Source organism: Miscanthus floridulus, chromosome 8 (assembly GCF_019320115.1).
Source record: "Miscanthus floridulus cultivar M001 chromosome 8, ASM1932011v1, whole genome shotgun sequence".
Taxonomy (NCBI): Eukaryota; Viridiplantae; Streptophyta; class Magnoliopsida; order Poales; family Poaceae; genus Miscanthus; species Miscanthus floridulus.
The window spans coordinates 60,405,147-60,477,235 of NC_089587.1; the positions used below are offsets into that span (position 1 = coordinate 60,405,147).

The following is a 72,089-nucleotide window of genomic DNA, read 5'->3' on the forward strand; positions in this document are numbered from 1 at the left end:
TTTCTAATCATCGTGCTGTCTTTCTCGCAGTCGGCGTCACATAGTGGCCAGGCTTGCTCGGACTTCCAGGCATGGTGTATGGCCCACAAGGGTAAGGCGACGTCTGACGTCTCCTTCAACCTGGAGGACCCGCCCGAGGCATACACGAACCCGAGCGTCCACTCCTCGCATCAGTGAGTACACTGAGGTGGCGAGGTCGCTCCATGGGGCAGACCACGATCCGAGCACCCAGGACTTCGATGGAGAGGCCGTCATGAGGGCGGGGCAAGGCAAGAAGCATGGACGGTTCTGGCTTGGCGACGGCGTCATCGACACGGCCTCTACTCCCTCTCTCTCCCAGATCCGAGCACGGAGCACGAGCGAGAGCCCGGCCATTCGCACACGGCCGACCGCTGCACAGCACCAGGGTCGACGCACTCGAGGTTATTCCTGTTTTACTCGTCATACATTGATCTTTACACACCTTAATTAGCTTTGCATTACTGAAACATTGGAGTGAAATATTGCAGGCCCGGCTGGAACAAGAAATGAAGGAACGTCAGGAGCTGGGGGCCCAGTTGGAGGCCGAGCGGGCCGAGCGGCAGGCCCAGGCGCAGAGGCTGATGGACATTACGGATTTCCTACAAGGGCTTGGGCAACGTATGGGCTTGTCTCTGCCACCTGGGCTGTTGGTTCCACCTCCGCCTCCGCGTCCTGCAGCTGCAGCTACTCCTGTGAGTATCAAAGTTTTTTACTTTCACTTGTGCTTTGCTTGTATGGCCTCTATCGTCCTAGATTAGCTATCAAAATAATTTTGTCTCACATGCAATCTTTTCTCCTTTGTGCAGTCTCCATCTGACGGTGGTTCGAATAATCCACCTCATGCACCTACGAATGATGCACCTGGGCCTTCACCACAGTCGCAGTGGCCGAGATGAGTGCATGTTGTATTTTTTACATTTGTTGTTCACTTGGTGATGGACTTGTGATGCACTTGTGGACTTTGATGGACTTGTAAACTTATTTGGATGGACTTGAGCACTTATTATTACATATTGTGATGGATGTGTTATGGGTGGATGGATGTGTGGATGGATGAGATATATATGTGATGGATGAGATATATATGCGATGGATGAGATATATATGTGATGGATGAGATATATATGTGATGGATGAGATATATATGTGATATATGTTTGTATGAATGTATTTGTCATGATGGAACGCAAAAAAAAATATTTGCCGTTTTGGGTCACTTTGCCGAGTGTTGCACTCGGCAAAGGACCCCTTTGCCGAGCACAATGGTCACAACACTCGGCAAAGCTGGCAAAATGGGCGACCTAGAAAACAGATTTTCCAGCTTTGCCGAGTGCTGTGACTATAACACTCGGCAAAGAAATTTAAAAAAAAAATTTAAACTTTGCCGAGTGCCTGCTGTGTTGGCACTCGGCAAAGAGTTAAAAAAAAATCTTTGCCGAGTGCCTGGAGTGGTGGCACTCGGCAACGAAAATTTCCAAAAAAAATAAAAGCTCTTTGCCGAGTGCCTTCCGGGTTGACGCTCGGCAAATAATTTTTTTAAAAAAAAATAAAAAATCTTTGCCGAGTGCCTGGAGGTTTGGCACTCGGCAAAGAAAATTTTCAAAAAAAAAATAAAAGCTCTTTGCCGAGTGCCTTTCGGGTTGGCGCTCGGCAAAGAATTTTTTTTTAAAAAAAAGTTTTGCCGAGTGCATGGAGGGTTGGCACTCGGCAAAGAAAATTCTCAAAAAAAAATAAAAGCTCTTTGCCGAGTGCCTCACGTGTTGGCACTCGGCAAAGAAAGTTTTAAAAAAAATTTAAAAAAATCTTTGCCGAGTGCCGGCAGGGTTGACACTCAGCAAAGTGACCGTCAACGGAACCGGTGCCATGACGGTCGCTTTTCTTTGCCGAGTGTTTCCGGGGCACTCGGCAAAGCCTTTGCCGAGTGCCCGATAAAATACACTCGGCAAAGAGTGCTTTGCCGATCAATTTTTTGCCGTGTGTGCTTTGCCGAGTGCAATATAGCCTTTGCCGAGTGCCTCAGGCACTCGGCAAAGAACCTGAATCCAGTAGTGAAGTTTGGTCCCTACTCTCGGTTAACCGAATCGATCGAAAAACTGAAATATATGAATTGTACTTCACTTGAATTTTGTAGGACTATATTTGGTTTATGCATGATATCTCATATTTGAATTCTTATGTATTTGTGTTACTATATTGTATTATTCCCTTATCAATTACTATTACCTATACTATAAAGGAACGAAGGAATTAGAAATCCATTGTTACCATAAAAATTTCCTACCCACCTTAGATTCACAGGTGGACCCACAAGAGATGGGTGTTAGGAACATATGAAACATCCAGCATCTCACATTACGGATGACATCTCTTCGACGTTTTTTTTCACCCACGAACACTAATACAGAGACGCGCTTTACTCCCGGTGGGGAACCCCCTCTAGTTCCGGTTCCCCACCCGGGAGCAAGCATCCGGGACTAAAGGGGGGGGGTCCTTTAGTCCCGGGTCAGGAACCGGGACTAAAGGTCCTCCCAGCTTTGAAAAAAATAATGCCTCCGCCGCTGCGCCCCGTGAGATTTGAACCCAAGACCTCATGCATTGCCTCGCGCGTAGCTTACCACCCCACCTACACAACACATCTAACAATGGATGGGATGCTTCCCTTTTGAACTAACCCATCGGGGGACTTTTAGTCCCGGTTGGTAACACCAACCGGGATTAAAGGGTCTATATTTAGTCCCGGTTGGTGTTACCAACCGGGACTAAAGGTTGGAGGACTTTTAGTCTCGGTTGGTGGCTCCAACCGGGAGTAAAGGTCCCCTGCCACTGTGCCGAGTGCAGTAGCCGTTAGGCAGGGACCTTTAGTCCCGGTTGAAGACACCAACCGGGACTAAAGGTCTCTCTAGTCCCGGGCGCAAAAAATGCCGGGACTAGAGCCCATTTTGGCCTCGGATGAAAGGTCTGTTCTCTACTAGTGGAAATCTTTACCCACCCGCGCGTACCCACACCCTCCGCATTCCTCCACCTCGCAAAGCCACGCCGCCAACCGCTCCCTCCCCGCATGTCGAGCCCCCCCCCATCCCGCTCGATCACCCTCGCCTCCCCGATCCCCGTCCGCTCTCCTTCCCAGGCGCCGTGCCCCTGGAACCTCCGCACCCGTGGCTTGCTACACCGACGTCGAGGCCCTCGAGGTTGATGACGAAGCCGCGTATGTTTGCTTCTCGTCGACCGCCGCAGCCACGTGGATGGGGTCGGAGGAGAAGAGGACAGATGGAGGGGGATGGGATCGCCGAACGATGACGATGGACACCGCTCCTGGTGCACAGCGTCGCATGGGGAACCCGTCGAGCGAACACGACCTCGCTCCCGGGAACCTGGCGGGTGGATGCACCGGTGCCGGTGCTGAGGACGACGGACACAGCTCCTGGTGCACCGCGTTTCTTCATCGAATCGAAGGTCCGTTTGATTTGATCACCGAAGGAAGTGATCGAGTGCAGGGAGGCCTGGGGGTGCTCGACCAGTTCCGCAATATTGGGGTTATCATCGGCTGCCCGCTTCGATTCTGATCTAATTTTATTTTTAATCGGTCAACGATGTTCTCGTGTAGCAGGGTTCGACACCTCAACTTTTCAGATCTTGGCAACACAAGAAGTGAGGAGATCGGTGATACCGTCTCGGGGAAGGGAGGATTGCTGGAGTCTGTGTAGTAACTCCACCAAGGTTCCTTGACGAAGGGAAGATCAATTGTTGTGTAGTAACTGCACCAAGGTTCCTTGACGAAGGGAAGATCAATTGTGTGCGACGGCGAAAGGGGCAGGTCAACGTGCTTCTTTCGCTTTGATCTAACACTGTCTCCGATGGAATTTTGGGATTTTTGGCTGAATACTCCCAAGTTTAAGATAGATGGGTTGCTGGTGGTTGAGAACCATAGTATAGTAGTGTTATAGTATTCTAGACGTTAGTTTCCTCTTTTCTTGGATATTATAGTTGTTTTTCCCCCTACTTGCTGACCAGTGATATCCCCAAAAATATCGAGACCCAAATACAATAGATTTTTGTTTTGTGTTTACTTCTATAACTTATATATTCACTTTAGCGATTTTGATATATTGTTCCATCAAGTACAGATGCTTGTTAAATCATAGAATAATTCTAATTTGACTGAATTTTTCAGGGTTCAGGAATCAGGACCATACTGACGAGAAAGTAGCATCAACTCATATTTTGCCAGCAACTCTTGTCACTCTTGGCTCTGATCAAAACTTGAAAGTAAAATATGCCAGTATATATGCATTTGGAGCTCTCTACATCACAGCACTAGGAACTGAGAATTGTTGATTTATATTATGTGGTTCCTCTATTTTAATAATTATCCTGAAGCCTGTTTGACATTACAGGCCTGTAACGTGATGTCATTAGATTAATTATTATTTCTGAATGGTTACCATTTGGTCTTGCCTGAACTGTATGTGGAGTATTGGCGAAGGTTACAAGAACAATCTAATCAGAGAACTTTGAAGGTTGATCTTGCTTACCTTCTTTGTAGTTGGCCAAAGGATACAAATGCAACAGAGATCAAGAACCTGACCAGACAGAAGAGAATAATTCAAAAGGTTGGAGGGCTCCCAACTCACTACACCACAATACCGCATCACTGTCAGATGTCTGACGCTAAAAATTATATTTATCAATGAATGATCTGTCGCTAAAGATTACTCATAGATCATCTGTCGTTGTTTCCTCGTTTACCGATTCACTACCTGTCGGTATAGATAGGTATATTTATCATCATGCGGTCTATCGCTAAAACCGCTTATATCGTCATGCGGTCTGTCGCTAAAAAATGATCCCACATTAGCCCAACTCGCGATTTTAGCCCATCCCATGAGAATTTTTTTTTAATTTTAACCCTTTTTTTAATACAATTTTAAATCTAACACTGTCGGTTTTTTTTAAAACTAACACTTTTGGCCGCGCCTATTGCCCTGGCGCGGCCAAATGCCTGTGCCGCGCCATGCATGGTGGCGCGGCACAGGGCTGACGTGGCGTGGGGCGGCCGGGGGGGCCGCTGACGTGGCGGGTCCTGCCGCGCCACCGACCCTGGCGTGGCAGTGCCGCGCCCTGTTGCGTGGCGCGGCTGTACCAAACATACCGCACGAGCAGCCACACCACCTAGCCGCTGCGCCCGCCACCAGCCCGGGCTACCTAGATGGTAGAATCGAAACGCGTCGCGCCCGTATTTTGTTGAGTTTTTTTCACGGCCGAATAGAGAATTTGATAAGCCAATGATTAGTTTTTCGTCTTTCATAATACGGTTATGCACAATTTTAACTAATCAATTACGAAAAATTGCCACCGGTGTCCAGATACGCCGGGACTACCGGTTCCCGAACGCAGGGTACTTAATCTTGCCGGCAGTGCTGCCGCGACTCAACGAAACGAATAAGAAGCAAGTTGACAAGCTACCACATAACATATTCATTGTTTTGACATAAGTTTGACATAACATAACCAAATAACCCCGCAAGTTTCGGATACCAATATTCATTTGACCTAAACAAACTAAGACCCAGGAGTGTAAGGATCCCTCGGACGTCTCTGTCTCTTTGGATTTGTTGGCAACACATTGGGAGTGTAGCCAACGTCAGTATGGTCAAGTCGACGGTGCGTACGGCTCATACCCTGCAGGTATATGATACGCATGATTACTTATAATTCTTTATGATCGTTAGTTCATGGAGCCTACGTACTGAAACAAACTATCTTTGTTTGTACCTGTGAGGCTCCTTGGGTGCCAAACGGGGCACCATCTAGCTGAGACATGCCGATCTCGTCCTGCGGCCATTCGTCCCACTGGCCGTGCTGTCCGCAGAAGCCTGGGGGTTCGTCGTCGTCGTCATCGTCGTCTTCCTCGTCCTCGGTTGCAGGGTCCTTCCCAGCGCTATGATGTGGTGGTGTACGCACCGCGGAAGTGGCACCCTGCGTCATCGCCTGAGAAGAGCTGGCTGGTGTCCTCAAAGAGGCTGAAGACGTGCCACCCGACCGCGCGGGGAGTGACGGTTCCTCATAAGGAGTGTCCATGCAGCTCAACTTCTGAGCTAGCTTCCTGCAGCTCTTCTTCACCTTCTGCATAAATAGATGTTAAAGTTAGTTCATTGGCCAAACGCATATACAATAAATAAATATTTTCGAAACGGACAAGTTTATGTTTACCTCCACAAAAGCCGCGAGAATGCCTGGCCCCTACCCTCTAGACTCGTGAAGCCGGAACGCTGCTTCGTTGGATAGCCTTGACAATTGTGTCGCTTGGGTACAGAAACGCGGTTGGACAGTTTTAGTACACATACTTAATACCAAAAGGATAACAAATTATACCATTCAAGTATCTTACCACGTATCTTTGAAGCGGGGCTCTCTATAGCTATGTGTTCTCCCTAGTGGTGACATCGTACACATCTTCGATGACATCATCCTCTGAGTCCTCGTCAATCGCCACGTCAGTGTACAGAGGCTTGATATGTGTCCTCGTAGATCTGTGAAGCCACCGTAGGTACTCATCGAAGGTGCGTTGGTCGTGTGGAGGACCCGCAAGGACCGCATGTGGTACCCTGGTCTGCCACAAATGGATGTACGAGCTGTGTGTCACGTGCCAATCCTTGGTCTTGTACCTCTTCCTGCGGTCAAACCTGCAACAAAATGATATTAGTTGTACCAAACACACATCTAAATTGTATCATTGTTATTAATCGATAACGCACCCATGCAATACTTGATTGGTGGAGTAAAGCGGTGGTGGGCAGCCTGTCATTCTTCCAAACTGTGTACAGACCCAGATGGGCAAGTGAATCTCGACCATATGGAAGAAAATAAGAGGGATGTCGCAACGATACTCGTGTGACTCGTCCCTAGTGACAGGACTCAGATAGTCCTGGAGCTCCGGAGAATCCCAAGGACACCAAAACACCTGAAATTTTGTAATTGTGTTAGGTTGTGATATAGTGTACATTGAAGAAGACACTGCTACGATAGTATAGAGAGCGTAACCTAGTGCTGTGTCAGGACGTCGAGACCGTTCATATACTCCCTGTACTTGCGCCACGCATTCCCTCTAACTAACTATGCTTCTGTCCAGATATACAGAGCTATAGGGAGTGTATCATGCCCATTCCATTGCTGCATTGAACACGATAATGAATTAGCAACAAATAATCTCATCATATCTAACTGCCTGGAAGAATATAATGAACCGAAGTACTTACCGATAAACCATTATTAAGGGGCCTCCCAACCGGCAATCGTTCCCAACACCAAACCTAGAGTAGGTAGGAGCAACCCCCAAGGTTCGCATGTCCTGAGGTGCGACGGCAGGCAACGCATAGCTGTCGATACGTCCATGCCAGGACTGCGCTACCCCAGCTGTACCCCGCTATGTTCTCCCACGGTTGACGAAGTATGTCAAGGAAGATCCAGCTGATGATGTTGCCCGAGGCATCTGGGAAGAGGAAAGCACCAGGAAAGTGCCAGAGCCACACTCGAGCGAACCTATCGATCTGTGCCTCCTAAGCTTGTGGGTCCAAGTACTCAAAGCGCTATGTGATCCAGGACGACAAAACACCGAAACTTTTCCTGTAATTGATCAAAGAAAATGAGACCCGATGCCAGCTATAAAGCAATGCAAGTATTAAATAGGCTTGAATTACTCACTTATTTTTCTTGGAAGCATCATCGTCCGGTGGAAGAAAACCAGTAAACTGAGCCACCAGCTCCCTCCAGTGATCGTTGTCAACTATCCCTGTCACTGGAAGTCCCCCTAACCAAAGGCCTAAAATAGCCTTCATGTCCTACAACGTCAAGGTCATCTCGCCACAAGGTAGGTGGAACGTGTGGGTCTCAGGCCTCCACCTGTTATAAGAATAGAACGACTGTTTGTTGCCTTCAATTTGTTACAAGAAAGTTTACATACAAAGAATGCACTCGCACCTGTCTATAGCTGCAGTAAGTAGTGCTGGATCAAGGGGCGAAAGACCGTGGTTGACAACACGGACAAGCTCGAGGAAGCCGGCACGCCGTATGTACGGCGTATAACGCTCGTCCCACTGATGCACCTTGGTGTGAGTGCGGGGCCTCAAAGGAGGCAAGGACACCTCTGTGTTGTTGTCACTCAAGATGTGTGCTCGGTGCTGGTCGTCGTACTCCACCTCTAGAATGGGGTACAACAGGTGTTGCATGGGAGGGGCCATCCTGTTACAAATTGATAAACAAAGCGTTAGAGTATTCAAATTAACAATATTAAAGTTAACATTAGTAAGTTCACAAACAAATTCACTAACCTAACTGGCCTAAATCTCTAAACCCAAAATCCTAAGTATACTAGATAATAAATACATAATCCATCCATATAAAACTTTGGTTCTAAAATTACAAGTAATCTCTCCGTCTCAAAATAAATACACTTCTTGCTTCTCGAGTAGTCAAATATGTTTAAGTTTGATCAAAACTAAAAAAATGGTATCATTATTTCTATCTCCGTCTCAAATTAAATACACATCTTGCTTCTCGAGTATCAATATTTCTATCTCCTAATAAGTTTATTACGAAAGTATCATAAATATTAGTACGCTACTATATAAATTTGGTCAAAGACACTAATAGTAGATACAAAAAATACTAACTATACTACATAATAACAAAAAAAATATGAAATCGAGAGGGAAGTACCTTAGGAGCGGGCGGCCTTGACGCGCCGGTGTTCGTGGCGTGGCCGGCTAGGGCGCTGCGCGGCGGGAGTGGCCGGGCGCAGCATGGGCGAGCGGCCGAGGCCGGGCCATGCGGGCGCGGGCGGGGCGAGGCGAGGCCGGGCGGGCGCATGCGGCAGCGGCGGTGGCGTTCGGGCGTCGAGCGGGCGGGCAGGGCAGGGGTGTGTGCGGGCGGGCCGGCTCGCGCGCGGTATATATCTGGTCCTGCCGCGCCACAGATCAGGGCGCGGCACTGCCGCGCCATGATGGGTGGTGCGGTAGGACCGGCCACGTCAGCGGCCCCCCAGCCGCCCCACGCCATGTCAGCCCTGTGCCTGCATTTGGCCACGCTAGGGGAATAGACGCGGCCAAAAGTGTTAGTTTAAAAAAAATCGACAGTGTTAGATTTAAAATTATATTCAAAAAAAGGGTTAAAATTAAAAAAAATCTCCCATGAACATAGAAGAACCCATGCTCTATTTCTCCCTTAAACCCTAAACACTACAAGCCCAGTTCGAGCCCGTTAGAAAGCAAACCCTAAACTCAGCATCTCCATCCTCCCAGCAGCCACCAGCACCACTCCCTCTCTGTCTCTTTCGCATCTAGCTCTCCACCACTGAGTTCGATGCCCCTCCGCCGCTCCTCCTCCATCATGCACCTCCTCCTTGTCGGGGGTGCTACGGACGACACGGACGACGCTCCCATGAGCTGCTCGCGTCTTCATCGACGAAGGGCGCATGTCGGGGAGGGCTGGCGCATGTGGGGGAGGGCGGCGGTGGCGGCCAGGATACGCTCGTGAGGCCATGTGCCTATGGCCGGACCTGAGAAGCTTCTGCAGCCCAAGAAGAGCTACATCGACGGTAGATCTAGAGGTTAAAGCTGAATGGAGCCACCACGACACCATCGCAGCATCCACGCCTCTCCGTCTCAGGTTTCTTTCCTTGCCGTCTGGCTAGCTCATATTTTAGTTTCCGTCTTCACATTTGGTTTTTATTAGGTAGAGTGTGTAGATCTAAACGTATTATATACTCTGCTTGCACATACCAGCATATGTGCTGGGGTGAAATCTTCTGTTGTTTTCTAGCACTAATTATAGAACAGAATAGAATAGATGCGCATGGTGTGGATACATGCTCTGCTGTTCTTGATTTCTCCCATCGCTGCTCTGCTTTGCAACCCAAAACTTAAACTTTCTGCTCCGTGGATAGCTAGACCAGTGTAGAGCTCTTATATGATTAATGTTATAATAATTTTGTCAGATAGATAAATCATTGTTGCTCTGCTTTGCAACCCAAAACTTAAACTTTCTGCTCCGTGGATAGCTAGACTGGTGCAAAGCTCTTCATTAAGGATATGAGAAGGGATTATAATCCAATCCAATATAAAAAAGCTTCTACATTGAACTGGAGAATGATAGAAAATAATTTAAACTATTGTAGTTTTTTGTTAGAAGTCTATGTGCAGTCAATTTATACTCTGTAGTTTTTTGGTGCAGGTTCTTGCACTTGTGCAGTCCTGCTTGACTTTAGTTGTGATAAGCTTTTCACTGCAAACGAACTGCTACTAGATAAGTAGTTCTAATAACCTATTCAACTGCTACTAGATAAGTTAGAGAATGACGTGTCATTGTTGCTGGATTAGGGTGCTGGATCTATTCTCGTGGTCCATCCTCACCGTCTCAAGCAATTGCAGTTGACTATTTTTGTATGTAGAAGAGTTGGAAAGTTGTGCTCTGATATGTCTTTTGCTTGCATTATCTCAAAGCACTACCAGCAGTTCTAAGTGGTCTATGTGCTTGTAAAGGGCTAATGTACTTCCTATATTTGTGGGATGATAATGTGCACAATGAATTGGCCATTGCAATCATGCATTAAATATGACTCTGCATACTAAGATTAGTGCCATTGTCCTACATCCATTTTTTTATGTAGCTTGTAGTTAACCTTTTTTTATAGCTACTTCTAAAATTTTCAGTTGAAATTTAACAGCTGCATATGTACAGGAAAAATTGATGAAAAAATTTAGATAGGGGCCTCCCCTGCTGTTCCCTCAAAAAAAATTAACAGCTGCACATTAATGATCATTCCATATATGTACATGAAAGCAGTACCAAGTTCGATGCATGAAAGCTGTAAAGTATTAGCTGAAAGCAACATTGAATATTTATTTGGATAGATAAGATTTGGTAGGCTAGCATGCTGTTTGACTTGTTGCAGGACACAATAAACAAGTGACTCCATTGTAGCTTAGAAAATAATTATCTTTTCATCTCTTTTGGTACTAGCAGGTTCCCAATGCATGATTGGTAGCCCAATGCACGCGACTTAGAGCTTGTATGCTGCTGCCAGCAGGAATAGGTGTAGCAGAACTGCAGCTGCGTCCGTACATCATTCAGTCAGTCGATTTAAGGTATGTGATATTTTTGATGAGTTTGAAGTTGAGTTGCCTACTATTCTGTATAGACGTTCAGTTACTCTATTTAAAGTTTGAAAAGTTTGGGTGGTGCATGTTCCATATATGCTCGGCACAACTAACCTGTACATTTGAGAATATTTGTAGCTGCCTTTTAATTGTGTCGTTGTTACTTAGCTTTATTGTAGTTTAATTGTAGCTATCATTTTGCTTCATATTGGACTATCCTTTACTGTTTTAAGCTGCTACCGAGAGAATTTTGTTTTAAGTAGCTGTTTTAACTGAAGAAGGCTCTATTTTCCATTTGTCGACTTCATCGACAACTTTTGTAGATTGTTCTTGTATTCTCTCTGTTTCCATCTATTTTGCAGTGAATACAAGTAGTAGGCTAGTAGCAGCCAATAGCTATTCGATTGTACTGTAATGCAATCTTCGGGATTGCAATTTGAAGTTCGTTTCAGAGTAGCAGCGAATGATTTCCTCCTCTGTCTTGCAAACTCCTTTTTCTGGCTACAATATTTTTTAATTCAAGTACCCATTACATGACCTTTAATTGGCTGGTAGCTTTCTGTGCAAATCAGCAGCCTGAGGTCCTTTCTTTGCTTGTTTAGCTAACTTTTAAGTGCAAATCAGCAGCCTCACAGGAAATGTGTAACATGTTAAGTTATACAAATTAAGAATAGCCCTAGCAATACTTAACAAGTCCTTGCACAAGAGATCATCTATTTATGCAAAGTTAAGAACAAATACTTATTATTTCAGCATGACCTTATATGAATTTACCTATTTATGCTCAGGTTGTTGTTGTCCAAAATGTAGGGAGCTAGCAGAGGCAACCACGGAGCTCACAGTACACGCCACTATAGGATAAGGACCTGTCCTCATGTTTAGGCCAAAGAAAACTAGGGAGTGGCTAGGCTCTGTGATGTTGCATTGCTCTAATGCTGTAATCAGATTTTTGTCAATTGCTAGCATATAAAAGATTGATTTATGCAGTTCAATATTCAATTCAATAATCTTATGCAGTTCTGTGATATATAAACTATTCTGTGATATATAGACTATGTGATACACACTGTTGCAATAGATCCTAGTTTGTTTTCCTTTACATGGGCTGCAATTGCATATTTTTCAGTGAGAAAAAAACTTCCTGGAAACTTGAGATAGGAGCTATGATAAGAAACTTGAGATAGGAGCTAGTGACATATGTACTGTTTGTAGGCAAAAAATGACCTGACCTTGAGATAGGAGCTGTGATAAATTTTTATTTATTTTTTATTCATCTAAACTATCTCGTTGAACCCCGGTGCAAACAAATAAAAACAAGAGATATGATGAGATTTAATTTGCATGTGTTTGTACCACAACATTAGCTTTAGTAGCACAAGTGTTAATTGACTAGTTAGGTTTCTTTGGAGCATCTATTTACTACATGATTTGACTTGCTCGGCACATAAGTAAACTTCAAAGATACAGAAAACCAAGTCCCAATATGAGGCCTTCAATTTTTCTCTAAGTACCAATCTACATACACATTATTTAAGATCCAATTAATTTAACAAAAAATGAAGCATAGTAACTTTACCAGATTATGGATCTATGTTAACATGTTACTGATTGCATGTTAGGTTTTGGTTTCAGGGTCTACTACGGTGCTAGTTAGCAAGTTTGTGGATGATTTGCCACTCAAAACTAATTTAGGTGCTAGTCTATCTCTTTTGGATACAGGTAGCTGATACTGTAGACTTATCATTGATGAATCATTGATTCATGTTTGTAATGGCTGACCATATATGTATGTCTTAGTGAGTGTTTGGACTTAGTCATCAATGAATCTATTTGTATGAGAAACGTGCACAATTATGTTACTTTTGTATTAATTTGCAACCAAATGGTCTTTTTTAAATGCATTTAAATGATTTCGTCAAACCATCAGTCGCTAAAAACATTTGTAACTTCAAATTATCTGTCGCTATAGAGTGCTGGCAGGCTATCTGTCGCTAAAGAGTAGTAGCAGACTATCTGTCGCTAAAAAAATTCAGGGCAACGGACTATCTATCGCTAAAAGTACTGTCTGTAGCTAAAGATTTTTAGTGACTTTTTAGCGACATGACTTACACCGTCTGCAGAAGTCTGTTGCCATAACTTTTTAGCGTCAGATTATCTGTCGCTGTAGCCGCTTTTAGCGTCAAACCGTCCATCGCTAATCTTGGTGTTGTGGTGTAGTGACTCTTGTCATACTTGGAGGCAAGTTAGTGTTGTAATTGTTTTTCAAACAAATTCATCTCGACAAAAACATATAAGGTATAGAGAAGATGAACCATAGGAGCTGGTATTATTTTTTTTGTGTGTATATAGAGAGTTACAAAGTTGGTTGTGAAAGGATCAAGATGCCCAAGAGGGGGGGGCATGAATTGGGCTAATTCTAAATTTTCTTTTAATAATTAAATCATATGGTTAGCCCAATTAGCCCCTTGTGCCTAGAAAAGTGTTTCTATCAATCTAACGCATAAAGGACTTGCAACCTATGTTCCAAACTTACTCTAGCATGGCAATTCTATGAATGTAAAAACAAGTATTGAATTGCTCAAAGTAAATGCTCAAAGTAAATGGAGAGAGAGGAACGCGACGATGTTTTGCCAAGGTATTGAAGAGTCGCCACTCCCCACTAGTCCTCGTTGGAGCACCCGCACAAGGGTGTAGCTCCCCCTTGATCCACACAAGGATCAAGTGCTCTCTACGAGTTGATTCTTTGACCCTCCGTCGCGGTGAATCACCCACAACCGCTCACAACTTGAGTTGGGTCACCCACAAGCTCCACCGGGTGATCAGCAAGCTCCTAATCACCACCAAGCCATCTAGGTGATGGCGATCACCAAGAGTAACAAGCACAAACTCTCACTTGACCACGCGAAGCCTAATGAGAACGGTGGATGCACACTTTGCTACTCTTGATTCACTAATGAGGCTACTCTCTTGGATTCTCAAATCTCAATCACTTCACTAGGACCTTGCTCTTCTTGGCACTCACAAATGTGTTTCTCAGCTGTTGGAATGAGCAAAAGTAACTCCACACACGAGTGGAGCTTCTATTTATAACAAGGGCTGAAAAATGAATCGTTATGTGCCTCTGCGGGGTGACCGGACGCTCCGGTCATGTTGACCGGACGCTCCGGTCAGTTCAACCCGCACACCAGTGTTTAAGAGTTGACCGGACACGTCTGGTTGCATTTAACCCTCACTGGAACCTTACTGTACTCGACCGGACACTGAGCCCCCAGGGTTCGGTCAGTACTGACCGGACACGTCTGGTCACAGATTTTCTCTTCTGGAACCTTACTGGAGTGGACCGGACACTGGACCTCAGCGTCTGGTCACTAGACCACTCAGCGTCCGATCACGCCAGATGCAATCTCCTTGATCAAATGAACTGACCGGACCCTATAGCCAGCGTCCGGTCCGACCGAAGCCAGCGTTCGGTCAGCATTTGACCCTCCATTCGCTTCCAACTCTCGATCATATGTGAATGGAGTTTGCTCCATTGGATCTTAGGCATTTGTAGGAGCTACCTAGCGCTAGTTTTAACAAGTGTGCACCACACCTAACTCACTAGACTCATCTAGGTCAAGCTACCCATCCATACCCCCCTTAATAGTATGTCCAAAGGAAAAACAAAGTCCTAAACTACTCTAAGTGTCTCTCCAACTCCAATTGATACTTAGAACTAGTCATCCTTAACCTTGTCGTCCATCCTTTGAAAACCGAAATGATTTCCATCGTAGGGGCATGACCACCTTGATTGCCCAATTGATCTCCATTACCATGACCTAACTTAATTGCCTCTACAAAACACACGTTAGTCATAGTAATCTTGTATTGTCATTAATCACCGAAACCCAACTAGGGGCCTAGATGCTTTCAATCTCCCCCTTTTTGGTGATTGATGACAATACCACCTCGAGTATGTGAAAGAGTGAGGTTTTTGACATGCTTGGTTCATATAAGCTTTTGTCAATAAGAACAAAGTAGTTAGGCAAGCTTATATGACCCAAGCCAACACGATGTACTCAAAAGATATGAAATAAGCATGAGTGCAAGTGGTGAAGCTCATTTGCATCGGAGTAAAGCGTGGAAGCAAAAGCCACAAGTGATATGACATAAAAAGGAATTCAAAGTAGAGAGCACACATGTCATATATCACAATCACGTAGATATCACTATCACATAGATATAATAGTATGCATGAAAGTAAACACACGAATGCATAATAGTAATAGTGTATCACACAAATAATACTCCAAATTTATATAATAGACTAATAGCTAACTAGGCTCCCCCTAAAAGATGCTCTCCCTAAGTCTACATACTCGAACCCTCTCCCCCTTTGGCGTCAAACACCAAAACCTAAGGGTCAGTCGGCGAGGCTGCAGCGGACGAGTCGGGCGCTGAGGTACGAGGGGCAAGCTAGAACTGGGCGCCATCATCATCTGACCCTAAGCTCTGAACTAACTGACCCTCTATGGCTGGAAGCGTCGTTGAAGCGGTCTAGGTCTGAGCTGGGGTAGGTGCAGCCTGTGATGCTGCTGGTATGTCTATCGTAGGATCTAAAGATGCGACAGAAGAAGGAAGCCTCTGAGTAGTCACGGCGACGAGAGCTGCTGTAGAAGGACCTGGGGCATGCATATGTGGCGGTGTAGGCATCCCTGTCAACTCGCTAAAAGATGCTCCAAGACTCCTGGAGACTGACGTGTCAGGCACAAATAGCGAGGGTGACTTATCCGGTGTGAAGCCCGTCTGAAGTGGTGTGAACTATGGGGCTACCACTGGCGAGGATAACCACTGGGACACCTGTACTGTGGGAGAAGCAAACGGAGCTGGAGGCTGTCCCTGACTCTGAAGCCCACTAGGCTGTACTGTTGGAGTCGTCATAGTGGTAGTAGGCTGACCAATCTAGGGCGAAGGCTGTGGCTATGGGGCCCCAATGGCTGTCACTACATGCTGCATAAATCCCAAAAGCTGCTGCTGCATGAGTAACTGCTGCTGCTACTGGAGGACCTACTGCTGTCGCTGGAATTCATCCTGACGAGCCTAAAACTGTACAAAGTTGGCAGCAGTCTCCTGAGCCTGTCTAGCCTGATCCTACTGCATCCGCTCAAGAATAGCAATCAAAGCGGGGTTCGTCTACGGTGCAGGTGGAGCGGAGCTAGAACTGCCATCCTCTGCATCATGTCTGCATGGAGGCATCTGAGGAATAGGTAGGTAGTCGTCATCCGAACTGTCACTAGACTCGCTCACCTCCTGCTGTGCCTCAAGCTGTTCCTCCTCAGTAGCTGCTATGCCTCTAATAATCTCGTCCTACTGAGCTGCAGACTCTGGTATATCTGGACAATGGCGAGGCTGAGTGGGTGCCTATGGTGTGCTATGCCTGATCCTTTATGCCATGTTATAAGCTGGAAACTCTGTGGTGGCACCTCTATACTCTGCAACCATCTCTGGTGTCCTAACTTGCACATCCTTGAGTATAAGGAATGTGATCCAATGTGCATATGGAAGCTGCCTATGACCCTTGAAGCCCTCAGCTATAGTGTCCTCCATCTCTGATAGAAGGAGGTCCCAAATATCAAACACTGTCTGCTGCATCAGGGCGTTGACGAGCCAAAGCTAGAGGCGAGTCAAACCCTCTCTGTATCTCATCCTAGGAAGTAGTGTCCTCCTTATGATAGCCTCTAGCACTCTAGCTGTAGGAGTAAGGTCACTAGGGTTCCTCCTCGACCCCTCACTAAAGGGCTCCTTGAAGCAATGTCGCACAAGATCTGTAGGGGGCACCAAACCACCATGAGGACGCCTAGGAGGCTCTTGCTGTCCATAACATACCTCATGTAACTTGATAGGCTACTCCTGTAGCCTCAGTATCTCCCTAGCCCTCTGACTCATCATCCTGTAGTCTCTACCTCTAAATGCAAAGTGTATAAAGTTATGATGCAGGTCAGTGTAGAGCGAAACATAGAACTGCCGAACCCAAGATGGTACATGCAATCCTGTCTGGCCAATCAGATCTGTCAGCCCTGGTAGATATGCAAGGTAGGGGCGAATGTGCTCTCCAGCTGCTGTGACTATAGCCTCTATGCTGCAAACTCTCTGAGATCTAAAGACTATTCCACTGTTCAGATAGGCATTATAGAAATCCTCCTGCAGTGGCGTGTAGAAACCCTCTGCTACTCTCTCATCCCTCCTGGGTGGAAACCACACATCAAACTCTACAACCCTCAGCTGCTGAACCTGCTTGGCCATGGCGGCCCTCAAGTCAAGGTGGGTCACCGGAGGCGGACCTTGTGGTCTAGGCGGTGGACGTGATCCCCTCCGCTGTGTCGGCAGCCTCAGTGAGACTGGGACACGAGTGCGACTAGAGTGGCGTAATTGTGGCTGTGGTGCCAGCTCTGTCTCCTCACCCTACTAGACCTGCTCACCCTCCTGAGACTGCTGTGATGGCTGTCCCTCCTATGTGTCCTAAGCTGGCAGAGGCGAACACGGCGATGCGGCAAAGGGCTCGGGCATTGATGTCGGCGCGAGCAAAAACGAATTAGGTCAGACCGCCAGTGATTTAGATTAAATAGGGTGGCCCCATGAGTCAGAAAAGGAAATGAAGAAGAGTTCTAAAACAACACGAAATCTACTGACCGGACGCTCCGATGGTAGCGACCGGACGCTACCACCCAGCGTCCGGTCGATTCCAGAGAGGTCCAATTCCTCTGGAATCGCGATCGGACGCATCCGGTGGACACCAAATGTATATCTCAAGAATAGATCAACCAAATTAGAATCATATTTTTCTGATACATATAGGATTTACTAAACATTTTACAAGATATCAGCAATATCAAGGATTAAATAAAGCTCTACATTAAAGTATCTCAAAAATGACATGCAATTTTTTATCATGTAGATCTAGTGACAAGAAACACTACAAAATTTGTTTCATCAATTTTGGAGCAATATAATTCGAGATATACATTTTACAAGCTTCTTAATCAATTTTTGAAATCATTTTAGAAATCCTTTTCTTTAAAACTGAAATTCCACCGTACCCTAATCTGCTAGGTGCACCCGGTGCAGTGCACCCAGAGGCGCTGCCATGCGGGACCAATGGTCAAGCCGGGCCCACGCGTCAGCCGGAGCCGAGGCAGGGGCCGTCGTTGACCGGCCGCTTTCGCCACCGGTGAGCTCTCCGGCGGCGTGGTCGCCACCGTCGGACTCCACACGGCGATGCACACACGCCGGTACTACTTGCGCGGCCAGAGGACCACCAGAGCAAGGTGGCCGGCGACCATGGCGTGTGGCGACACTGTATAGCGGTGGTGCGGGCTCGTTCCGATGCAATGGTGGCCGGAGCGGCGACATCGGCTCGCGACCGAGCTTCGCCATTGCGAGGCGGGCAAGGTGCGCGCGAAAGGAGGAAGAGAGGGAGGTAGAGCAGGGCTAGCCACGGTGGCGGGCACTGTGGCCAAGCCCGACGAGCAGCGACGTAGAGAAAACGCCCGATTGGCCTTACCTCCGGTCAATTCGCAGGGCGAGCGGGTTGGCAGCGGGGTGCGCGAGGTGGTGCGGTGCTGGTGGCGCGAGAAGGCGGTGAGTGGTGCGGTGGCTGAGGCGGAACGCGGTGGCGAACGGCGCGGCAGCGCTGAGCTGCGCTGCTGCTTGCGCTGGCGGAAGAGAGGGCGAAGTGGAGGTGGAGTGCGGCGCCAGGGTGCGGTGGCTGAGACTTGAAGGCAGCGCGGGGATAGTCGGGACATGGGCAGGCCGGTCGGGCGTGGGAGCGGCGAACGGGCGAGGCGCGGCGCGGAGGCAGGCCGGGCCGGCTTGTGTGGCTGGGCCGAAAAGGAGGCGTCGGCCCATTCAAGGTAAAAATGATCTTTTTTCAATTTCTTTTCTCTCCCAATTTCATTCAAACGAATTTTTGAACTTTTTCAAAGCAGTTTCAAACTTTGGCCCAAAAATAAAAGTTGTTCAAAAATTTATTCTCTACAACTTTGCTTTTATGACCAAAGTCAAATTCCAAATAGATTTTGAATTATAAAATAAAAATCAATATTAATTCAAAACCCTAATTTTGAAGAATTATTTTTAAAAGCAAAATTTGGCAAAAATTTAAATATAAACTTTGCTCCAAATTGTATCCTAAATATTTATAAGCTATCTTAGTGATCAAACCAAGAAATCATATCACCCAAACATGAGCATGGCATTTCAAATAGTTTAAACATGATGAATTTCAATTTAATTTCAGCACCACATGAAATGACACTTCCTTTCTTTAGAATGGAATGCATAGATGCTGCTTATGCATAATGAAATGATTATTATGCTCATGAGATGGAATGTTAATGCATGCTTAACACCAAGGTGTTACACTTATCAAGTTTGATCCAAGGTTAAGCTTCTTCAGACGCTTTTTGACGGTTATCTTAACCATGTTAGACAAGCCCTATATGCATTTTAAAGTGTTAAACATGTTGTATATTACAATGAATGCAAGGGACAACATAAGCTCATCTTTTAGTGAAGTTACTAAAATTAAGTACATTGAGCTCATTCCGCAATCTACAAAATGTAGCCTCATCTAGCGGTTTAGTGAAGATATCCGCTAATTGATCTTCGGTTCTTACACCTTCTAGTGATATATCATTTTTAGCAATATGATCTCTTAGAAAGTGATGGCGGATGTCTATGTGCTTGGTGCGAGAATGTTGAACCGGATTATTTGCAAGTTTTACCGCACTTTCATTGTCGCACAAAAGAGGTACCTTTTCTAGAACTACACCATAGTCTAGCAAAGTTTGTTTCATGTATAATATTTGTGCACAACAAGCACCCGCGGCAATGTATTCCGCTTCGGCGGTGGACAAAGCCACACTATTTTGTTTCATGGAGGACCAAGACACAAGTGATCTACCAAGCAAATGGCACCCTCCGGATGTGCTTTTTCTATCAACTTTGCAACCGGCATAATCCGAATCGGAATAGCCAACTAATTCAAATATAGCTCCTATAGGATACCATAGGCCAATGCTTGGTGTGTGCTTAAGATATCTAAGGATTCTTTTTATGGCAATTAAATGTGTTTCCTTAGGAATAGCTTGAAATCTAGCACACATACACACACTAAACATGATGTTAGGCCTAGATACGGTTAAATATAACAAGCTACCAATCATAGAACGGTAGAGAGTTTGATCAACTGTGTTACCTCCCTCGTCTAGATCGAGATGTCCATTGGTAGGCATTGGTGTCTTGATTGGCTTACATTTGTCCATCTTGAATCTCTTGAGAAGATCTTTTGTGTATTTCTCTTGAGAGATGAAGATGCCTTCTTTCATTTGCTTGACTTGAAAACCAAGAAAGAATGCAAGCTCACCAATCATTGACATCTTAAACTCCTTTGACATCAATTCACCAAATTCTTTGCAAGAGTCTTCATTTGATGATCCAAAGATGATATCATCAATATATACTTGACAAATGAAGATATGCCCATCAAGCTTCTTGGTGAATAGTGTGGTGTCGACCTTCCCAATGGTGAAGCCCTTCTCAATGAGGAAGTCCTGAAGGCGCTCATACCAAGCTCTTGGGGCTTGCTTAAGCCCATATAATGTCTTGGACAACCTGTAAACATGATTAGGATATCTAGGGTCTTCAAACCCAGGAGGTTGATCAACATAGTCTAGTTCATTAATAAAGCCATTTAAAAATGCACTTTTCACATCCATTTGATATAATTTCATTTCATGATGCGATGCATATGCAAGAAGGATACGAATGGCTTCTAGCCTTGCAACCGGTGCAAAGGTCTCTCCAAAATCCAAACCTTCAACTTGAGAGAACCCCTTTGCAACTAGTCTTGCCTTGTTCCTCACAACAACACCTTGATCATCTTGCTTGTTTTGGAACACCCACTTTGTTCCAATGACTCTTGCATCTTTTGGCTGCTCTTCAAGAGTCCAAACTTCATTGCGAGTGAAGTTGTTCAACTCTTCATGCATGGCATTGATCCAATCTAGATCTTTAAGAGCTTCTTCTATCTTGGTAGGCTCATAGCAAGAGACAAAATAGTGATGAGCAATAAATGAAGCAAGTTTTTGAGATCGAGTCATTACACCCTTTGATGGGCTCCCTATGATGAGATCTTGTGGATGATCTTGTAAGAGAGGTGTATTTCTTCTATTGACCACTTGAGGAGGAGGTTGTGGAGCATCAACATCTTGTGCTTGTACCACCATTTGCTCATGGGAGACATGAGTATCTTCATTTTCTACTCTCCCATCTTTTTCACCATCTTGTGGCACACTTGATGAAGAAGGTTGATCAATGACTTGTACATCATCTTCATCATCCTTTGGCTTGATGTCTCCCACTGGAATATTCTTCATAGCCTCCCTCAATGGTTCATCACCTACATCATCAAGATTCTCATGTGCTCCTTGGGAGCCGTTAGATTCATCAAATTCCACATCATATGTTTCTTCAACCAAGTCGGTGGCATGATTAAATACTCTATATGCTTTAGACTTTGATGAGTAACCAACAAGAAAACCAATATCACAACATCTTTGGAACTTCCCTGGGTGTTGCCTCTTTTTGTAGATGTAGCATTTGCAACCAAACACCCTAAAGAAGGAGACGTCCGGCTTCTTCCCATTGAGCAACTCATAAGATGTCTTGCCAAGGAACTTTTGAAGGAATAGGCGGTTGGATGCATAGCATGCGGTGTTGATTGCTTCCGCCCATAGAGCTTTGGGGGTGTTGTACTCATCAAGCATTGTTCTTGCAAGAGTGATCAATGTTCGGTTCTTCCTCTCAACTACACCATTTTGTTGGGGAGTGTATGTTGCGTAGACCTCATGTTTGATTCCAACTTCATCATAATAGGCTTCTATGTTTGTGTTGTCAAATTCTTTCCCATTGTCACTTCTAATCTTTTTGAGCTTCACTTCAAATTCATTTTGAGCTCTCTTGGCAAACTTCTTGAAGCAAGATGCAACTTCGGATTTGTCATGAAGAAAGAATACCCATGTATACCTTGAATAGTCATCAACAATCACAAGACAATAAAGATTTCCTCCCAAACTCTTGTAGGTTGTTGGTCCAAATAAATCCATGTGAAGGAGTTCTAGCACTCTTGTGGTTGACATGAAAGCTTTGGTTGGATGAGTATTTGCAACTTGCTTGCCGGCTTGACATGCACCACAAAGCTTGTCCTTTTCAAACTTCACATCCTTCAACCCTCTCACCAAATCATTCTTCATAAGCTTCTTGAGTGAGCTCATCCCAACATGAGCAAGTCTTCTATGCCATAGCCACCCAAGTGTTGTTTTGGTGAATAGGCAAGTCTTCAAATTTGCATCTTCGAAGGTGAAGTCCACTAGATATAAGTTGTTGTATCTAAATCCATTGAATATCACTTGATTATCATCTACCTTGGATACAACAACCTCCTTCTCGGTGAACAAGCATTGGAAGCCAAGATCACACAATTGTCCAACGGATAGCAAGTTGAAGCTCAATGAAGCAACATAAAGCACATTGGAGATGGAATGATCATTTGATATTGCCACTTTGCCCAATCCTTTAACCTTGCCCTTTGAGTTATCTCCAAATGTTATTCTCTCTTGTCCATCTACCTCTTCATCTAGTGAGGTGAACATACGAGGATCACCGGTCATATGTTAAGTGCAACCACTGTCAATAACCCAATGACTTCCACCGGTCTTGTAGTTCACCTACACACAAGAGATTCAAGCTTTAGGAACCCAAATTTGTTGAGGGCCCTTCACCTTCTCAACAAGTGACTTAGCCACCCAAATCTTCTTAGGCCTATTCTTGTTAGGGGGTCCTAAGAACATGACTTTCATCTTTCCACTAGAATCCTTTCTAAGCATGTAGTGAGCATTAAAGGCAAAGGGTCTAGCATGCTTGGGCAAGGGTTGTGGCGGTGGAGTTTGGCACTCATGAGCAAAGTGACCTTCTTGTCCACACTCAAAACATCTCTTTGGCTTTGGCTTTGGCTTTGATTGTTGTTGTTGAACTTGAGCCTTCTTCTTCTCTACACTTGCCACATATCCAATGCCACTTCTATCCATCTTCATGACGGTGTTCATGAGTAGCTCACTTTGGAGATGCTTGCCTCTTGCAAACTTACTCAATCCCATCTTGAGATGCTCTTTCTCCATCTTGAGCTTCTTGTTCTCTTCTTTGAGCTTCTCATTCTCAAGGATCAACTCTTCATCATGATCAAGAGTTTCTAGCACAATGGTGTTGTGGCTTTTCATCTCTTCAAGATCTTTCATGAGCTTTTCATTTGCATTCTTGAGCTTGACATATTCATCATAGTCATTGCACTCAACCACTTTCTTGCCTTTGCCACTAGATCCTTACTCAATACTCTCATCAATTAAATCATCACATGATGTAGCTATATCAATCTTAACAACATGGTTAGTAGCATCATGTGGCTCATTTGGTAAAAATTCTTGAGCAATAACAAGAGTATCATAATTGATCTTTAGAGTTGTATATTCATCTTTTAGCTTGTTGTGGCTAGTGATGAGCTCATTGTGCACCCACTCAAGTTTATCATGTTTATCTTTAAGCTCTTTCTTAGAAGATTTGAGCTCCTTGAGTTTGGATGATATAGCATCATTTGTTTCTTTAAGCTCAACATTAGCCTTTTCTAATGTATCGCATTTTGCTAAGAGTGAATCATTTTTAGCATCAAGCTTTTCATTTTTAGCTCTACTCTTTCTAATGATCTTAGTGTATTGCCTTAGTATTTTGACAAGATCATCATATGAAGGTGAATCATCATCATCGCTATCACTATCATCATCACTAGCTTGCTCATCATCACTACTATCATCATTATTAGTTACCTTGCGTTCACCCTTGGCCATAAGGCATAGGTGTGTACAGGATGATGGCGATGGTGGCGGTGAAGATGAATGATCAATAGCAATGGCTGCCACCTTCTTATTTTCACTATCATCATCGGATGATCCACTAGATGAATCAATGTTCGTGAGCCAATCACCGACGATGTAGGCCTTTTCACTCTTCTTCTTCTTGTGGAAGTCCCTCTTTTTGCCATCTCTCTTCTTGTATGGCTTGTTCTTCTTCTCATCTTCATCTTTGTTACTTGAGTCATCTTTCTTGCCCTTGTTCTTGAACTTGTCTTTCTTGGGCTTGGTGCATTGATGTGCTAGATGACCAAGTTCACCACAATTGAAGCAATCCATTTCAGAGATTGGCTTTCTTCTAGAGCTTGTGAAGAACTTCTTTAATCTTGCCGTCGAACTTGATGTCACTCTTGTTTAGCTTCTTTAGCATTTTGGCGGCTTTCTTCACCATGAGAGCAAGATCTTCATCTTCATCTTCTTCATCACTTGAGCTCTCATACTCAAGTCTTGCTTTGCCCTTATCTTGGCTAGCTTTGAATGCTAAGTACTTCTCTTTCTTCTTGGTAGAGGATGAGCCATCTTGTGGCGTGATGTGCATGTACATCTCATGAGCATTGATCTTTCCCAAGATTTGTGTCGGTGTAGCGGTGAAAAGATCACCTTGGTGTAGCACGGTCATAATATGCCCGTATTTGTCAATGGGGAGGACACTCAAGATCTTTCTCACAACGTTGGATGGTGACATTTGAGTAAGTCCAAGCCCATTGACTTCCTCTACAAGAACATTCAAACGTGAATACATCTCATTAGCACATTCTTTGAGAAGCATCTCAAATGAATTTAGCTTTTTAATTACAAGATGATAGCGTTCCTCATGCTCACTCTTGGTTCCCTCATGGAGCACACAAACGTCCGACCATAGTGCATGGGTGTCTTTGTGGTTCCTTACGTGGTTGAACACATCTTTGCAAAGGCCTCTAAAGATGGTGTTTCGAGCCTTTGCATTCCACTTTTCATAATTAACCTCATCGCCTTGTAAGTGTGTAGCATCCCGAGGTTTTGGGAAGCCTTGTAAGGCGGCTCTAAGTATACCAACATCTAGAGCTTCTAAGTACGCCCCCATGCGGATTTTCCAATATGGAAAGTCATCTCCCTCAAAGATAGGAGGAGGTCCATCCCCGTGAGACATCTTGCTCTAAGCGATTAAGCTTTAAAACCTGAGCACGAGGCTCTGATACCAATTGAAAGGATCAAGATGCCCAAGAGGAGGGTGAATTGAGTTAATTCTAAATTTTCTTTTAATAATTAAATCCTACGGTTAGCCCAATTAACCCCTTGTGCCTAGAGAAGTGTTTCTATCAATCTAACGCACAAATGACTTGCAACCTATATTCCAAACTTACTCTAGCATGACAATTCTATGAATGTAAAAACAAGTATTGAATTGCTCAAAGTAAATGCTCAAAGTAAATGGAGAGAGAGGAACGCGGCGATGTTTTGCCAAGGTATCGGAGAGTCACCACTCTCCACTAGTCCTCATTGGAGCACCCGTGTAAGGGTGTAGCTCCCCCTTGATCCACACAAGGATCAAGTGCTCTCTATGGGTTGATTTTTCGACACTCCGTCGTGGTGAATCACCCACAATCGCTCACAACTTGAGTTGGGTCACCCACAAGCTCCACCGGGTGATCATCAAGCTCCCAATCACCACCAAGCCGTCTAGGTGATGGCGATCACCAAGAGTAAGAAGCACGAACTCTCACTTGACCACGCGAAGCCTAATGAGAATGGTGGATGCACACTTTGCTACTCTTGATTCACTAATGAGGCTACTCTCTTGGATTCTCAAATCTCAATCACCTCACTTGGACCTTGCTCTTCTTGGCACTCACAAATGTGTTTCTTAGCTATTGGAATGAGCAAAAGTAACTCCACACACGAGTGGAGCTTCTATTTATAACAAGGGCTGAAAAACGAACTGTTATGTGCCTCTGCGGGGTGACCGAACGCTCCGGTCATGTTGACCGGACGCTCCGGTCAGTTCAACCCGCACACCAGTGTTTAAGAGTTGACCGGACGCTAGCAGCGTCCGATCATCACTGACCGGACGCGTCCGGTCGCATTTAACCCTCACTGTAACCTTACTGTACTCGACCGGACGCTGAGCCCCCAGGGTCCGGTCACAGATTTTCTCTTCTGGAACCTTACTGGAGTGGACCAGACGCTGGACCACAGCGTCCGATCACTTGACCACTCAGTGTCCGGTCGCGCCAGACGCAATCTCCTTGATCAAATGAACTGACCGGACCCTGCAGCCAGCGTCCGTTCCGACCGGAGCTAGCGTCCGGTCAGCATTTGACCCTCCATTCACTTCCAACTCTCGATCATATGTGAATGAAGTTTGCTCCATTGGATCTTAGGCATATGTAGGAGCTACCTAGCGCTAGTTTTAACAAGTGTGCACCACACCTAATTCACTAGACTCATCTAGGTCAAGCTACCCGTCCATACCCCCCTTAATAGTATGGCTAAAGGAAAAACAAAGTCCTAAACTACTCTAAGTGTCTCTCCAACTCCAATCGACACTTAGAACTAGTCATCCTTAACCTTGTTATCCATCCTTTGAAAACCAAAACGATTTCCATCATAGGGGCATGACCACCTTGATTGCCCAATTGATCTGCATTACCATGACCTAACTTAATTGCCTCTGTAAAACACACGTTAGTCATAGTAATCTTGTATTGTCATTAATCACCGAAACCCAACTAGGAGCCTATATGCTTTCAGGTTGTCTGCTAGACTGCTATTGAGATAGAGATGTCTAATGTGGACAGGTCTGTAAATTAAGTGACTCTACACATCAAATGCACACAGCTTACATTGAAATGACATGTTATCTCCATGAGGTACGAATGGATACCGATGAAGATAGCAATTTGTTAATCCAATGAGGTGCCAAAGCAATAATTAATCGGATGACTATGACTATCTCATCATTTGAGTACACATCTCTTACTGATGCAAATGTTTCAACATATAAATTAATTAATGTGTGCCCCCAATAAATTCGATCTTCCTACCACTCTAGATGTTTTTTTATTATTTATTATTTAATGTTTTCTTATCCATATTATATTTTAATGATGTCCATTGAAAATTATTGTTCCTTTGTGTTAATATCGCATTACCAATTCATATATATATATATATAGACTTATATATACTGTATGTGATAAGATATATATCTATATAATCTTGGAATTTGGATTTGTCAAAGTCTGGCCATGAATTTGATGGTAAAGTGATAATTAGTGAAACTAACATAATAGGATGTAACCTGTGCTAGCTATGACGAACACGTGTGTGCCGCACGTGCATTGCCACTAGTTATCTAAAATAGAGGTAGTATTGCCCGAATTTGCATTAGAACTTGCATATTTTTATGTTGTAATTAACCTCTAATGAAAAGTTCGCTTAGTACCGAACCTAAAATGAAATAACCGAAAACCAAAATGCCCGGTTTCTAGAATTTCTCAGAACCAATCGATTCCTAATTTGTAGAAACCGAATTTCTTTAAGAATCGAGAAACCAAACCAAAACTAAGTCCCGAAAACCGAATGCTCACCCCTAGTGAGGGTGCGAGTCTGCATCCTTGTTTATATTATATGATATATGTGTTGCATTGTGGGCCTTATGGCCAGACATGCCAATATTTTGTTATCCCGTACTCCTTGACCGATTTGCATTTTTTTTCACGAAAGGGATCATCTGCTTGTTAGAAATAAGATTACACTACGGACAAATTAGTATCTATCGTTAGATAGAGAGACACCTATTTGTGGTCGTTATTATTGTGGACGTCCACTATCACGGAACAGAGCTTGCCTGACCGGTGGATTCTGGCAGGACAAACCAAACTCATTAGGAAAACAATTCCTCGTTCGTCTAGAAAAGGCCCACATGATCTCATTGCCAGCAAAAGTAGTTTTCTCTTGACGGTTAGGTCTGGTTTAGTTCCAAAAAATTTTTACCCTAAACTATCACATCGAATCTTACGGCACATGCATAGAGTATTAAATATAGACAAAAAAAAAACTAATTGCACAGTTTGGTTGAAAATCGCGAGACGAATGTTTTAAGCCTAATTAATCCATGATTATTCATAAGTGCTACAGTAACTAACATGCGCTAATGACAGATTAATTAGGCTTAATAAATTCGTCTCGCAGTTTCCAGGCGAGCTATGTAATTAGTTTTTTATTAGTATCCAAAAATCCTTTCCGATATCTCCGAAACATCCGATGTGACATCCAAAAATTTTCATTTCGCGAACTAATCGCAGCCTTAGTCCATAGAGAACAATTCTTGACGGAAATTGCTGACTGGCTGAGACGATGGCCATTTGTTTGGATAAGATTGGGGAAATGGGGGATTTATAGGGTTCGCCTGTCATTATGTGCGCACTAGATCTAGACATGACCTCCTCTAGGCACTGGCGAAGCTAGCCACGTGAGAGCCAAACTAGGTCCAGCTGGCCCCCCTTATTTGATTAAGGAGCATCAACACAAATCCTATATGCATGAATGGGTTGCATTGTTGAAAATTTGAGTAGCGCTCTTCATTCTTTATGGCGCTTTGATCTAGCACATCTGTTGATAAAATTTTCAATGAATCGGGCAACAATTTTGGAGCTTACGAACAATATCAAACGGATATATACTATACTAGCAGTACTCGGCTGCACCTCACGTAGTAGCAGGCTGCAGGCCTCTTGCAATGTGGTTGCTCGCCCCCTTGCTCTGCTAAATGGCTGCTGCCAATGCAAATCTTGCCTCTAGGCAGGGAGCAACTGCACACACGAGCGAGTTTTTGTTCGTTGTTTTTATCACTCTCCCATAATCTTGGTTCCTCTCGATTTGGCGGCCAAAGGGATAAAGCAAAACTGCTGAGATTGGTTTTAGTAGTCTTGACGATTTTCTTCTGACAGGAATTGTATGTATACTAGATATATGTCCATGTGTTGCACCGGGGTCACGATTTTTGTTAACTTAATCTCAGTAATCGGATATGGACATGTGAGCTCCAATGATTTCGTATCGCACGCGGACACGTAGATCTGTTATTCGTATCGGAACCGGATAGGACGTGGACGCATGAGCTCAGAGTGGAGGATAATTTATATCGGACGTGGATGCGTGAGCAGGGATCAAGATTTGGTATCACTGAGTAGATGATGACGTTAGAGTCTTCTTAGGTATATAGATATAGAGAAGAGATATATGCTGTCAGGTTGTCCTACCTGTGCCGTGGGCAAGGCGGTACCATGGCAGGACCAGATCCTCTACTGTCGGCTATCGCGACTTGTTTCTGCAGTCAGCTCATCCACACCGTTCGCTGAATCCAACGACTACCAGCTCCCACGCGCTCCATCCCTCAACGGGCTAGGCCTTAGCCCAATAAGTGCATCGCTCAGGTCACACAGGTCGTCCATACGCGTCATGGCCGCGTTCTTGATGATGTTGCAGCTATCATTCGCTCACCAGAGCCTTGCAAGCGCGCGTTTAGTTTCTGGAAGTTGGAATTTGAGGCTACTGTAGCACATTCGTTTTTATTTGGCAATTAATGTTCAAATATGGGCTAATTAGGCTCAAAACATTCGTCTCGCAATTTCCCATCAAACTGTGCAATTAGTTTTTTTTTTTGTCTATATTTAATGCTTCATGCACGGGCCACAAACATTCGATGTGATAGCTACTGTAGCACTTTTTGAGATTTTGGGTTGGAACTAAACAAGGCAAGTTGCAAAGATGGGAAACTCTGACTCCTGCGCCGCCCTTCGCAGCACTTGGTGAAGAGGCAGAGCAGGCGGCGGCGAAGTCAGTAAGCATGGGCGCCGCGCCGACGCGTACTGCTGGTGGCGGTTCTTACACGGGCACAGCTTGCCTGCAGAGTTTGTACAGGGTGGTGGCCGCCTCGCGGGGGCGATCCCCGCCAGCACCAAGATGGCCGGGGTGTGCGGGTGCGCTCCAATGATGCACTGTAGCCGCGCCCGTGGCGACTGTGCCAGCGCCGTCACTAGACACTACATCAGTGCTCGTCCACAGCACCAATCAGCCATAAATCTGACGTGTTTGTCAATTGTCATCGCCGTACAGGCCAAGAAGCACGATAGCCAGGCGCCCAGGCCACTGTCTCGTCCACGGACTCCACGTGGCGTAGCAGCGTCCCCGCGTTGCGCTGGACATGGCCAGCGCCGACGTCGCAGCCATTTCTTGCCGCACTTGCGACTCGAGACGGCGTTGACGCGACATAAAGTAATTTCCTTTTTTTTTAAAAAACCTACCACTTTCCCTATTCGGCAATGCCTATCCCGAGCTGTCTACATGTGCTCACTGCATCCCGCGCGCTTTCCAACTGGTTGTGACGTCACGTGATACAAGCCAAAAAAAGCAAAACATTTATTTTAAAATACTATAATTGTTGAACGGTGTATCTATTTTCAATTTACGCAATGAGACGAATAAAGCTAGACTCCACTTGTATGTGTTTCGAAATTTTTTATTCTAGTAGCAACTTATGTGTACTAACTAACATATAACTTATAACGTATAACTTATTACATATAATTTATACCTTATGCCAAAACTTGAAAACACAAAAGTTATTAAACACAAAGGAATGAATTAACTAATAACATATACCATATAACTTATACCATATAACTTATAACTTATACCAAAACTTGAAAATACAAAAGCTATAAAAAACAACTTGTCTACATAAGTTATTCTATATAACTTGTGGACATATGCTATACTGTTTAACTTGCCAAGGCTGCCAAAAGAAATTAGAAGGATAAAACATATAAAAATAAAAAGAATACTAAAAAACACATAAAACAAACAATAATAAAAACAAAAACAATAATAAAAAAGAAAGAAAATAAAAAGGTAAAGGAAAAAGTATACTTGGCCATGCAGCCCGAGGCACGATGGCATGGCACGAAGCACGTTTTTTTAGCCCGACACGAGCACGGCACGGCCCGGTGACATGTGGGCCCGGGCTGGCCCGGCCCAAGGCTGCAGGTCGTGCCTGGGCCGCTGCTTAGGCCCGTGGGCTGGCACGGCCCGGCCTGAGTCAGCCGGCCCGGCAGTGGCCCGGCCACCCTCCTCCCCCTCCTGGGCTCCTAGCCTCCTCACTCCACTCCTCCGTCCTCCCCTCCCGGCCTCCCCATGGCCCACAGCGCTGCGCGGCCCACACCCGCGGCCGCGACCACACCCCCTCCTCATATATAAGCTCACGCCGCGGCCGCGGCGGCCACACCCAAAAACCCTAGCTCATTTTCACTCGCTCGCCTGTCCCCTCGCCTCGCTGCTCTCGCCTCGTAGTCTCGCCCTCGGCTTCGTCCTCCCCGACTCCGGTGAGGTGACCTCGACGATCCGCCTGCCGTCGGCGAGTAGCTCCCTACTCCTCCTACCTGATCCCCTCCCCGCTCCCTCTCCGGCCTCCGCCTCTCCCTTCTCCCTATCCCTATCTCCACTCTACATCTTAGTGACTATGTGAGTTCGTGTCCCGTCTGCCCCTCCTCCGCCGCTCGCCGTCCTTCTAACCGGTGTGTCGTCTTCTCTGGGTGGCCCTCGTCTTCTCCGGCACTGGGCTCCGGTTGCGCAGGTACATCCCTAACCCTAACCCTAACCCTAACCCTAACCCTAACCCCGCCTACCGCTGACGAGCAGCTCCCTACTACTAAGTCCTACCTGATTCCCTCCCTGCTCCCTCTCCGCCTCTCCCTTGTCCCTATCCCTATCTCCCCTCTAGATCTGGGTGATTATGTGAGTTTATGTCCCCGTGTGCCCCTCCTCCGCCGCTCGCCGTCCTTCTAACCTTACTGTCGTCTTCTCTGGGTGGTCCTCGTCTTCTTCGGCACCGGGCTCCGGTTGCACAGGTACATCCCTAAACCAAACCCTAACCCTAACCCTAACCCAAACCCTAACCCTAACCCTAACCCTAACCCTCCTCTTCTTCCATTGATGAATGGTTTGTGTCTTTGTGATCTATTCTGATGTACTGTTTTCCTCCTCCTCCACGTCTTTACGTAGGTCGGTAGCCGATGCGTCGTCTTCTAGCTGTGGCTTAGAGCGAGCAAGGCGGCCACCCGCACCGTCGAGGAACAGGGCTGGAGAGGCGGCCATGGCCGATGAGGATGGCCTCCTGTCTGTTGGCCTAGCCCCAGAGGGCGAGAACGACGATGACACTCGAGCCAACGCTGATGCGTTGTTCGGTATCGATCTTGGGGACGGCTCTGCTGCTCCGATCGATGTGATGTGGATGGTGGCGAAGGGGGGACGGCGACTGCGAACTCCAACGGCACTGGTCCTTCGGTTGCTGGTACAGGTAACACTAGTAAGCGCAAATCGCTTGTGTGGGCTGATTTTGAGGAGATCTATGAGGTTATTAATGGTTCTAGAATTTACACCAAGGCTATTTGTAAGATGTGCAAAACTACCTTGTCTGCTAGATCTTCTGCTGGCACTGGTCACTTAAAAAGGCACCAAAAATCATGTAGGATTAAAACTGATCAACGTGCTAGGGTTCAATCTAGGCTTTCATACAATCCTGATGGTTCTGTTTATAACTGGGATTATAAACCTGAAGTTGCTAGATCTGAATTATGTCGTTTGATTACTAAGCTTGATCTGCCTTTAGGAATTGGTGAGACTGATGCTTGGGAAGAATACATTGTTAGAGCTCATAATCCTAGGTTTGTGAAGGTCTCTAGATAGACCACCACTAGAGATCTTGGCAAACTTTTTAATGAACGACGTAATATAATTAAGAACTGTGTGTTGTCTGGTGCTTCTTCTATTGGTCTGACATCAGACATTTAGTCTGGTAATGAAAAGGAAGACTATATCAGTGTTGTTGCTCATTATATGACTGTTGACTGGGAGTTGTAGAAAAAGGTAATTGGTCTCCGCTTGATTGAGGTAAAACATACTGGTGACAATATTACAGAAAAAGTTACTTGTGTGATTGAAGAATTTGGTTTGCTTGACAAGGTGTTCTCTGTTACTCTTGACAATGCTTCTTCCAATGCTAATGCTATGGAAAAATTGACACATATGTTTGCTGGTTATCTGGGTTCTGAACCTGCACCTACACCTTCAGATCCTAATAAGGTTAAGTATCATCTTGTGCATCAACGTTGTGCTTGCCATATTATTAATCTGATAGTAAAATCTGGCTTAAAAAGGTTCAAACCTTACACTGAGGATTTCAGAATTGCTATTAACTTTTTGAATTCATCTAATCAAAGGATTGCTTTGTTCAAGAACTTTTGCATTGCTAAGGGTGTTAGACCTAGAAAGTTTGGTTTGGATATGGATGTTAGATGGAATCCTACATATCTTATGCTTAAACACCTGCTTCCATATAAGGATGTTTTTTCTGTGTTCATTAATTCCAACTATGGCTCAACGTTGTTAACTGCAAGTCACTGGTATATTGCTAATAAAATACTTGAATTCCTGGAAGTTTTTTATGACTCCACAGTCACTCTTTCTGGTGTTTACTATCCAACTAGTCCACTTATTCTGCACCATCTGCTAGATATTATAACTCATTTGCATAAAAGTTCAAAGGATCAGAATCTATTTTCTGTTGTCTATCCTATGAAGCTTAAATACCTAAAATACTGGAAGGACATACCTCTGCTGTATTCATTTGCATTCATTCTTGATCCTAGAGATAAAATGAGAGGTTTATTTAATGTTCTTACCATAATGCAACAAAAAACTGGTTTTGACTATAGTTCTTATTATGGTATTGTGAAAACTGAAATTTTCAAGTTGTTTAACAAGTATGAAGAAAAGTTTGGTGCAGCTAGGTCTCAAAGGAGGGCTGCACATCCTACAAGCATCACAGGTAAGAGGAAGCATGCATGGGGAAGAATTTTTAGAGGCCCTGGAGCATCAGGTGTTGTTGGACCTTCCCCTGCCTCTGCTCCTAGTCCTTCTTTATCTACTTATGCTGCTGCTTGTGAGCTATCTGCTTATCTAGACAGTGACAATGTCACTGCATATGAGGATGACTTTGATCTACTTCTCTGGTGGCGTGACCGTAAGCTAACATATCCAGTGCTTTCTATCATGGCTAGAGACATTATGTCAGTTCCTATTTCAACAGTGTCTTCAGAATCTTGTTTCAGCTTGACAGGAAGAATACTTGAGGAGCGGCGCCGTCGACTATTGCTTGAACATGTGGAGATGCTTGCTTGCATAAAAGATTGGGAGCTGGGTGAAAGAAGACTGCAGCATGATGTTGACAACCAAGAACTGGTAGACTCCTTCGAGCATCTCTATCTTGATGAAGATGCATCTACTTCTGGTTCTAGAGCTCCTTCTGCTACCACATCTGCATCTGTGGCTTCTGCATCTGGTGATTGAGATTGAGAGTTGAGATTGTGAGACTTGAGAGGTGAGCTGAGAGCCTGAGAGCCTCAGACTTGATTATGATCTGTATCTGTGATGTATCATGTAAACCTTTGAACATGTTTAAGACTTATAAGAGCTATGCTGCACTCTTTTTCCCTTTCTGGGGTTTCTCACACGGGTGAGTTTTACCCAGAAAGGTTTTTAATGAGACAGCATTGCACACAGCTCAGTTATCCTTTTAATTTCCTCTTGTTCTCTGTGTGTATAGTTTTGGTTTTAGTTTGAAGCTCTTATGGGAAAAAAATACTTCACGACATGGACAACCTGGCCCGGGTCATCACCGTCTCCGAGCCAGCACACTAGATCAACCGCTCTCTTCGGGCCTCGGCACTATGCACCAGGGTTTCGGCTATCTCAGGATTCGTGTCTGCCAAGACCCCCCACTGTGGTGTAGCCTCGGCACCGACCAAGCCTCGGCCTCGTGCACAGTCAGTCCACAGCGACTCGCACGATGACCGCCGCACCCACTCCGAGGTAGCCCTGGAGCTCCCATGACGCATAGGATCAGATGTGACCAGCACGCCGCCACAGTGCTCCAAGGACGGACCACTCCGACGACTATGCCGCCATAGGAATAGGCCACAGGGCTCGGACACGCCGCCTCTGTTTGCACGACGCCATATAGTTAGCTCATATACTACCCTTGTCCTCCCTTCAAACTATAAAAGAAAAGGACTTGGGCTATTTCTAGAGAGACAGGGACTCACGAAGAACAAGGCCCTGTAACACACACTTCCCAGCCGCCTGAGAGCAACGTCTCAAGCAGCCCACATCACACCTTGCCGAGACCAGGGACTAACTCCCTCTCTCACCTAGCTTGTAACCCCCTACTACAAGCACTTCGGTGCAAGGAATACAAGATCGATCTCTCAGACTAGACGTTGGGCACCGATTGCCTGAACCAGTATAAACCTTGTGTCTCTTTGCATCACCATCTGGAATCGGGAACACGCAGGATAAATTCACTAGTTAGTTGAGGACCCTCGGGTCCAAAACACCGACAGTTGGCGCGCTAGGTAGGGGAATCTGCATGTCAGCTTCATCATCCCAACAGCTTCTGGATGGCAGACCCCGTACGATCGCTGCATCTCAGCACGGTGGTGTGGTTTGGGAGCCAAGAGTTCATGTCCCTAGGGCATGAGTACGACATGGTACTTCTCACACCCTGAGCCCCGCCTGCCGATGACGACATCACGCATCGGCAGCCCAGGCGTAGGCGGCGCCCGGGCGGCCGTTCTCGCCGCGCTCGCCAGGCATGACGTGAGCAAGATCATCCTGATGCCATGCAAACCCAGGGCAACTCGCCGCTCTCCGCCGGCACCCCACGACCAGCTGTTGGCGCAAGGTCCCTGGTTGGGGATCTATCTAGCCTGAGCATGGACAAGGGAAAAACGCCGGTGGCACCTGGCGATGCCCCGACATCAAGCTCCGCTCCACCAAACCTTGAGGAGCTATCTCCGGCAGAACAGAGCCCGGCGGTGGCACTATCTACATACCCCTTCGGGTTGAGAAATGCCGCCGCATCTTATGCTTACGCCTACGCTTCCGCTCATGCGGATCTCTCGGAGCGCCGCCATCGCTTCATTCTCGACTTCGACACCACAGCGTCGACTCACGCCCACGCCGACTCCTCGAAGGAGGACGAGGCGTGGGCCGGAGCGGATTTCTCCGACCTCCGTGACCACAAAACTATGCATCGCTTCTTGGCCGCAAGCGACTATTGCTTTGGCTACTCCAATTCTGACGATGAAGGTACTTACGATCCCACTCGTGAGTGCTTCCACGTCGGACTTGGGATGCCAAGCACGGGCAACGAACACAAGGGGGTGGACGACCGCACTCCGCTTCATCAGGGAACGGGCGATGCGACGCCTTCGCGCATTGTCCCCCCGGCAGCATGGAACGAGAACCTTGCCCTCGGACAATTTCGACGCCCGGACCTGGAACAGCTCCGTGAGCTTTAGGCCAAGGTTGAGCAAGATCAACTCCTTCTGCAACAACTCCGAACCACTCTCGAGCAGGAGCAGCAAGGCCGCGGTGATGACGGAGGAGCCCAGCGATGGGCTCGCGACATGCACCATCGCATCAACGACGACGAAGGGGACGATCGTCCTCCAATCTTCAATCGCGCAAGCCAGAATGTCACGGCTGCGGCGATGCTAGTGCGCGCGATGCCCGAGCCCTCCACCATGGAAGGACGACGGGTTCGCGGCGAGCTCCGGGATCTCCTCGAGACCGCCGTGGTGCAGCAGGCAGAGAGTTCCGCCTCTCGGCGGCGCGGAGCCGCCTCGGACCTCCCCTCAGCACCACGCCGACAGAATAGGGAGGCCGTGGTTCGTCCCGAGCCCGCTCGGGTGCCGGCAACCAATAGGGTCCCCCCGGTCCACGACCGCCTTGATAACCGACGTGAGGCATAGGGTGGCCACGAGGTGGTCGGCCGACGACGACGACATGACAGTGAGGGGCCCGCTCGAGGCTACCATCCGCATCGGGGTGCCCGTTATGACAGCGAGGAAGACCGCAGTCCTTCTCCTAAACCACCTGGCCCTTGGGTCTTCAGCAGAGCCATCCGTAACGCTCAGTTTCCAGCCTGGTTTCGCCAGCCGACCAACCTCACAAAGTATAGAGGCGAGACCAACCCTGAGCTCTGACTCACCGATTACCGCCTGGCTTGTCAGCTAGGCGGCGCGGACAATGATCTGCTCATCATCCGCAACCTCCCCCTGCTCTTGTCAGACTCGGTGCGAGCCTGGCTTGAGCACCTTCCTCTCTCTCAGATCCACGACTGGTGCGACTTGGTTTAGATCTTCATCGGGAATTTCTAGGGCACATACGTGCACCCTGGAAACTCCTGGGACCTTAAGAGTTGTTGCCAGAAACCAGACGAGTCTCTCCGAGACTTCATCCGGCGCTTCTCGAAACAATGCACCGAGTTGCCCAGTGTCGGCGACTCAGAGATTGTCCAGGCTTTTCTCTCTGGCACCACCTGCCGAGACTTGGTCCGAGAACTAGGCCGGAACGTGCCGCGTTCGGCCGCCGCGCTCCTCGACATCGCCACCAACTTTGCCTCAGGCGAGGAGGCTATAGGGGCCATCTTCCCCACGGACGACACCAAGGGGAAGCGGAGGGATGAGGCCCCCGAGGCCTCGGTTCCCTGCCTCCCCAAAAGGAAGAAGAAGGATCGCTAGGGGAAGCGGGCCGTCCTCGAGACCGATATGGTCATGGCCGCAGAATGCAAGAATCTCCGAGGCCCTAGGGGCCCCAGACCCTTCGATGACATGCTTAAGAAACCCTGCCCTTACCACCAAGGCCCGGTCAAGCATGCCCTCGAGGATTGCTCCATGCTGCGGCGTTACTACGCCAGGCTCGGCCCCCCCCCCCCCCCCCGACGACGACGCCAAGCAGAAGGGCACCGGCGACCGGGACAATGACAAGGACGACAGGTTCCCCGAGGTACACAACGCCTTCATGATCTTCGGTGGACCCTCGGCGTGCCTTACGGCGTGGCAGCGAAAGAGGGAATGCCGAGAGGTCTTCTTGGTCAAGGTGGCCACTCCCCGGTACCTCGACTGGTCTCGGGAGGCGATCACCTTTGATCAAGACGACCACCCTGACCATGTTCCGAATCCTAGGAAGTACCCACTTGTTGTCGACCCCATCATCGGCAACACCCGACTCTCCAAGGTGTTGATGGACAGAGGCAGCGGCCTCAATATCCTATACGCCAACACCCTAGAGCTCTTGGAGATCGACCGATCAAGGCTCCGAGGCGACGCCGCACCCTTCCACGGCATCGTGCCAGGGAAATGCACGTGACCCCTCGGGCGCATCGACCTTCCCGTCTGCTTCGGCACCCCCTCCAACTATAGCAAGGAAGTCCTTACCTTCGAGGTGGTCGGATTCGGAGGAACCTACCACGCCATCCTAGGGCAGCCGTGCTATGCCAAGTTCATGGCAGTTCCCAACTACACCTACCTCAAGCTCAAGATGCCAGGCCCCAGCGGTATCATCACGATTGAGTCCACATACGAACATGCATACAACTGTGACGTCGAGTGCATTGAGTACGCCGAGGCTCTCGCCGAGGTCGAGACCCTCATCACCAACCTCGACCAATTCAGTGGCAAGGCGCCTGACTCCAAGCATCGCGTAGGGACGTTCGAGCCCACGGAGGCCATCAAGCTCGTCCTGGTCGACCCCGCCTGCCCCGATGACCAGGCACTGAGGATCAGCGCCACCCTCGACATCAAATAGGAAGTCGTGCTCATCGACTTCCTCCGTGCGAATGCCGACATATTCGCATGGAGTCCCTCGGATATGCCGAGCATACCAAGGGAGGTCGCCGAGCACACCTTGGATATTCGGGCCGGTTCTAGGCTGGTGAAGCAACGCCTGCGCCGCTTCGACGAGGAAAAGCGTAGGGCCATCGGTGAGGAGGTGCAGAAACTCTTGGCGGCCGGGTTCATCAAGGAAGTGTCCCACCCAGAGTGGTTGGCCAACCTCGTGTTAGTTAGGAAGAAAAATGGGAAATGGAGGATGTGTGTAGACTACACCGGTTTGAACAAAGCCTGTCCAAAAGTCCCCTTCCCATTACCCCAAATCGATCAGATCATTGACTCCACTGCTGGGTGCGAGACCCTGTCTTTCCTTGATGCGTATTCTAGTTACCATCAAATCAAGATGAAAGAGTCCGACCAGCTCGCGACTTCTTTCATCACCCCATTCGGCATGTACTGCTACGTGACTATGCCTTTCGGCCTCAGAAACGTAGGGGCCACATACCAGCGGTGCATGACCTAGGTCTTTGGCGACCACATTGGGCGAACCGTCGAGGCCTATGTGGACGACATCATTTTTCAAGACCAGAAAGGCTGAGGATCTCGTCGACGACTTAAGAATAGCCTTCAAATGCCTTAGAGAGAAGGGCATCAAGCTCAATCCCGAGAAGTGTGTGTTCGGGGTCCCCCGAGGCATGCTCTTAGGATTCATAGTCTCGGAACGCGGCATCGAAGCCAACCCAGAGAAGGTCTCGGCCGTAACCAGCATAGGACCAATCAGAGACCTCAAGGGAGTATAGAGGGTCATGGGATGCCTTGCGGCCTTGAGCCACTTCATCTCGCGCCTCGACGAAAAAGGCTTGCCTCTGTACCGACTCTTGAGAAAATCCGAGCATTTTTCTTGGACCCCTGAGGCCGAAGAAGCCCTTGACAGACTCAAAGCGCTGCTCACAAATCCTCCCATCCTGGTACCCCCAGCCAGGGACGAGGCCCTCTTACTCTACGTTGCCGCAATGACCCAAGTGGTCAGCGCTGCCATAGTAGTAGAAAGGCAGGAAGAGGGGCATGCTCTACCCACCCAACGACCTATTTACTTCATCAGCAAAGTGCTCTCTGAGACCAAAACGCGTTACCCCGACATCCAGAAGTTGGTCTATGCCGTAGTCCTGGCCCGGCCCAAGCTGCGTCACTACTTCGAGTCTCACCCAGTGACTGAGGTATCGTCTTTCCCCTTGGGAGAGATAGTCCATAACTGGGAGGCCTCAGGCAGGATAGCCAAGTGGGCCATCGAGCTTATGGGGGAAACCTTGACTTTTGCGCCTCGGAAAGCGATTAAGTCTCAGGTCTTGGTCGATTTTGTAGCTGAGTGGACCGACACCCAATTACCACCTGCCCAAGTCCAGACAGAATGCTGGACACATATACTTCGATGGGTCTCTGATGAAGACCGGGGCAGGCGCGGGACTCCTCTTCGTCTCGCCCCTCGGAGTACACATGCGCTACATGGTGCGGCTCCACTTCGCTGCCTCCAACAACATGGCCGAGTACGAGGCCCTCGTCAACGGCTTGCAAGTTGCCATCGAACTTGGGGTACGGCGTCTCGACGTCTAGGGCAACTCGCAGCTCGTCGTCGATCAAGTCATGAAGGAGTCAAACTGCCTCGACCCCAAAATGGAGGCTTACTGCAAGTTGGTACGTCGCCTAGAAGACAAATTCGACGGTCTCGAACTAAACTACATCGCGCAGAAGTACAACGAGGCCGCCGATGAACTGGCAAAGATGGCCTCGGCATGGGCTCCGGTCCCCCGAACGTATTTGCCAGGGACCTTCACAAACCTTCCATTGACTACACCTTGGTAACGGAGGAGGCCCACCTGTGGAAACCATGGCAAGGCTCGACGCCCCCTCTACTGCCGAGACCCCCTCGACTGAGCCCAAGGTCATGGAAGTCAACACCGAGCCTCCACAGACCGACCAGGACACGGATTGGCGAATCCCATTCCTCGATTGGCTCGATCGGGGGGAGCTTCCTAGCGACAGGACCGAAGCCCGATGGCTTGCGCGCCGAGCCAAGACTTACGTCCTCTGCAACGATGAATTGTACAGGCGAAGTCCCTCCAGTGTCCTCCAACGATGTATCACTGCCGAGGCGGGCCGAGCCCTGCTTTGGGACTAGCACGCAGGCGCCTGCGGGCACCATGTGGCGCCTCGAACGCTCGTAGGAAATGCTTTCCGCCAAGGATTTTACTGGCCGACGGCGGTCACCGATGCCACCAAGCTAGTACGCTCCTGCGAAGGATGTCAGTACTATGCTCGACAAACACATCTCCCGGCCCTGGCCCTCCAAACCATCCCCATCACGTGGCCATTTGCCGTATGGGGGGTCGACATGGTCGGGCCTCTGCAAAAGGCCCCGGAGGCTACACCCATCTACTGGTATCAATTGACAAGTTCTCCAAATGGATCGAGGCTCGTCTGATCAATCGAATCAAATTCGAGCAGGCAGTGTTGTTCTTCACTGACATTATCCACAGGTTTGGGGTTCCTAACACCATCATCACCGACAATGGGACACAGTTCACTGGCAAAAAGTTCCTGACGTTTTGCGACGACCACCACATCCGTGTGGCCTAGTCGGCCGTAGGACACCCAAGGACCAACGGCCAAGTAGAACGTGCCAACGGCATGATCCTACAAGGCCTCAAGCCAAGAATTTACAACCGGTTGAAAAAGTTTGGCAAGAAATGGCTCGCCGAACTCCCGTCGGTCATCTGGAGCCTGAGGAACACTCCAAGCCGAGCCACGGGGTTCACGCCTTTCTTCCTGGTCTATGGGGCCGAGGCCATCCTCCCCACTGATTTGGAATATGGTTCCCCAAGGCTGCAAGCCTATAACGAACAAAGTAACCGCACCACCCGAGAGGACTCCCTCGATCAACTGGATGAAGCCCAAGACGTTGCGCTACTTAACTCGGCTAAATACCAGCAAACCCTATGGCGCTATCAGGCCTGGTGCGTCCGAGGCCGAGACTTGAAGGTAGGTGACCTGGTGTTGAGACTAGCACAGAGCAACAAGGGCCGCCATAAGTTGACCCCGCCATGGGAAGGACCGTACATCATCACCCAAGTACTGAAGCCCGGGACCTACAAGCTGGCCAACGAGAAGGGCGAAATCTTCACCAACGCTTGGAACATAGAACAGCTACGTCGCTTTTATCCTTAAATTTCCAAGCATTGTATATATTGTTTCTCGGAATACAATTAAAAAGCGTTCTTTAGTTGGTCTAATTTTTCGAGAACCCCCCCGAGCCCATCGTGGGTCTCGGCAATACGATAACACAGTAAGGGAGACTTGGCTCTGCCTCGGCAGAACCAAGCCTCCCTCGGGGGCTAGATGGGGGACTCCCCCTAAGTCCCACGCACCATTCTTCAGTCGTTTTTCGAAAAAATTCCTACGCCAAGTCTCTAGCACGCTCTGACGAATCGGTTGTAAAAACCCCTCGGACCAAAGTCTGTTTCCTAAGCAAGAGGCCGGTAGAGTCGTGAGACGGCCTATGCCTTCGGGCTATGGCACTCCCTCACTATCTCTCACCCAAGGGACGGCTTAGGCTCCAAGGAGGTGTTTTGCAAAAGAAATCTGATCAGAAGCAACAGAGGGCAGAGGCTCGGAAACACGAGAAAAACAACTAAGAAACACAAATACTTCAAAAAGAAAGGCCTCGACGGCCACAAGCATTATGATACAAAGATAATTCCAACTCTATTTTTACATGGCCCCTTGGGCCCAGGTCAAGGCTCAGGGCCTCCAGCATCGGCAGATGGTAGGGGAGGGACCACCTCCTCTTCGAAGAGCATCGCCAGCGCCGTGCCAGGGCCTTTCGCCGCCTCCATCAGCTTCGTGACTGCCACGTCGGCCTCCTCGTCATCATCAGGCAGGACATAGCCATCACTGATGGCCGAGAGGTCGACGCCAACGTAGTGAGAGGAGATGATGGCCAATGCGCCCTTGACACCCGTGTGCAGCGCTCCTTGGAGCCGCTCGCGCATCTGGCTACTCAGCACGATCAAACAGCTCCCAAGGGAGTTGCCTGACTGAACCCCTTCGAGTTCCAAGGCCTCGCAGGCGGAAAGGGCGGCATGTTTCAGCGCCTTGTGCTCCCCGATCTTGGTCTCGAGCACTGTCTGCACCACGCTGGAAGCCTCGGCTGCTCGAGTAACCTCCGCCTCTAACTCTGCACCACGGAAAACGGAATGAGGTTGAGCAAGGGAAAAAAACAACCTAAATTAGGGGCGGACGCCCACGGAACTCACCCTTGGCCTTCTGCTCCCAGCATCGGGTCTCGACCTGACAGGCCTCGGCTTTCTCCTTCCAGCGCAGGGCCTCGGCCCGGGAAGCCTCGGCCTTCTCCTTCAAGCGCTAGGCCTCGACCCGAGAAGCCTCGGCCGCCCTGGAAGCTTCACTCCCCAGCTCTGCGTCACACAAGGAAGTTAGGGAGCGAACATAAGGAAAAGAAAACAAACGAGGGGACTAAAACTCACCCTCGACCGTCCCCCTCCAAACCACAGCCTCGGTTTGCGAGGCCTCAGCTACAGCAAGGGCCTCATCCAAGGCACCTTTCGTCAGCTGGTGCGTGTTCTGTTCTGCCCCTAGCTGCCCTGCAAGAGCGGTGGCCGAGGCCGTAGCTTCAACAGCTCGAGCCCTGAAGGCATCCCGATCACTGGCCGCGCGGGCGAGCTCCTCCTCCAACTCCTTGACCCACGCTGCTAGAGGGGCGAGCTGCTCCTGGGCCGTGGCCGCCTCGACCTTCGCGTCGGCACAACGGAGGCGAAGGTCCTCCACCTCCATGCTCCGCGCCGCCAGAAGCTCATTGGCACGCGCAAGCAGGCCCTTTTGCCACTGGAGCTGGTCCCAGACGCCCCTCTCCCACCGGAGAAAGACTGACTTCCCAAGGGACCGGGTCTCGAGCTCCTAGGGAAGCAGAACAGGGGTCATTGATTGCAACAAAACTCAGAAAAAGACAACGTCGCGCGAAAAAAGAAAACGTGAACCTGGGCGACTCCGGGCAGTTCGTCGCCCACCACAGACAGTGCCGTCCGTAGTGACCGCTCCGCCAGCTGGCGGTATTGCTCGAAGGTGCCCTAGTGCCCACCCTCAGCTGCATCCTCGAGGGCAAACAGAGGCCCCCCCTTAGGGTTGTCCCGACTCCGCCATAGTACCCGCGGGTGATCCCACCCGCGAGGCTCGGGTCGCGCCTGCACGAGGGCCGAGCTTCCCTCGCCCAAGATCGGAGCCGGCTGTTCCACAGCACCAGTCTCCTTAGCATCGACCACCTCCCGCACCCAGGAAGTATCGTCGGAGGAGATCGGATAGACCTCTGCCTCCCGGGCGCTCTCTCGTAACAACGGCGGGCCCTGAACCAAGGGCGCTACCGAGGCCTCCGCCGCCTTCATCTCCGCCTCCTGGACAAACGGCCTCACCGCCATCACGTCGGCCTTGGCGATCTCGGGGGCTCCGGCCTCCGCAATTATGGCCTCGACGGTCTCGGGTGCTCCGGCCTCCGCCATCGTGACCTCGGTGGTCGTAGAAACACCGACCGCCGCCACTGTGGTCTCTGTGGTCTTGGGCGCCCCGGCCTCCATCGCCTCAGCCTTGGAGACCCCAGGGGCCTCGGCAACCAAGGGCACCCCGGCCCCATTCGACTCGTGAGCCTCGCCCTCATGGGGCGGAAGCACTCCCTCCCCCGTCTGTGTCGGGGTCGCCTCGGCGGCCCCTCCTTGGGTGGCCGACTCCTTTGGGTCGGCCCTCGCCGATGCCGCGCCGCATTGTATAGCGGCTTGTGCCTCCGCCACCCAGTGGGTGGAGGAGCCGGGGCTCACCTTGAGCGCCTTAAGGGGCGCCAAGGGAAGCTCGTCCGTAGGCTGCTTCCGACTAAGGAAAAATCACCTACAGGGTCAGCACGGGACCAAAGAGCGAACGGAAGGCACTGCGACCCCACCAAAAATACACCTACCTCGAACGGGGCGGCAACCGCTTCGCCACGGCGACCCTCATCCGCAAAGGCGGTGGCGGCGGCAGAGGCATCGCCTCTGTGTCCATCGGCGCCGACCGGTCCTCAAAGGACCCTGGCGCCCCATTGGTCCCCTGCGGGGGCGGTTGCATCACCTCCGCCGCCACTTGTTCCACCATCGCCGTCGAGCCCACCAGGCTGACGGCGCGTTTGCCCAACGCCCACGCCCCGGGCGTGTCGGCCTTGGCCCCGGAGCGGGCAATCGCCGACCCTGGGTCCGCTTCTCCTCCTCCTCCCAGGAATGCCGGGCTGCTTGCCAATGCCCCGGGCACCACCTCCACTACATCAGGGAGATGGTCCAGGGGACCTCACCCCACCTCGCCCTCGTCATCCCATTCCAAGGCCTCCATCGACAGCGACGGCGACGGGGATTCCTCCAAAGGAAGGCCATCCTTCCTTTGTTGACGGCGGCGCTTGTCTAGCTCCTCGCGCGCGAGGATCTTCTTTGTGCACTTCGCCGCCTTGGCATCTTTCCATTTTTTCTGCACGTCGGCGTGCGCCCGGTTGATCGCCCACCGCCTCGTGTCCTCGGGAACGGGCGGCGGAGAGGAGCACACGTCCCTCATCCCCTACAGGAACGACGAACGCGCATAAGGGAGCAAGAAGTAAGGGGAAACGGAGGAGGCTCGGGGGCTACAGCGACACACGACTTACCAGCGAGAGGAACACCCGCGACGGGCGCATCGCGATGGGGGTCAAGTTGCCGCCCCTCAGCTTCGCCTCTACCGTCTCCCCCACCCGACGAACAATTTCCTCATCGGAAAGAGCGGAGGAGGACATCCGGATGCCCTCAATGGGCTCACCCGGCTTCATCTCGAACAGCCGCCGCCGCCGAGCCATCAGCGGCAGCACCCTCCGGCGGTGGAAGGTGGCCACGACCACAGCCACGATAAGGCCACGTCCCCGTAGCCTCTCCAGCCCCTCCAGAAGCGGCTGTAGCTTGGGCTGGTCGTCCTTCGAGACGCCATACTTCCATCTCTCCGGGCAGCTCCCCACAATTCGCCTAGTATAGGGGGGAAGTCCTCCGTCATCGTTATGAAGGTAGAACCAGCTCGTGTACCACCGGCGATTGGACGACGCGAGCTGGGCCGGGATGTAGAGGTGCTGGCGGTCCTGGCGCACTTGAAGAGTGCAGCCACCGGCCCTCGTCGCTTTCCTCGTACCCGACATGCCCGTCGGCTTAGTGGTGTGCCCTGCCCAGAATAGATGGAGCCACAACTCCCAATGGGGAGCAATCCCCAAGTACCCCTCGTAGACAGCAACGAAGATGGCCGCCTGTGCGATAGAGTTGGGGTTGAAGTTGTGGAGCTCCATGCCATAGTAGTGCAGGAGCGCCCACATGAACCGATCCGCCGGGACGCTGAGGCCGCGCTCGTGAAAGGAGACGAAGCTCACAACATAGCCGTCGTGAGGCCTCGGCTCTGGCTCGCCGTACGGAGCGATCCACTCCGGCCTGGTGGGGTCCATCACCGGATGAAGGAGTCTGCCGTCAACGAGCGACTGGAGTGTCTCCACGGTAACATCGGAAGGATCCCAGGGGTCTGCCTCGACAACAATGATGTCGCCGGCCATGAGTGCGATGGAGGGATCGGATGCGGCAGTGAGTTTTTCTCTCTCTCCCGCGCTCTCGCTTTTTCTCGCTTTCTCCCTGGCTCGCTCTTCTCCCTTCTTCTTCTCGGCACCCGCTGCTCTAGCGATGGCTCGATGGAGGTAGAGCTAACACAAGCAAGGTAAGGTGAGGAGGGGTGAGACTCTTCGAGTATTTATGCAGGGGGAAGGTGAAACGAACGGGCGATGAAATCAGGGAAGTTTCCCCCCGATCCGGCGTAGTTAACCATGAGCCGATTCTGCCGCCCACGCGCCCACTTCTTTCTCATTAATTGCGGGAATAGTTACATCCCATCCACCACGTCACGCTCGGCCACTACGGCAGCAGGCGTCGTTTTGCCTCCCTAGGAAACCACCTCAAAAGGCGCGCCACCCGTTGCCGAGCCAATGGGAAGGATATTCCCCCGGCCTATTCCTTTCAGATGAAGGAACCAGGCTCTGAGCCTATTACGGTCTAGGGGTTCGAAGGCTAGGCCCCAAGGGGTTTCGACAGCCGCCCTAGGACAACAGAGTCAGGGACGACCGCGGGCGAGCCTATACAGGGCTAAGGCCCAAGCAAGCGAAACGCTTGGGACGCCCTAAGTCATGTCCAAGACCGGTAGGAAGGTCTCTGAATGGGATCCCACCGTAGGGAGGCACCGAGCCACTGAGGCCCAGCGAACGGCCTCGGCACCCACTAGAGAAACCCTCTGGTACTCTTGGAGTGTGTCTCTGGACCGCTAGCCATCCCCTAGCGAACGGGGCACAGGCCTCCACTCGGACTTGCCCGATAACAGCTCACCGGAAGTGCCAACGCTCGTGCCCACCGAGGGTAGCCTGGTATATTCCACCCCTCCTTCCAAGCGAAAGGGAAGCGTGAGGGTCATACAAAAAAGTCAGGGGAACCCCCGACGGACCTCTCGCCCCGTGCAGAGGCTAGGGGGCTCTTCCTGCAATCTTGCCGAGACCTAGCGACCCTGGTTCGCACTCGAGGGGGCTCGGCAAAACAACCCCTCCTTCCGAGCGAAAAGGAAGCGCGAGGGTCGTACAAAAAGCCAGGGGAGCTCCTGACGGCCCTCTGCTCTGTGCGGAGGCTAGGGAGCCCTTCCTGCAACCCTGTCGAGACCCAGCGACTTCGACTCACACCCGAATGGGCTCGGCAAACAAACCCTCCGTCCGAACGAAAAGGATATGTGAGAGTCAAATAAAAAAGCTAGGGGACCCCTGACCGCCCTCTTGCTCCAGGCGGAGGCTCGGGGGCTCCTCCTGCACCCTAGACAAAGACAAACGATCTAAGTCCGCGCTAGAAGGTTCGTTACAAATACGATAAAGGGCACCGAGCCCGTTACAGTCCAGGGGTTCGAAGGCTGGGCCCCTAGAGGTTTCGACAGCCGCCCTAGGGCAACAGAGTCAGGGACGACTTTGGGGCGAGCCTACGAATGGCCGAGGCCTGAGCGAACAATCGCTCGGGGCGTCCTAAGTCGTGTCCGAGACCGGCAGGGAAGTCTCCGAATGGGATCCCACCGTAGGGAGGCACCGAGCCACCGAGGCCCAGTGAACGGCCTCGGCACCCACTAGAGAAACCCTCTGGTACTCTTGGAGTGTGTCTCTGGACCGCTAGTCGTCCCTTAGCGAACGAGGCACGGGCCTCCACTCGGACTCACCCGATAACAGCTCACCGGAAGTGCCAATGCTCGTGCCCATCGAGGGTAGCCTGGCACATTCCACCCCTTCTTTCGAGCGAAAAAGGAAGCGTGAGGGTCATACCAAAAGCCAGGGAAACCCCTGACGGACCTCTCGCTCCGTGCGGAGGCTAGAGGGCTCTTCCTGCAACCTCGTCGAGACCCCCGCGACCCGAACTCGCACTTGTGGGCTCGGCAAATACGATAAAAAACTCCTCACTCAAACACAAAAACGAAAAAGCCCCTGGAGGAGTAACTCCACTCCTCCAGGGCCTCGGGGGCTACACCCGGCGGGTGCGCTCGCGCGCACCCACCGAAACCTCAGGAACAAAACACAGTCCCTACAGGAGCGACTGCAAACCAAGTCTCGATAAACCCTCAGGGAGAATGAACTCACCCTCCCTAAGGCTCAGGGGCTACTGTCGGGTACCATAAAACGGGGTACCCCGAGCGTACACCAAAAGAGGCACTAAAATCCCATCAACAGCAAAGTTAGAGGGTAAGCCATGGGCTCATAACCAGCCCCGTCCGAGCCCACCCGGCTCTCCGCATCGCCTCAGGCCTCTCATGGGAGGTCTCGGCATCCTGACGCAATTTCCGCCTCGCGAGAGGCCTCTCACGGAAGGCCTCGGCAAGGAGCCCAATCTCTGTCTCGCACGAGGCCTCTTTCTCCATATCGCTCAAGGCCGGCTTGTCCATAGCCCGTTGCCCCCACCTCGACCGATCTTCCCGACAGCACGTCATGTCCCATTAATACGTCAACCACTCCCGCAATCTCAGCCGGACGACGGCTTGACACCGCGGAATGGCCGACGGGACGTGAGGTCGCATCAGCCCCATACCAGCTGAGACAGGGCACGGCGGGGATTACCGGTCACTGTATTCTGACGATGTGCCCATGATCAGCGCCCGCACTACACTGTGCTCCGCGATCCCTGCCTTGAAAACAACACGACATGGACAGCCTGGCCCGGGTCATCACCGTCTCTGAGCCAGCACACCAGATCAACCGCTCTCTCCGGGCCTCGGCACTATGCACAAGGGTTTCGGCTATCTCGGGATTCGTGTCTGCCGAGACCCCCCACTGCGGTGTAGCCTCGGCACCGACCGAGCCTCGGCCTCGTGCACAGTCAGTCCACAGCGACTCACACGATGACCGCCGCACCCACTCCGAGGCAGCCCTAGAGCTCCCATGACGCACAGGATCGGATGTGACCAGCACGCCGCCCCAGTGCTCCAAGGACGGACCACTCCGACGACTACGCCGCCACAGGAACAGGCCACAGGGCTCAGACACGCCGCCTCTGTTTGCACGACGCCGTATAGTTAGCTCATGTACTACCCTTGTCCTCCCTTCAAACTATAAAAGGAAAGGACTTGGGCTATTTCTGGAGAGACAGGGACTCACGAAGAACAAGGCCCTGTAACACACACTTCCCAGCCGACTGAGAGCAACGTCTCAAGCAGCTCACATCACACCTCGCCGAGACCAGGGACTAACTCCCTCTCTCACCTAGCTTGTAACCCCCTACTACAAGCACTTCGGTGCAAGGAATACAAGATCGATCTCTCAGACTGGACGTAGGGCATCGATTGCCTGAACCAGTATAAACCTTGTGTCTTTTTGCATCACCATCTGAAATCGGGAACACACAGGATAAATTCATTGAGGACCCCGGTCCGAAACACTGACAAAACCACGTTCACGTATGGTAATGATTGGCCAGAAACGTTCACAATAATTAATTAATATACAATAACGTTAACGATCCGACAAGCCAAACGCGAGTGGGCCAACTGTTCACCGCACAAGAATCGAGCGAACGCCTGCGTGAATGGATTTGGGACTACAAATCCATTTATAAAGGTAGTTGTCATATCAACCAGCACTAGAAAAGTATAAATCCATTTCTAGGTGACGAGTATATAAAATTGATAAATTTTTTCATATGAACTCGGATGAAGACAAACTTTATATCAAAGTTATATAATTCAATGAGATTTACAATTTTGTAAATGAAATGTGTTTTTTTCATTTGAGGTTATTTAGGTGCCCAAATATTCATTTGAATCTCATACCTGTTCCAAAAAGGCATGATTTCTACATGTGGTTAGCTGAAAATATGCCACTAGACATAATCTCCACTGATGGTTCAAACTGAATGGTTCTCATTTTGTTACCAACAATAGTGCTACAAAAAGGGATGGTAATCAAGATTTGCGTGAGGGCGGATATTATGGGTTTGAATCCTAAAATAAAGTTTTAATGGTGTATTTTCACATAAATGTCCACACTTGTGAGGTGTGAGACACCGTTGTGGGACTCATTGTTTATGCGGACTAGGCTAGAATTTTGTTCCTATTTTTTGTTGTCGGTTTTTTGAATCACTGTCCTTTCATACTAGTGGTCAAAACTACAAGGGAACATGTATGCTTCACTGGCACAAATAAATCTACAATGTTCAATCAAGATATCATTAAGACTATGAGATCGTAGATCATTACCAATAGAGCGCAACACTATGGAAAAAGAGTTTGAGCTAGCAGCACGGTCCAATATTGTGCATTGTTGATGTAGTGGAAGCAGGCATTCGTCCTCGTGTCATGATAGCAACATTTCAATCCATGTGCACCTTGTAAATCTTTACATGACCTTTACCAATGATCTCCATGGCGGCTTCCAAAGCTGTAATATATCAAGCCTTTGCCGTAGAATCAACAACCGCTTCCTACATGGAAATTTTCTAGCTCACCGCTCCTCCAATGAGGCAGAACACAAAACCAGATTGCAGCTTATTACTATCATCTCTTTCAGTTTAGAAGATAGCATCAGTATAACCACTTACCACAAGGTCTTCCTCCCCTTTATAAACCAGGAATATATCCTTAGTCCAAGTACTTGAGGATATTCTTTAAAACCACTCAGTGACCCTCACGGACTCACCGGGGTTAGAGTGGTACTTGCTCATAACCTTTAGAGCATAAGAGACACTTAGATCTTAAACTTGGGATTGTTGGACTCCTTGGGAAACAGTAATTCCATTTTGTTGAGGGAGGGAGTAACCCGACTACTCACTACATTCTAAATTATAAGACGTTTTGTTTTTTCTAAACACGTAACTTTTATTACGCACTTATATATACACTATGTATAGATACATAATAGAAGCGATGTATGTAGAAATGCTAAAACATCTTATATTTTGGAACTGAGTGAGTAATTAGTATCCTTGAATCGTGGATCAAGCTGACTCAGCACATGCCGTGGTCCTTATGTGGTGTAGTGAATTTGTTGCGCGGTGAAAACAATAGGTAAAGTAAACAACCAATTATAAGATCAGACAAAAGTTACCCCTCAAAGGCTCCAAGGTAGAAAACATATAGTAAAAAACCTTTTAGGTTTGCCTCTACTGCAACCCCAAGCTCCAAGGTAGAAAACATATAGTAAAACTTTTTAGGTTTTGTTTTGGTTCAATTGATAGTCAAATTTCATTTAGGATCGCTTGCTTCAAATGATAGTCAATTTACATTTTGGGTTCATTTTATTCAATTGATTCGTTTCATAGTCAATTTATATTTAGCAAATGGCAAAGTTCAACAATAGTTCTGGCATTGTGGATCAAGTGGTGCAATGTGTGGAGGTAGTGAGGCTAGTGGTGATGATGGCAATGGAGGAGGGAATTGATTCATTCCTATGTTTCATATTTATGAACTTAATGTTGTAGTGGACTATGTCATGTGATGGGCAATGTCGTTCAAATATGTTTGAATTTTTCGATTTAAGTACATTTTATTTGTATAACCTAGAAATATTATTGTTCTAATTTTTGACTGATTAAGTAGATAGAATACACATATATAGTGAGACAAAGAGAGAAAATTGGAAATAGGGCAAGTTTGTGTGGGGGCTTTGAGCCTTTGATCTTGCCTCCCAAGGAAAATGATCATCCTAGTGGCTCAGGAAAAGTGGTTGAGAGGAATCCGACTACAGCGTGACTGCAGGTAGTCAATCATGGCTTCCTTAATGGAGACATAGGGTTCAAGTGGGAACCTGAACTTCGGTAAAACAAATTGTGTCTCCTTTGTGCTTTACTAGGATATTTTGTATTTCTATCTATCTGCGTGCATCATGCTTGTTCGTGTGTAGGAAACTTTATTAGCACACAACCTATGAGAAGCATCTACAGCATAATAGGTGAAGCTCAAGTTGAAAGAAGCAAGATTGGTGTTGTGAAGAATACCATGCGGTCCGGTATCGATAGTGTTGCATCGATTTTTTAACAGTGCCTAATCACTTTGAGGTGCAGGAAATAAGCCAAAATGTCTTATAATTTAGAATGTAGGGAGTACAAAATATTCAATGCACTATCCAGACAAGTTTTTTGTTTTTTTAAAACATGCTAAGTTTGGAAACCCATAAAATTAGAGTACACCTAAGCTATACCAAAGGATATAGAATATGCCCATAACAAAGGATCTAAATAATGACTCTCTATTTGGCACTAAATGAGCAATATTTGAAATTAAGAATAAAAGAATTTTAAGTTTGACAAAAATAAATCAACTTCTAGAGTTGACCTAATAAGTCAGACTATTTTAAGTTGGACACAATTTATCGAAAAAAATAGCAGTATCTACGCCAACAAATTAGTATCACTAGATACATCATGAAAATGTACTTATTTAGTATCAGAGACAATCTTAATTTTTTTCCTATAAATTTTGTCAAATTTAATTATTAAGATAGTTTGACTAAGTGATTTTAGGAATCTATTTATTTTGAACGGAGGTAGTATTTGAATGAATTAATGTCTACTGCCTTGTTTAAACGTTAGGCAGTGTATTGATGTTTGAACGGAGGCAGTGTATTGATGTTTAAACGTTAAATAATAAATAAACGAAGCCACCAGGATACCACGCATTGATCTCATTCTAATCTTTCTAGCTATATAAACACCAACCCTGGAGCAACCGGCACTCAACCCTCTCACCAGTCACCACTCAGTCACAATGGCGACAGTCGTGAAGCGCAGCAGCAGCAGCAGCCAAGGACTCTTCCTACTTGCATTGGTTCTTCTTGCATTCTCTGCCATTCCTGCACCCATCAGTGGTAAGTGCACGAATCAATCTCATATTTTTGTCGATGCGTTTGTTTCCCTTCGACATGAGAGGAGTAATATCTGTTTGCGACGTTATTCAGGTCAGAGCATAGACGGCAGGAAGAGCAAGATGATGGTCGGCGACAACAAGGCGATCATCCATGACGACAATGACATACTCAACGGATGTCACTACAACCAGAATCGCCATGATCTGTCGGCGCTCTTCTGCTGTAGCAAGGACAACCTGTGCTGGCCATCGTTGCCGGAGTGCGCCGCCAACTGCCCCTGCAAGACGAACTGCGGCTAGACGTTGAGCTCTCTATAGTCTGGTTTGATCGATCAACCGTGTTGTTATTTGAGAAACTTGATTGATTGATGTATACAGACCGTCGCCAAAGATACATGTAATCTTGACAGCAACTGAGAATAAACGATAGGTTTTGGCAATGAATACACGCGTTCCAGAAACTTTTCGGGCACACGCATAGAGATATTCATGCCGGCATGCCGGGCACCGGCGCTAGCTGTAGCAGGGATCGATCTCCTGTTGTCGTACTCCCTCCCATTGAGGAAGAAGAGGCCAGCCGGCCGCTGCCGCCATCTCTAATGGAAGCCAGCGTGCGGAAAGGAGAACGCAGACGAAAGAGAGGATGAGGCGGAGTGGATTTAGATTTTGGCAATTTCGAAATGAAATGGGCAAGTGCATAACATCGTTTCTAAAATTCAAACTGACATTTTAAAGGGAGAAAACACGTCACTTGTTTGGAATTTATGATGTGTGCTAGGCCCATGCCCATATAATATGCTGAAATTTCCAAATAAATGTCAAATAGAAATGTGGGGCAAAAGAATGGTGTTAATCTTTTTGCGCGTCTTACAAGTGAAAGCAGAGAGTGGCCTACTAGGCCCCCGTTTGATACAACTTCTTCATCACCTTCATAAGTTGTTTAAAGCTGCTTTATGCCAAGAGACATTTTTTCAAACAGCTTCACATATGTGAAGCTACTTAAAATATGTTTTCAAGCGCTTCATTCCACATTGATCCCTTATGAAAACATATTTAACATATTTTAAGTAGCTTCAACTCGATTTGATACATCCCTTGGTGGAATTTATGATAGCATATTTAATGGGCTTCACATATAGAGCTGTTTTGCTAAATAGTTCAAAAAAAACTTTAGCTGCATCGATAGAGCTGCTTATGGAGCTACCACAAACAAAAAAAATCCTCCTCTAGGGAAGAGGAACCGTGTCAAGTAAAACCTGAAATATAATATAAAAATCACTACATATATGGTTTGGACTGTCATATATGTTGAAATGCAGATCATACGACCTATAATTGTTAGCTTATTTGGTTGACTAGTATAGATAGCTTAGAGATAGACTACCATAAATGAATACTAGTGGATGATATATATGACGTCAGATTCAGACGTAACATAATTTAACCGATGGATGAAACGTCTGGATGGACCGTCCCCACCCGTCCCACGCCCCGGCCCCACAGGTCTGCCTCATATTGTGCTGAAAACATGTAAATATGTATTCAAAATGTTTCATTTACTTCAGATATAGGTTGCAAGTGTTTTATCTAGATGTTGCATATGTTGTAGTGGCTATACACATACGTTGCAAAGTATATTCAAATGTTTCATCTGTTTCAGATATATGTTGCAACATGTGTTTTATATTACAAGTATTTCATGAGTAGACACGGGAAGCAAGCGCAAGCGGTCCCCATGTGCGTGGGCGGTCTTCACTTGCGTGCGCGTGGAAAAGGAGCGGCCCGGGAAACAGAGCGGCAAGTGAAACGGAGCGACGCAGGGCTTTCCCGCCTGTCCGAGCGGATCCCGTGTACGCGCGGGCGGGCAGCAGGCATGAGCGTGCGGATATGCATGCATTTGGACGTCTGGATGCTAGCCTATCCCTGAAAATATGATTGATCATGGCTACATCCACTTCTCCAGCTCTGCTGCCATTTTCTGTCTCTGCGTCCACTTTTTCATATCTCCCCATCCTCATTTCTCGCTCCCTCTCGTCCTGGTGTAAGGCAAGGCCGCAAGGGGCTTATCGTGGCAGCATGGGGCGGTGAGGCGAGGCACGAGATGACACGACGTTGGCAAGGCGAGCGTGGTGCAGCAGCACGGGCGCGAGCGGGGGATCAGGCGTGGCATCACGGCGCAGCCTGCCAAGCACGATGTGGCGGGCGGCGATGCATCATAGCCGAACATCATGGTGCGAGCGAGCGATGTGTGTGTGGGAGGGCGCACTTGCGCGTATGGCAAGCGCAGCGCGGTGGGGCAAGTGCGGCATGGGCGCGTGGCGGTGTGCCGGCGGGACAACATGACGCGGCGGATCAGGCCCGCCCTCTTCTGCCGTTGTCGCCGGAGCTGGTCACCGACGGTCCTATTCGTTTGGCTGAAAAGTACTGTTTGCTGATTTATTGTGAGAGAAAAATATTGTACCATGACTGATACGTCTGTATAAATCGCTAGAAGGGCTTATCCACTGAGGTAAACGTATATGGCTGATGGCTCTATTAATCATGGGGGTATTCTAAGGAGACCACCTATGTTAATCAAGTATTTTTATAGAGACGATCGCCTTATGACACCCGCCTCTATAAATGGATTAATATCGCAATCCTAATACATCTGTCTCTGAAAAATAGTAATTTTTAGAAATCAATTAATAGGCCCCACCTATTATACAGTAATAATTATCTAAAAAGTAATTCATAACTTTTTCATATAAAGTGGGACGAAGACAAATTATATACTAAAATTATATAACTTGACCCGATATACAATTTTGTAGTTGATAAGTTTATGATTTAAAACTGTTTAAAATTCCAAAAATTCATTTCAATCCTCAGATTTTGAAAATTAAATTTTCTATTTTTTTAAAAAACCTAACTTTGAATTTTGGCATGGTCTATAACAGTACTGTAATACTTAATGTGATCTACGTACAACATTATAGTTGACAAGTTCTATTTGAATTTGGACATATACCATATTTTAAAATCATAGGTCTGCCACTGCCGCCTTTACAAATGACCCATTAACACTCCCTCTCGCTCTTAGGACGTGGAGCAGCAAGCACTCAAGGCTTTAGCAGAATGTCGCCAGTTGACCACAGGGATGCATCTAAGGAGGAGGTGGCAAAATCACCCTTTTGAGAAAGATGGGAAGGTCGCGAGAAAAATTCGGCAATGTCCATTAGTACGTACATCTTTTTTGGTAGCAGCTATGGAATTTTGATTTTTTTAGTGGCGCGTAGGTAAAAGTCTCATTATAATTCTAGCTAGTGGGCGATAACCGTGGATAAATTGAATGAAAAGATAGCTGTCATGATACGATGCTAATGGGGGTTGCTATATTTTTTTTTTAGATAATGGATAAAACAATATCTGGCCTCTACATCCATAGATGTACACAGCCCACTATTACAAAGTTTTGGAGGAAAAAAAGAGAGAGCCAGTCTTATAGATCGACCCGGACGCTAATTCAAATAGTATAAATGTTTCCATCCTTTATTGGATATCTCTAAAGCAATTATTTCCAACTTCTTGCTCATCGTAGAGAGCGCGTCCTTGGCTATCTCATCACGCTGCAGCTGGGCCCAAGAGCGTAACCAGTACGCTCCTCTGAAAATTACCTACATCATAGAGTTAGATCTCATTTGATTAAAAACAACATCATTACGGCATCTCCAAATAGCCCAAAACATGGCAGCCACCCCCACCCAAATCAAATTTCTAATCCTTTTATTTTGATTAGTTAGCCAATTACCAAACATGTGGCTGATTGATCTTGGTTGGGTCAGACTAGTAGCAAAAAAGATAATCCTCCATATCATTTTGGTAAGGGGACATTCTAGGAACAAGTGTTGGATAGTTTCATTCCCATTACAGCAGATGTACTTCTAACTCCCCTTCCAATTTTTTCTAGCGAGGTTGTCTTTGGTTAAGACGACACCCCTTTGCAAGAACCAAAGAAAGATTTTAATTTTTAGAGGAATTTTTATCTTCCAGATCTTCCTATGACGAAAAGGTGTTTGTGTATCTATAAGATAGAGATACATAGAGCGGACAGAGAATAACCCAGATTTGGTTAAACTCCATCTGAAGTAATCTGAACCTTCGACCAATTCGACATTTGAGATCCGTGCTACTAAACTAAGCCATTCTGCAAGTTTATTATCCACCAGAGCCCTTCTAAAAGAGATGTTTAGTGGGCTAGTAGTCATCACTTTTGAGACTGTTGCGTGAGGATCCCGCACTATATTATATAAGGATGGATATTTAAATTTCAGAGGCTTATCTCCTACCCATGTGTCGTCCCAAAACCTAGTGTTGGTTCCATCTTTAATATCGAATGAACCATTAGCCAGCACCTCATCTTTGATATGCATGAGTCCTCTCCAGAAATGAGAGTCATTGGGTTTGGCTGCCACCTGAGTTAGGCTCTTGGAGCTTAAGTATTTATTCCTTAAAAGAGATTGCCATATGCCTTCTGAGTTTAGCAGATTAACCAGCCATTTGGCTAGAAGGCATTTATTTTGCAATTGTAAATTTAGGATACCTAATCCTCCTTGGTCCTTAGGACGGCAAAGGATGTCCCATCTGGCAAGACGATATCTATGTTTATCTGAGTAGCCTTGCCAAAAGAACCTTGATCTATAATGATCCAGGTTTTTAATGACCCCCTTAGGGATCTCAAAGAAGGACATCATAAACATAGGTAGGCTGCTTAAGACTGAATTAAGCAGAACTAGTCTACCCTCATATGACAGGTATTTCGCTTTCCAACAAGAGAGTTTCTGTTCGAAACGATCTTCCACCTTTCTCCATTCAGAATTCAAGAGTTGTCTATGGTGCATTGGGATCCCTAGATATCTGAAGGGATATTCCCCTGCATCGCATCCAAAGAGACTAGTATAAAAGGATTCCATCTCTTTAGCTGCACCATAGCAGAAGACTTCGCTCTTGTGGAAGTTGATCTTCAGCCCAGATAGCTGTTCAAAAGCGCAAAGCAACAGTTTCAGATTCTGTGCTTGTTCTGGGTCGTGATCAATAAAGATAATGGTGTCATCTGCATATTGTAATATGGACAGACCATCGTCTATAAGGTGGGGGACGACACCTCTTATCTGACCATCGGCTTTTGCTCTGTTAATAAGTAGAGCTAGCATATCTGCAACGATGTTGAATAAGATTGGTGACATTGGATCTCTCTGTCTGAGTCCACGTTTGGTCTGGAAATAGGGTCCTACATCATCATTGACCTTGATTCCCACACTTCCTCCGGTGACCATAGTTTCAACCCATCGACACCATTTGGGGGAGAAACCTTTCATTCGTAGCGTTTGTTGTAGGAAAGGCCACTTCACTTTGTCGTATGCCTTTTCAAAGTCAATCTTGAAAATGACACCTGTCTCTCTTTTTGGTGTGAAGTTCATGGATGGTTTCGTGTAAGATAACGACCCCTTCCATTATGTTCCTACCTGTCATAAAGGCAGTCTGCGTTGGTCTCACCACAGTTTTAGCTACCATATTAAGCCTATTTGTGCCCACTTTAGTGAATATTTTAAAACTCACGTTAAGAACACAAATTGACCTGTATTGCTGAATTTTTATGGCATTATTCACTTTTGGGATTAAGGTAATAATACCAAAATTAAGACTGTAGAGATCAAGAGCCTCCCTATGCAGCTTAGCAAATAAGGGTAGAAGATCATCCTTGATCACTCCCCAAAACACCTGATAGAATTCCGCAGGAAAACCATCCGACCCTGGAGCTTTATTATGCTCCATCTGGAAGACCGCCTCCCTCACTTCAGATTCAGTGAACGGGCTGATGAGGATGTCGTTTTCCTCCGGTGATACCTGTGGAATATCCAGATTTTGGTCTTCCCTAAGAGAGATATCGAAATTCTCCGGCTGGCCAAAGAGTTCTTTATAATAAGTCGTAATATGACTTTTGAGATGATCATCACCGATCACAACACCTTGATCATTTTCAAGTTTATAGATATGTTGCTTGCGATGTTTCCCGTTGGCAACTAGATGAAAGAACCGAGTGTTAGCATCCCCTTCCAAGAGGGTTTTAACTTTGGCTCTCTCATACCATTTTAGTTCCTCCTCTCTCAGAAGGTTAACTAAACATTCTCTTAGATAATGCTTCAGATTAATCTCTTGATCAGATAAGGGAGAGATCTCAGCTTTCTTATCAAGATTCTCTAAAAGAGCTAGCAGAGTCTTTTTTTTCTTTTCGATATGACCCTGCAGTGTGTTTCGCCCAGCCCCTTAGATATTGTCGGAGTCTGCGGATCTTGAACTGCCAACGTTCAAGGGGGGTTGACCCAGAGCATGGAGATTGCCAGATATTTGCAACCATATCATAAAATCCATCTCGTATCAACCATCCCCTCTCAAATTTGAAAGGACGATTGTGGGTCTGGTGGGTTGAAGCACCTGTGTTAAGACATAGGGGAGTATGGTCCGAGATATTCCTATCCCTAGGTTCTACTGTTGTCAATGGGAACATGATTTCCCATTCCGTGCTAACGAGAACTCTATCTAACTTCTCAAAGGTTGGATTATCCCCTGGCCCTGCCCATGTGTATTGACGGCCTGCCATTGTAATCTCCTTAAGATCTAGAGATTCAATAATAGCATTAAAAAGATTTGGCCATTTAGGGTCAAAGTCCCCAGAACTTTTATCTTCTGGGCCTCTCATTATGTTGAAATCTCCTCCTAACATATATGGAAGGGTTTCTTTGGAGCACGTGTTGGCGAGTTCTACTAAGAAAGCACTCTTATTCTGTAGTTGTGCTGGTCCATATACCGTATATAGCACAAATTTGAAGTCATTTGATTTGACTCTTAGGGTGAATTTTACATAAAAATCTCCCTCAGCAATGGCTCCAATGTCAAAAACATTCAAGTCCACACCTAGAAGGATGCCCCCAGACCTACCGTGGGGTGCCATGGTGTGCCAAAGAAAATCATGTCCCCCACAAAGATTTTTGAGAACATGATCCGGGAACGAGTCCCGTCCTGTTTCGGATAGAGCAATAAAATTAATTTGCTCTTCCTTCACTAATTCAGCCAAAAACCTGTGCTTAGCCAAGTCTCCAAGACCTCTGCTATTCCAGAAAACACCCTTCATTTTATAATAATTTTTGAGGGGGTCTTTGGCTTTTTGGGAAGTTTGCCATTAAATGTATTCTTGGCATTATTATATTTTTTCTTCCGTCGGAGTGGAGAGAGATCTATGATTTGATCATTCTCCTCCTCCAGCAAATTCTCATTTAGATTTCCACAGGCGTGGCTGAGAATTGCATCAATTTGGTCATCCCGCTCATCATCACTCTCAAGATTGGAGAGTTTAGATTTAGCAGAACCTTTCTTTGTATTAGCACATAAAACTAACCTGTCTACCTCTAAGTTTTTGATTGTAACTACATCTGAGGTACCTAGGTTGATGCCTACCCTACCAAGGTTTGAAAGGACTTTGGAATCTAGAAAGCTAGTGAAAGAGTTACCTGGGAATTCAAGGTTCTTCTTAGCTGCCAGTCGTTCAGCCTTGTGTAGTGTATGGACGTCCGTCGTTGCCGCATTCCTGGAGCTTCGACGCGGCGCTTTGATGGGCGCTGCCGTAACTGCAGGTGCCATCTCACCCACTGCCAGGGTAGTAGTGTCCACGGATATGGTCACCTCCTCTGTATAGGTCGCAGTCGGCGTGACAGGTGGTGCGGCTTGCTCTTCAGTTGATGACGAGATGAGGTTGCCAACCGCATGCATCTCCACTGCCCCGGCCAAGGGCGTCGGTGAGGCCGGTGCGGCCTGTGGCAGGGATCCAGCGTCCTCAGATCCCGCTAGGAGGAGATCTGTGCCAGCTTGGGGGGTAGGTGCCGGTGATGGACCCCCTGAGCCAGGTAGTGCCACTGCGTCAACCTCAAGGTCTCCCACTGTAGGCAAGGGAGACACGTGCGGGCTGCCTAGGCGGCACAGGGCCTCGCCACCCATGATGTCGTCGTGGTCCTCAGCAATGGCCGGCGCGGGGGAGTGGCTGAGGGTGGCATCACTGCCCTCGCCATCACCCTGCGCGGCCACTGGCAGCTCCGGAGGTGGTGTGGTAGTGTAGGGGAGGAGGCATATGGGTTCGGTTGATGAAGCACCCCCCACGCCCACCCCCCAACAGCCTCGTCCGTCGCGGGGGTAGAGAGCTCCGCGGCCAGTGGATCCACCGTCGGGCTAGGATAGCCCGACAGTGAGGTACCCAAGGTCGGTGCGGCCACGCCGCACTCCAGCGCGAGAAGGGGGGCAGTAGGCGATGTAGAGCCCCCCAACTCAGCATGATCAGTCGACGTAGTCGGCGATGACAAAAAATAGAAGAAGGGTTGATTTTGTTAGGTGAATCAACAAGCTTATTATAATCAGCCAATTCTTCAGCTGTCAGAGGAGAATAAGTCTTCCTCATATCACCATCTTCTGACTCTAGCATGACTCTGATACTGATCTCATTAATGAGCTGCGTGCATGTTAGATCCAGGGCCTCTTCTACCAAAGCAGCTTGCTTCTGAGGGGGCAAATTCTGTGGAGGTGCTGAAGATTTGTCAGAAGTTTTTGTATTATTCTGGGGGTGTTGGGGATTATGAGCTTCCGCATCTTCCATCTCACGGTCGCTCCCTTCCGGCTCCTTATCACTATCTCCCAACAGATCATCATCCGTCGGATCAACTAGATCAATCTGTACAGCTTCATCGGCCTTAAAATACAGGCGGTAAATGCCAGTGCCAGCACACACATAAGCAAACTTCGGGATCTTTTTAACATCATAAACAGCCACTCGGATACGAACCTGACCAGTCGCCCGAAGGTGTATCATATCCACCTTTTGTGTAGCCCCAATAATGGTCCCTACTGCCCACAGTGGAAGAAAAGAAAGAAGTACCCTGGGCACCTTAGTGACTGTCACCCATACTTGGTCCAGTATTTTAATGGGTTGGACATCATCCACATACTCAGCAAATGCGATAGTGCCTTCCTTGTTCTTTGTGGTGAAGGTACCAATTGCTATCATGCGATCAAGTTCTTCCTTGCTTGGAAACGGGACAACAAAAGATTTTGCCTCTAGCTGCTGCACCTCCCATACCCAACGAACTGGGATAATCCTCGCCAGTTCAGCCTGAAGTAGCTGAGCAGAAACTTCTCCTGCTTCAACAGTGATGAAGGCTGCAGCTGACGACTGAATAGTGTCCACAATGTGATTGTTCCTTGCAGCCTGAATTTGGAAGAAACCCATCCCATCCTCAGCGGCGCCATAGAAAGCGACCGATAGTTTGGGGCCTCGCAGCATTGGACATTTGTTGGTGTAGTGCTCCTCTGTGCATATAGAACACTCCAACTTCACTGATGGATCCTTCCTCTTCCTCTTCTTGCCCTGTTCATCGTCCACCATCTTGCCTTGCTCTTCGACTCCCCGGGTGTGACCAACTTCCTGGGGACCCTCGACGGCGACCTCATCGTTTGCGCGATTGGCCCCGGAGTTCCCCCCGGAGTCCGCCGCGCCAACAAGATCGACAGCCCCCGGCGCTGGCCTAGGGTTGTGGCCACGACCTCGGTCAGCGCCACGACCACCAGCCAGGGGAGGGCGACCACCGGCCGGGGGTGGTCCACCGCGGCCTCCACGTCCACGATCCCAGTTGACTAGACCCCTTCCTCGACCTCGGCTGCGATCAGATGGGGCGTCGTGTCTTGGTGCACCCCGACCCCCTCTCCTCCCCACGTCTCCACCCGCCATTATCACGTCGCGGTAGGACGGCCTCGGTGCGGCGGTGGTGACGAACAGAGAAGGGTTCACGAGGCGTCGGGTAGGTCTTCGAATTCCTTGTACAGGTGGTTGGGTCGGGGTTGGCCGGTTGGGTTCCGGCGCCGGTCGAGTCTGAGTCAAAACCGCCACCCGGTCGGCCTGGTCCTGGTTGAGCCGCACCGGTTCGGGGGTCCGGGCACCAGGATGGGATTTCGAAATTTGAAACCCCGCGAGACGCGGATCTCCGCCGCACGGACGGCGGGGAACCCGCTGCTGCAACGCCGGCTGGAGATAGTCGCCGATGGTCGCTGCCGGTGTAATACGCGGTGGCGGTAGTGGGCCTCTCCAGATGTTCTTCCATGGCGCCTTGATCCGCCGAGGAGGGGGCGGCGCTGGTGAAGGCAGAGGCACCGGAGATGATGATCGAGGGGCCGGGGTGGAGGTCACCGTCGCCGGAGAGATTCGTAGCGAGGTGGGTTCGGCATCACCTTGTTCCTCGCACTCCGAGTCAGTATCCGAATTGGAATACCAAAATTTGCCAGCGCGTTGATCTTGATCCGCACCGCTAGGCTCAGTCGCTGTTATCTTCCTCAACGCACGTTGTGTCACCGGGACAATCTTCACGGATGGCATCCTCCATGCCAGGGAGATCACGGGGCGGTGAGATGTGGCCACCGCCGGCTTGCCGGCGGTCGCCGCTCTTCCTTATGTGAAACCTAACCTGTGTATTGATAATGAGAAAACCTACCCAATGTTATAGAAATGGAAGATAATAAATATGCCCATAATAAAAGAGCAGCTAATAATTCTTGTCTTTATTTGGCGTTAAACTAGCTACTCCTATACTGGAAGTATATGAATAAACGTTAGATATCAACATATATCTGCCATGTTTAGCAGTAGAATGAAGCTGAACTTTAATTTTGGAAATAAATAAAAAGATTCCACAAAGATAGCTAGCACTTATTTCGTGCTAACTTTCCCTGCTCTATATGACTATATATAGGTACATATATCAACCCCGGAGCAACCAGATCTCGAACACTCACCAGTCAATTAGAGAAAACTAGCACACACTTCATCGTCAGTGAGGATGGCGACATTTGTGAAGCGCAGCAGCAGCCAAGGACTCTTGCTGCTTGCATTGCTTCTCTTGACATTCTCTGTCATTCCTGCACTCATCAGCGGTAACTAAACTTATCAATCTCTTGTGCTCGTTTTTTTTTTGAATTTCACCATTGTGTTCATTTTTTTGGTTTGCAATTGCCGATTATCAATTGTTTTTCCTATATCTCTTTGTCATGTTTAGGTCAGAGCACTGAAGAAGCCTGGAGGGGCAGGAAAGACGACATTTTCAATGGATGTCACTACAACCAGAACGTCCATGACACGGATATCTTCTGCTGCAGCAAAGACAACCAGTGCTGGTCACAACTGACGGAGTGCGTCAAAAACTGCCCCTGCAAGGTTGGCTGCAGCCCTCCAGCCTCCAGCCGTTGAGCTAGCTCTCCCATCAGTCCATGCATGGTTGGTTCCATCGTCAACCGTGTTGTTGGAGAAACTTGATTGAACGACGCATACAAAGATGTAATCTTGTTACCAGCATGAATATGTGAGAATATAATAAGGAATAGGTTTTCGCATGAATATGTGGCAACACAAATGATTCAATTTGATCGACAAAGGAGCATGGATGCCACAAAGAAATGAAATTGAAATCCGCTGCATGCTCCAGTGCATCATCACAAACAAACTGCAATCTGTAGTAAACCTTTTGAAGCTGTTAAACCACCACGATAAACATCTCCTGCAACTGCAAGCTCATCAAGAATCGACATGTGCACGGCTGCATAGTATTTGACCACATGCTGATTCGGAACATCTATAGCACACAAAACACTTGCCAATCGAATGCTGCCGCCAGGCGTGCATTGTCCACAACATAATAGAGAAGAGTCGTTTCGACGAAAACAACAGAGTAAGGGGTGTAACACAATGCGCAATCTCTGGGCATACATTGAAGCATCAATTAGAAAGGTGGACAGAATCATAGAACACGATAGTGACAAGCAAAAGCTCAGTCCGAGCAGAGTCTCGGAGAGAACCATTGGCGCTGCATGCTGGCAGTTGTCCATTCTCACAACTACAGTCTACAGTCATCCAAAGATTAGCGAGAGGGCAAAGAAATCTTCTAAGCACTAGCCCAAACTCGTCCATTTGTAGGAAAAATAGGCAGTATTCCTACATGTCAAGCCAGAGTAAGTGAAAACTGAAAACAGCACCTTTTGATTCACAACAAAATAAACTGTAAACAATTCAGATGAAAATTTTCAAGGGAATAAGAAACTTACCATGGAATATCTGGAGATGGATTAACACTAATTTCAGGGGGTGATATTATTCTGGTCAAAAGTATTGTCACCAGCATTCCCACCCTTCGGTCGCCCTGTGGGCAGATGATTTCAACTTTCTTGAGCTTTTCACATTGGAATCGTCTCATTGTTTCTTTGAATGGGCAATCTACAGCAGCAATACTACGACACAATGCAAAATGTTCACTACCAAAAAGCTTCCAAGAAGAACAAAAAAGAATAAGTACATGTCAGTCATTAGCATAAGTTGCGTTGATGAAATTGACCGAATGTATATAGCTTGGCCTGCCAAACTGCAGGGTAATCCTGACAAAAACACCTCTCTCATCTTCAGAGTAAGTTCCACTAGATTTGGTGAATGCTTAAGCATATACAGCAGCACTTTGCAGTTGTCATGTAAACACCAATCACTGATGGACAAAGTTGTCAAATTGGTAAACTCCACTTGACACAACTGGATATTACTTTGCAATGAATACTCCCCTCCCTGTAAAGTCAGTACGTACAAAAAAAGCTATTAACATGAAAAACTTGTGAAAAAAAAACCTTGCTTCTGTTATAGAACAGACAGAAAAAAGGGTGTAGCTGCAAGTGTCGCAGTTCCATATAAATCATACCACACACACTGGAAACAGCAACTCCAAGTTCTTCACACTTGAAAGAGCACCAGGAAATGTTGCATTCTGATCATCCAAGCAAACTGAGGCTGTTATCAATGACTGAACATCCACAAGAGACAGCATTGCACAAAGTGCTCCAATGTGAAGTGAGATGAGACTAGGCATGTTTATCACAATGTCTTCATAGTCATACCCTTCACTGCGGCAGAAACCATGATAGTCAATGCTCAGCCTCTTCAATGTGGTGGAGGAAAATTCGGTGGCAAGGATCACACAGTTTATCATATCTAGGTCTTCCAATGCTGTGCAGCCAGAAAATAGATTCTTCGCAAAGCATTTGTCCACGCTAACACCACGGAGATGCAATTGTTTCAAGTACAATGACATGAAGGGACAGTGGCCAAGCCAGAAGGCATCAGATCTCTCTTCGCTTTCCCCTTCCCCTTCCTCTTTCAACTCGTGATCCATAATGCTTAGTGTATGAACATTGCTCCTCAGGGCATGGCAGATCCACAGGTAGGCAGTGTCACGGAAATTTTCAAGAAAGATGCCAGGCCCATTGGCATCCAGCCTGAACGAATCCAGAGGTCCGCAACCACGACTCAGAAGCAACGAAGTCACAAACTTGATGAAGCTTCTCTGGTTGATGAAATCCCCGGTGTCGATACTGAGGTACGGCATGGACACCCATAGGTGACGCCACCTAGTCGACAGCACGCACGTGCGAACGACGTCCCTTGCCAGCAAGAAGGACATGGCATGGTGGAGCAGTTCATCAGGGAGGTCGCTGATCCTGTCTCCGGCGTCCATCCCTCTCGCGCTCTTACTGCTGGGCGTGTCCATAGTCGGGTCTTCTTGTTGGACCACCTCAGGGACATTCCGTCGAACATGTGGTGTGCACTCGAGGAAACATTGTGACCATCGAGACAACCTACATTGTTCGAGTCCGGTAGCTGATTCAAGAACACGAACCAACCACAGCTCAACAGAAGCTTTGCTCGCAATTGTAATCTTGTAGAATGTAGAGATCCGCTTCAAAGAGAGGTTGACTGCAAAGTCTGCCCAAAGTGGGGAGAAGGATAAAACAATCGGCCACAGGTTAGAAACCACACATTCCCTGATAAGTGGGAGAGAGCTATCACCATCGATGAAGAAAAGAAGGGAGAAGGCAGAGGATCAAAGTAGTTCAGTAGAAACCTCGAAATCTGCTGGAGCTTGGAGGGGATCCGGCGGCGAAGACGAGAGACGGGAGAAACCGGATGCTGTAGAATGTGGAGGTTTTTAGCCGTGTGCCATTTAGGGATTCCGACCGTATTCGTAATTACCTACGAGCTACTAAAAAAAAAGTTGAATTCTCATATATGTCATTGCTCAGAACTTTTTTTTTTATTTTTTTCCTCCACGCCACTTTCATCACATTTGACTCTAACATTGTCAAACTGTAGGTATGAAAAGTCAAAAATACTCTTAGATTTGAATATATAATTAATTTTTTTAACATCTGAATGATCTCAAATAAAAAATTCAAAACTAGAAAGTTATAGACCTCATCGAGATCTATAATATTTATATAAAAATTATCTTCATTTGATTCCGTACAAAAAAAAATAATTTTTCTAAGACATATTAAACATATCAAATCATATCTTTTACGTATAGAATCAAATGAAGATATTTTTTATACAAAAATTATAGATATTGTCGAGATTTATAACTTTGTAGTTTTGAGTTTTTTTTCATACCTAAGGGTATTTTCGACTTTTCACACCGTAGTTTGACACCGTTAGAGTCAAGTCTAACGGAAGTGGCGTGGAGGGTAAAAGAGTTTAGAGCAGTGGCACCTGTGAGAACTTAACTTTTTTAATGGCTTATGGGTAATTACTATCTTTTTATAATGGTACACAGATAAAAGCCGCTAGAATGTGCGAGTATCGAGTCTACGAGTGGAGTGGCGAAGGTGTGGTATATATAGATGAGCATTTGGGGTTGCCCACCCTATCGGTCCGGACCAGGTAGGGCATGACGTGCCGCCGGGCTGTGCCTGAGCTGGGCTTCATTCCTGGCCCAGGCGTGACCTGTCGAGCCGTTTCTCAGGCCGAGCCACCCCAAAAAGCATGGCCAATCTAGTAGGCTGGGCAAGTCCGTGACCCGCGTCACCATGGCCCCGTGGGGGAGCTCCTGCCGTCGCGTTGCAGATGAGTCGAGGAGGCTACCGGCAGCAGGAGGTGGCGGCGGCCACCGGTGAGCTTGCCCTTAGGGACCTTAACACCGGATCTTGCGTCGGGGAGGGAGGAGAGGGAGGGAGCATCAGCGTTCGCGCTTGGTCATCGACGCTATGAGGAGAGGTCGCGTAGGAGAGGAGGAGGCGCTCGGCTGTCTACGCTATGAGGAGAGGTCGTGCGAGGGAAGAGGGGCGTCCACGCTATGCGCCTACGACTCTTGACTATGATACCGGGCCTTTACTGGGCCTCAAGCTACTTACCGGGCTGTGCCGTGCTGCCCGACACGCATGGGGAGCGGCCTAGGCACAATCCTATGCATCGGAGCGGGCCATGCTTGTGCTCGTGCCAAGCCAAAATGGTGGGCGGCACGCTGCATGGAGCGTGGCGGTCCCCTTGTCGGTGGGTCTGTGGGTGTCGGCTTCTAGGGAGCTAGAAAGGGAAGGAGACACGCATAGAGCTATGGGTTCCAAACAGAATGACTCCGGCTTCTGTTTCTCGTGGCTTCTTGCATGCAGTCGTGTCAAATGAGCATGTAAAAAATGGCTCCTCGCAAGCCGCCCGGAGGAGCCGGAGTGAAAAAAGTGGCTTCTTCTAGCTCCACCTCACAAACCTAATACAATTTTTTATAAAATTATAATTAGAGCAGTTTTTGCTAAAACATTTTCCAAAATAGCTAGAGCCTTTTTAGTGGAGACGAAACCCAACCAAAGGAGGCCAAAGAGTTACTCAATTAGTCCAAAAAAGAATATAATTCTCATTTTTTGAAAAATCAAATGCTTTTAAGTTTAGCCAAATTTATAGTAAAAATTCTAATGTTTATAATACAAAATAAATACATTAAAGTAATTATGAAATATATTTTCATAATAAATCGATATAGAGACATAAATGTGAATACTATTAACTCTAGATTTCGTCAAACCATAGTTGCATTTTTTTTTTGTGAATAGAGAGAATAAATGCATGAGCAGCACTAAACTTGTCTAGGTGTGTCTAAGTCCATAAACTTCGAAAATACATTTTTGTTTCCTAAATGTTGGGTTCGACCGTGCGAAGGCCAGGACGCTGAAGGTAGGCCTTCGCTAGACCAAGCGCTATTACTGAGACAAGGGTTCTTGGTAGTTGATCCAAAAAGATGTCTATCTCTTTATTGGAATTTGAGTCCCCCTTTTATGTAGCATTACACATATTTTCATGTATGTAAATGCTCCCTGCCTAGTACATAATATGTTGGAATATTTTCAGCTATCCAATACACATAGTCACAAGGCTAGAGGGACTTTTAAATTAGCAACCGCCTTTCCAAATGGGCCCTTGTCGAGTCGTGTCCCAGCCCGTTGGGCCATCAGGTCCATCCGGAGGGCTTCCGATCGAGGGTTTCCCGAAGGTTCATGGCCGTAAGGAAAATGGTCCCTTGGCCCATTTAATTTGGATTTTGGTGTTTGATGATCAACATGACCATTTGGACTGACATAATCGGCTAGTATTTTTTGATATAGTTCAAAGGGTGCAAAAGTGGCTTGGACTTAGGAAAAGTGGTGATCCGGATGATAAACACCTTCAGCAAGACATTAGAAGCAATGTTAAATATCTATAAGACATGCAAAAGTCCAAGACATGAAGATGGAACCAAGCCAGATGCAAAGATCGTGAAGAAACAAAATGAAGAAGGGCCTGCTAAGCGCCAGACCCTATGGAAGCGTCGGACCAATCGCCCAAGCAAACCCTAGCTTAAGGCGTTCAGGCAGGGCATCAGACCGAAGAGATGCAAGGCATCTGACCAAACTATCGCACTGTCCACAGTGTACAAGTGTTGGACCCTAGCTGTAGTAAGGGCGTCGAACCATTTCAGCAGAGGAAAAAGGGGCATTAGATCATAGCTACAGTAAGGGCATCGGACCATTTCAGTAGGGTCCAACGATGTTCATAGAGGAAAAAGGGGCGTCGAACCCTAGCTATAGTAAGGGCATCGGACCATTTCAACAGGGTCCAACGATGTTCAGAGAGGAAAAGGGGGCGTCGGACCCTAGCTACAGTAAGTGAGTCAGACCATTTCAACAGGGTGCAATGATGTCCAGAGAGGAAAAAGGGGCGTTGAACCCTAGCTAAAGTACGGGCGTCGGACCATTTCAGCAGAGTCCGATGACATCCAGTACGTTTCCCAACGATCGGCAGGAGGCAACGGCTAGTTCAATGGTTGTCTGTGGGAGGGGCGTCGGACCCTGACAACATTGGTCCGATGACCAAGTGATGGATGGTCCGATGGTACGCGGAAAGTTGTACCAAGGTTCCGACGGTACACATGGATTACCAGATAGATGCAGACAAAGGCAGATAGACATACATACATAGAAGAGACAAATAGATAGACAAAGAGACAGAGATAGGTAGACGGGTAGAGACACATGAATATAGATAGATAGATAGATAGATAGATAGACAGATAGATAGATATACATAGACAGCAGATAGACAAATATCTATTGACTGTGGAGTGTATTTATATATTAACCATGGCGCAGCAGTTAATAGTAGACACATTCTGACCAACACATGGTATATATATTAGCTCTCCTCTATCACCCATGGCGAAGTTTCTGAAGCACACCAGCATCCAAGCACTCTGGATGTTTGCCATATTTCTTTTGGCATCCTCCTCTGTTCATGCACGTGTAATAAGTGGTAATCAATAAATTACACCAATTTTTTTTTGGTAATATTGATATATGCAGCGTTCATTCCACATGAAATTGCATGTAATTCGATTGATCTTTATCAGGGCAAACCAAAGAGGATAGTGACACTAGGAGCACGACAATGACCACGACGACGGCAGCAAGCAACATTATTGGCAGCGGTGGACAACTTTATGGAGGGAAGTGCATTAAGGCTACTTATTGGTACTTATGCCTTAATAATATGGTGTATTATGGGACCTTGGACGAGTGCTTGGTAAATTGCATGGGATGATGCACCGCGCTGAAAAAGGCTAACAAGAGGCCGTGCTTTCTCCCGTTCCTTTCCTAGATGGAAATCATGAAGAAGTTCGTTAGTAGGAGTATATGGAAGTCATGAAGATGTTCTACCTAATCATGGAAAAACCACATAATAAATTAAAAGTTAGCATATCTGTGATTAGTATTTCTTGTTTCAAAATATTTTATTATTGTTATTATATAAGGTTTATATTGGGATACATGAGGGTAAAAAAATTCCAAGGACACCTGCCCGCAACAATAAGAACCAGTTACTAGCTCTAAGAAACATTTTCAATAGTATTTACTTTTAGCAATGACTCATAGCATATATGATTAAGCCCACGTGACAACCTCACATGATATTGAAATATGTGAGTCTAGCTCTTGATCAAAAGCTAGCTTTTCTCTCTCTTCTATTAAAATATGAAATACAATGTTTAGAGCTGACTCATAAGCCATAAGCCATTGTTGGAGCTGCCCTAACATGCCCCTATTTCGGTAGCCCTGCCTACCTTTGTGGCGCAGCCAACCACTACTTGGTGCAGGATAACCACACAATAAGCCAGATCTTGCCGGATCTCCACGTACCCAAAAACTTAGATCTAGAGTCTGTTTAAATCAGTTAGGACTAGTTACTAATTGAAGCTAAAAATTAGTCTAAATAAGCTGAAGTTAGCTAACAAACTAGTTGCTAGAGCTAATTTTGGCTAATTTTGCTAGCTAACAATTAACCCTTGTACCAAACATGC

The 72,089-nt window shown here is 47.6% G+C and overlaps 2 protein-coding genes and 1 pseudogene across 2 annotated transcripts; 1 reads left to right on the plus strand and 2 right to left on the minus strand.

Moving 5' to 3' along the window:
* Positions 1–32,306: 32,306 nt before the first annotated feature.
* LOC136469172 (zinc finger BED domain-containing protein RICESLEEPER 2-like) lies at positions 32,307–34,561 on the plus strand. Its single transcript, XM_066467476.1, has 4 exons — positions 32,307–32,397; positions 32,511–32,887; positions 32,997–33,008; positions 33,074–34,561. Exons 1-4 carry the CDS (start codon positions 32,307–32,309, stop codon positions 34,559–34,561), a joined length of 1,968 nt encoding a protein of 655 aa, XP_066323573.1.
* Positions 34,562–56,831: 22,270 nt separating this feature from the next.
* On the minus strand, positions 56,832–63,139 carry LOC136469173 (uncharacterized; annotated as a pseudogene).
* A 2,019-nt stretch (positions 63,140–65,158) lies between these two features.
* LOC136472253 (F-box/LRR-repeat protein At3g58900-like) lies at positions 65,159–67,393 on the minus strand. Its single transcript, XM_066469981.1, has 4 exons — positions 67,338–67,393; positions 66,138–67,198; positions 65,500–66,007; positions 65,159–65,389 (listed from the first exon to the last, which is right to left on the minus strand). Exons 2-3 carry the CDS (start codon positions 66,981–66,983, stop codon positions 65,669–65,671), a joined length of 1,185 nt encoding a protein of 394 aa, XP_066326078.1. The 5' UTR covers positions 66,984–67,198; positions 67,338–67,393; the 3' UTR covers positions 65,159–65,389; positions 65,500–65,668.
* Between the last annotated feature and the right edge of the window lie 4,696 nt (positions 67,394–72,089).

Coding starts and splice junctions, on each gene's coding strand:
- LOC136472253 (XM_066469981.1), bottom strand. CDS start 66,983: ATGGACACGCCCAGCAGTAAGAGCGCGAGAGGGATGGACGCCGGAGAC. Junction 66,008..66,137: donor TGCTGTTTCCAGTGTGTGTG/GTATGATTTATA, acceptor CTGACTTTACAG/GGAGGGGAGTATTCATTGCA.
- LOC136469172 (XM_066467476.1), top strand. CDS start 32,307: ATGGCCGATGAGGATGGCCTCCTGTCTGTTGGCCTAGCCCCAGAGGGC. Junction 32,398..32,510: donor CAACGCTGATGCGTTGTTCG/GTATCGATCTTG, acceptor TTGCTGGTACAG/GTAACACTAGTAAGCGCAAA.